Below are 72,089 nucleotides of genomic sequence, written 5' to 3'. Positions count from 1 at the left end.
TGAGTATGATAGCCTACAATATGATAATATATAGTTTTAGCCTAGGAGAGTTTGCTTTCTTGTATCAAAAACAGGCAAGACACAACAATACAACAGAGTTTAACATTATAAAAATATATTTTACATATGCAAATTAAATCAAATATATATAGTTATTACTATCTGAAGTCTTTACAAATTGTTTCACCTAACGGATCATCAGAAGGTCTTATTCTATTTGAATAAGACCTTCTGATGATCCGTTAGGTGAAACAATTTGTAAAGGCTTCAGATAAAAATAACTATATTTGATTTAATTCGCTCTGCTTTGCCTTTTTGCTTGGCATTGAGCACTTTTTGTAGTATTAATAGTTTTCATTGTTTTGTTATATGCAAATTATATATAGTTTTAACAGTCGAACGTTTTCGGCTTAACTTGAGCCCTCATCAAAAACCTGAAAATATTTATGAAAAATATAATAAATTTCAACTTCTTAAAGTGGTAACTAGCATAACTGACTAAGCACTAAGATAAGAAGATTAAAAGCAATAGAGTGGAAAGCAGACAGATGGAAAGCAAATTATATTAGGAAAAGGCAACTACGTAACTACAAAAGAATTTGCAAGTAAAAATTTATTACATTTTTTATAAATACCAGCATTTTCAGATTCCTGATGAGGGCTTATGTTAAGCCGAAAAAATACCTTTGGAAACGTGTATAATGTATCAGTAGGTTAAAAATGCAGGTGTCCTAAATTTCACATGCCTATCCTCAGTTCACAACAAAAGTTGCTACAAGTCCTGCAAGTAGCCGGCCAGATATTTTTCTTTTTGTGCAATAGGTATGCTAGCTGACACAGCTTTTTATGCACAGTACAATAATGTTCCAGCTTGATCGATTTTGTGCGTCTTGTCGAAGTTTAATAGGGTGTTCAATATATGGATGTAAATTGTGTAGAAATGTGAACTATTGGCCGTTTTCTGGGTACGGTATTTTCAATCTATGAGATCACCCTTATTTATGATGTGGCCCAAGAACTTTGTTTGCCGAATATTCATAGATCTCACGATCTGCCGTTCCTGACCCTTCTGTTTTATTAATCCAAATTTGTTAGCCTGCTACAGTACATAGAACTTCTATCATACCCAATTAGAAGAGACCAAAAAGTTAAACACAAAACCATTTAGCATTGTAGCTACTAGCTAAAGCTAAGAGTGAGAGCCCTAGAATTTCAGGCTTTCAGCGGCATGGAAGTGTTGCCAGATTCTGCTTAATAAATTTAACAATCAGTATTTGCAAATTCTCCTATCGCAACTTCATTTCACCAACATTTTGGGTTTGAAAAGTTTTTCTGCCCAATGTAAATTGATTTTAAACAATAGTCTTCACTAGTTCATTTGTTTTTGAGGCTGTCTTTCCACTATAAGAATCTCTCGTTTTGAAGCGCTTGCGCTGATCTTGTCTATTCAAGGTTTTTTAATTTTTGGTGCTCTGTTGAGATGTTTGGGTGGCAGCTGACTTTGGTGACCTTTTGGTCTTTCGCTGCCATTTTCGCGCAAACAAAAGCTTTGCACACTAGGTAGGCCAACTTGAATTGACCTAACGTTGTCCATAAACGTCTTTATAGGATTGAAATATCAGAAATATTTTAAAGTTAGCCTATAAATCGCAGTGTTGTGCGAATTATTTATGTTGTTTTTGTATATTTTTGTTTATTCGCCAGCAGAGCTGTTGTAGTATTTGCAATAATATGCTGGAAGCACTGCTTGTTGCAATCAGCGCGAGGAATGTCCGATTCTCCAGAAGCTACATTCTTGCGCTGACTGCAACGTGTTTATGTTAAGTTTAATCAGTTCGACTTATGCACTGGTAGAGAGCACACGTGTAGTCTTTTCCCTCAGTTTTCACAAATAAAAGATATCAAACAATATCAAACATGGCGCTGCGAACAGGATAATGATCCTTTAAAAAATAAAGTGAATTGGCTTACACGTTTAGAAAAAGCGACGTCCCTAGGCTAGACCTGGAAGTTGACAGAGGCGCTTCTTTCAACGCTTGGGAAGAAGAATGGAACGCTTATGTAGCAGTGTCTGGGTTAGCCGCCAAAGATAATCTTACAGTTTACAATGTACTAAGACTTTCGTTCTCAAGAGAAACCGCCAACGTCGTTAGCAACTTGGGGTTGAGAGAAGACGAAGAGAAAAACTCTAGACGTATCATAGAAGCATTGAAAGCCTATGTGAAGGGGTCTATAAACGAAACTGTGGAGCGCAGAAATTTAAAAAAACGTCTGCAGGGACCGCAAGAGTTTTTCGATGACTATTTAGTATCGTTACGTGACTTAGTGAAAACCTGTAATTACTGCAATGAAGAATGCGCAAACAAACCCTTGAGGGATCAAATCGTGAAAGGAACTCACGCTGAAGAGACCGTCGAAGAGTTATTGCGAGAGAAGCCTTTAACATTGGACAGATGCGTAGTAATTTGTCGAGCTCGCGAATCTGCCCGTCGGCAAAGAGCAGACCTTACATTAGATCGAGTAAACCACGCTTCGGCCTACAAGCGGAACAAAAGAAATTTTACTCAGACGGCTAAAGGGACAACGGCGAGTAAAGAAAGCTTAACTTGTAGCATGTGTGGCCGCCCGTGGCATAAAACTTTAAAAGACTGTCCAGCTCGCAATAAAACCTGCTTTAAGTGCGGCAAACTTAACCATTTCTCGGCTCAATGTAAGAACCACATGGCAAGATCTGGTAATAAATTGCAGTTACTAAGCACTAATAAGGCAGATAAAGCTCTAAAATTGATGACGTTTCAAGAAACGACGCGTTCACTACGTGGAATCGGTAGCGCACCACGAGTAAATTTGGAAGTTAGGTCACCTAATGGATCGGCGAAAATCACCGTGCTGCCGGACTCAGGAGCGGATATCTCGGCCGCCGACGAAACGACCTTACGTTTGCTCGGAGAAGACGCACGGAACATGGGCCGTACCACGGCACCAAGAACTATATACACAGTCGATGGATCACCACTGAAGGAGATTGGCCAGCTCAAAGTACAGCTGACGCTGGGTGAGATAACTACTGAAGACATTTTACACATTTTTCCTTCTATTCCAGGCGGCATGTTAATCTCGTGGAGAACAGCTAAAACTTTACGAATTCTCCCATCGTTTTATCTTAAGCAGATTAATAGTGTATCACGGAAAGCAACGACGAGCACTACACTGGAAGACTTGGTCGAAGAATTTCCAACCGTCTTCGATGGAAAGATCCGGGTAATGAAAGGGGAAGAACTTCGCATCAACATAATGGATCAAGCGCAACCATTTTGTGTGAGTACCCCTAGGGTGGTGCCTTATGCTTATAGAGATAAATTAAAAGAAGAGTTAGAGCTTTTGGAATCTCAAGGCATTATAACGGCCGTGACGGAACCTACAGAATGGTGTGCACCTATCGTGGTCGCACCAAAAAAGAATTCGGATAATATTAGATTGTGCGTTGATTTCTCCAAGTTAAATAAATTTGTGCGACGTGAACGTTATACATCTTCCTCGCCGGCTGAAGCTGTAGCCGACATTGATGCAGAACAAGCACGTTTTTTCACAACATTTGATGCTTTAAAGGGTTACTACCAGTGTCCTTTAGAAAACAATAACCAACTGCTAACGACCTTCATCACTCCATTTGGCCGGTACAAACTTCTACGTGCCCCATTTGGTATTTGCTCAATCTCTGAACATTACAATCGAAGAATGGATGAAGCTTTCTCTGGATTAGACAACTGTCGAAAGGTAGTAGATGACGTTATTATATTTGACTCTAACGTAACCGATCACATCACTAGAGTAAGAAAATTTCTTCAAAGATGTGCAGAACGAGGGATCTCTCTTCATAAGGATAAGTTCAAATTTTGTCAACAACGCATTAAGTTTGCTGGATTCAAACTATCCCAGGAAGGCTATAAAATTGATAGCTCCTTGTGTAATGCACTTAGTGATTTCCCAATACCTGCTAACGTCACTGACTTACGTTCGTTTTTTGGTCTCGCTAACCAGTTGTCTAGCAACAGCAAAACTGTAAGCAAGTACTTATTGCCTTTAAGACCTCTGCTTAGCAGTAAAAACGAATTTATCTGGACTCCGAAATTTACTGAAAGTTTTAAACAAGCGAGAAAAGCGTTGTCTGAAATCCCACTTCTTGCTTTTTACGACGTTAACAAACCAACGCGATTACAGACTGACAGCTCGAACAGTGGTTTAGGCTTTTTACTTCAACAATGCAGTGACAGCACCTGGCGTACGGTTCAAGCCGGATCGCGCTTTCTGACGGATACAGAAACTAGGTATGCCACAGTCGAAAAAGAAATGCTGGGTGTCACCTGGGCGATAAAAAAATGCCACAAATTTCTTGCAGGCCTACCTCATTTTGACGTCATAACTGATCATAACCCTTTAATTTCGATTTTAAACCACAAGCGTTTAGATGAAATTGAGAATCCACGGTTACAGCGCATGAGGATGAAGGTCATGGAATACAACTTCACTGCTCACTGGCAAAAAGGTGCATCGAATCAAGCCGCTGACGCCCTGTCTCGAAGCCCCGTGTCGGACCCTACACCAGATGATGAAATAGCAAAAAACGGTATCCAATCTATGCACAGGTTTGCAGAACCCAACGCTTGCGTAGATTTAAATTTAAGGCTTGTCAATCTCAAGGAAGTCGCATCAAACGACCAATGTTATCGCCAACTAAAGCAGATCATCGTCGATGGGTTCCCCAATTATAAATCTCAATTGTCTAATACGTTAAAACCCTTTTGGAAGATACGACATGAATTATCAGTTGACAATGACTTTATTGTGTATGGTGGTCGATTATTCATTCCGAAAAAACTTAGAAGTGAGATACTTGCTAATTTACACGAATCTCACCAAGGCGTTACCCGTACCAGGGAACGCGCTCGTTTGGCCGTTTATTGGCCCGGCATAGACCATGACATTGAAACCGTAATTTTATCGTGTCAAAAATGTCAAGATGACCTCCCCTCGTTGTGCAAAGAGCCAATGGTGTTGAGAAATCAACCCATTCGCCCTTTTCAGGAACTAGCGATTGACTTAGCTGAATTTAATGGACAACACTATCTAATTATGGTAGATTGTTTTACAGACTGGCCGTCAATTTATTTCATGAGGCATAACACTACGTCTATTGTGATCATCAAAGCTTTACGTGACTATTTTACTCGCACTGCAATACCAGATGTTATTTGGTCTGACAACGGACCCCAATTCAAGTCTGAGAAATTCTCCAAATTTCTTCATGAATGGGGAGTGCGGCATCGTACTTCTACTCCAACCTATCCGCAATCTAATGGGAAAGTTGAAGCAACCGTAAAGAGCATGAAAAAGTTAATTCGTCGTTCATGGACGCATCGCTACCTCGACGAAGATCAACTAGCAAAAGCTTTGATGCAGTATCGAAATACGCCATGCAGGAAGGACGGATTGTCACCTGCTCAGAAACTGTACGGACGACCGACTCAAGACACCCTTCCAGTACACCATCGGGCCTTCTCTCATAAATGGAAGAGCGAGATGCAACAAGCTGAAACGCGAAAAGAGATGTCCGTTGAAGACACCAAAGCCTACTACGACAATCGTGCTCATCGTCTTCCTGAATTCCCGATTGGAACTCACGTCGCAGTACAAAATTCGAACACCGGACTGTGGGACATTTATGGGAAAATAGTCGTTGTGGACGACTACCGGAAATACACTGTTAAAACTGCTAGCGGCCGATTGTTAATTAGAAACCGCAAATTCATTCGACGGAGAGTATCTGCGTCTATCCCTTGGCCCATCGAGCCGCCGGACAATGTCAGACCTTCCGCTAGTGTCAACGTGGACTTGCCTGCTCGACCGCGCAGACAGGTTAAGAGACCGAATCGACTTATTGAAGATCCGAGTTGGCCTTAACCTGCCTGGTGGAATGTATTAATTTTGGTGTTGTATTTTGTAGTGTCATTGAACTTAAGGGGGAGGTGTTGTAGTATTTGCAATAATATGCTGGAAGCACTGCTTGTTGCAATCAGCGCGAGAAATGTCCGATTCTCCAGAAGCTACATTCTTGCGCTGACTGCAACGTGTTTATGTTAAGTTTAATCAGTTCGACTTATGCACTGGTAGAGAGCACACGTGTAGTCTTTTCCCTCAGTTTTCACAAATAAAAGATATCAAACAAGAGCAAAATAAACTGAACTAAACTGCCGCTGTCGGGCTTTCTGTGCAGGTCTTGATTCCGTCTGTAGGCTTCTTCTTCTTCAATTGCCTTGTCTGAACCAGGCATCGACGGCCTCAGATGAATAATTATACCAAATATTCCGATTATATGTTGCATGGATGATTGTCTCTGTCCTGTCGTTAAATTGTTTCAGATGTGTTTGTCTCTGTCTGCCAGGTGCCCGCTTTCCAAAAAAATTAACCAGTTAAAGAGAGATGCTCCAGTTTTTGTTTTCTTATTACATGGCCGAGAAATTTATATTGTCTGGTTTTCATACTTTTTAACAGAGTTCTGGTTTGGTTCACTTGGTGTAAAACTTCTTTATTTGTTTTCTTTGCCAGCCATGAAATGCGTTGCATTCTACGGAAACACCACATTTCAAAAGCATTAACTTTTTCAGCCATTTTTGTTGAGATATTCCAGGTTTCAGAGTTGTAAAGAAAAACAGGATAAATGTAGCATTTTAAAACTCTAGACCTTGTCTTAAAGGTGATATTTCTGTTGCAAAGAATTGGTTTCATTTGTTGGAAGCTTGCTTTTGCTTGGGCTGTTCTTCAGTGGCGTACCGTGACCACTTTGACAGGGTGTTAAGTGACGGCAAAGCAACAGCGGGGGGTCTGGGGGGGCTCCCCCAGAAAATTTTTAAAACTAACATTGAATTTGGTGCGTTCTGAGAGCATTTTCAGCACAAATTCTGAACATGAACAGAACTTACAAAAATAATGTTGTCGGAATGGAGAAGAATACAAAATAGATATTTATTTGACAGCGCCTATTGAATGAAAGACTTAATAATATCAAACATTAAGTTGCATTTCTAAAGTCACATACTTCAGTTCAGTTTTTATTTCCGACCATCAAAACGAACAATATTACTTGCCATAACACAAACACAGCAGGAGTCTGAAAAAACGCGAAAGTTAAAGCGTGCTCGAGATGGAAATGATTTACTTCATGCAAGGATTAGGCAGTACAAGCGAATTAAAAACAAACAGGTGAAAGTTCAAACAAAAAACAATAGCAAAGCAACTCGATAATAAACAAGAAAAGAAAGTCGATTGCTATGTTGGTCGGCTGTACTTTTATCCGCCGTACTACTTAGTAAAAGCGAAAATGTTTAACACCTCGACAGCTCGACTACAGAAGGAAAATTCATCTATAGCATAATGCGATCCTTCTTGTTTGTGCAATGAATTTTTGAATTACATCGTCGTAGAAAGCTTGCTTTTGCTTCAGTTCTAGCAAAAGTTCCTTCTCTATTGAAAGCAAGCTGAGCGAGCTCAGTCAGCTTGCTTTCAGACAAGCTAGTCCTAATTTACTGGCACTTGGTGTATAAAAAACATTTTATCTTATCTTGTTTCCAACTCTGATCACCTCAAACTCTAATCCAACAAGCTCAAACTTGCTATTGCTTGGGATTCCCCCAATGACGAGGCAAGGTGTTCAGATCAGCGAGTGAACAGCCTGGCTGAACTAAAACCATTGCTGTTTTCGCTGCCTTGTGACGTCATTTTTTTAAATTGTTTATTTTAAATAGCACTCGCCAAGCTGTCAGTGCACACCCAGCTTAAAGGTAATGACCGAAAAAAAAATAAAGGCAATGACCTCAAACGTTGGAGTATTAAAATTAGAAGGGGACGAGTTTTGCAATTGAAAAGAAAGCAATCAGCATGCAGCAAGATGTTAGAATATCATGAAAGTAAAGAACATCGCCAACCGATGGAAATTTTCTTTTTTTCTGGATTTCTTGGGGTGTTCAGTGAACACCTTGAACACCCTGAATATACGCCACTGCTGTTCTTATGTTGAGCTCTGTTTCGTCTCTTGCATCCCAATTCACCATAGTAGGCTACCGAGGTAGCCTATTTGAATTTTTGGACCTGTTTAAGACTTGTTCCATTAATTGATAAATTACAAATAGGAGTTTCGGATGCTTTTTTCTTTGTTATGACCAGTGTTTCTGTTTTCTTTTTATTTAATTCCATGCCAAATATCTTGCTTTTCGTACACACAATATCTAAGATGTTCTGCAGTTTTACGTCCGAGTCGGCTATCAGAACGGTGTCGTCTGCATATCGTATGTGGTTAATGTTGTTTCCTCCAATACTAATACCTCTTTCATCTTCAATATGTCTTAAAATTATTTCGCTGTATAATGAGAAAAGGTCGGGTGATAGCACACAACCTTGTCTTACTCTTTTCTGAATGGGCGTGTAGTCACTGCAGTCATCATTAATCCTGATAGCAGCTGATTGTTCGTAATGTAAATTTTGAATGATTCTTAAATCTTTGTCATCAATTCCAATTCGGTCGAGCATGCATAACTTTTCATTGTGTTGAACTCTATCAAAAGCTTTTTTATAGTCGATGAAGCATAAGTACAGGTCTTTTTGCATTTCGGTTAATCTCTGAGCGAGGTTTTTCAGAATGAAGACCGCATTCCTTGTTCCTTTATCAGGCATAAACCCATATTGGCATTCGTCTATTTCTGGGTGTAGCCTAGGCCTAGGTGTTTGTTTCTAACTCTGTTCATGATGACTCTCAGCAGTAGTTTAATAATATGGGAGATTAGACTTGTAACGCTTCTGGTTGGTGTGTAACGCTGCTGGGTTGAGGTGACTTAAACGCAACACTAGATTTGAGAATTCATCTTTATTGCGACAATCGTTGCAGCGATCAGAGCGGATTCAGAAACGTCACTGACTTCCCGTGGCGAGAGCGTAGATCGAAAAGGGAAAGATTACCACACCAGTATGTTTTATAGGCGAAATCAGTCACCCTTGGCGAGTGCTGCCAGACACAATGCTAATTAATTAAAACTTGAAACAGTTGAGAGTACGGTAGGCTAAGCAATTGAATTAAGATAACTGCACTGCAGAATATAGGTTGATGACGAATGCGAGACAGCAGTCGGTACAGACTAATTGTACGATGTTCTTCGCATTCTCTTGTGCGTGGTTTCTTCGGAATTGTAATGAAAATAGATTTGTCATATCAGTTGGAATTTCACCGGTGTCATATATTTTGTTGAAGAGTGCATGGATCGATGCCAATGTCATCTAGTGCTTTTATCATGTCAGTGCTTATTTCATCTGGGCCTAATGCTTCTATAGTCTAATGTTAATGTCTAATGTAGTCTAATGCTAATGCGTCTGTAGGCTACCTTTCCATAATCTGAAAATTGCTTTACCCCAAAATTTCACTAAATTTATGCTGCGACAGTGCCGCCAAGGATTCAGAAAGGCCGCAAATCATTCAGCAAACCAGTAGTCCTTTCAGATCCTGAGAAATGTTTTACCAATCTAGAAAAAAGTGCTCCAGTTTGCAATTTTTAGAAAAAAAGTAGCCTACTTAAAACTATATGAATTTTACTGCAAAGCAAGACAAATAATATACATACTTTTCAATAAGTATCGGTAGTATAGTATCCCTATGTTATACCAAAAAATTCACAAAATGTCTTTGAGCAATGTTTAGTATTTTATGCAGCTGCAAATTATCCTTATGACACTGTAGCTCCTCCGAGCTCACTCTGACGTCACCCACTCTTGTTTCACTAGAATTCTGGAACCTTTGTAATCTGTGCACAGTGCAGTTGGTCACAGTGGTAAACCATAATCTCTTCGTGGGAAAATTGTAACATAAGATTCCCGGATCCGTTCGTCTGTATGCAATGACCGAAAGAAACACTCTTTTGAAAACGTCTATTCAAAAAGTGTATTTCTGTAAAAATAGCCACAGGCTGTCGAAATTGGAAGTTGGAGCGCAACACCGTACGCCACTAAACCTTGTCATTACAAAACAAATTACTTGGATAAAAGACGGAAATTTTGTCCAGCTGGCAAGCACTAAGCAAAACAGTTAAGTATACGACCAACCTTCAAGCAACCATTTTAAAAATGACGAGAATAGCTTGCAATATATCAAACGCACGTAGGCAGCTACTGTGACTAGGCCCAGATTAAGGTCAAATGGGGCCCCTGTGCTAATGAATTTTATGGGGGCCCTTACCAGCTTACGTGGAGCGTAATGGAAGTAAGCTAGTTTCGTTTGCAGAGGAAACCGAGCCTTGCTTAGGTAAGTTAGATAGCTTTGAAATAGCACGTGATCGATGATTAAATATAAGCATGTGCAAATTAAGTCAACAATGTTTACGTTATAATAGATGCAAAATCACACACATTAAATCAACGAAACCGTGCAAGGGATAACATTGTGGCAAGGGACCACTGTTAGTACTGCACACTACACTGCAAATCGCAATGAAAGGTTATTCTGAATTTCTATTCTAAACTGATGCTCTTTCATTCACTACTAACTACGTAAATAGGATTTAGAAAGCTAACATGAAATTCAGTCGAACGACTTTTTTCTGGCTTTTTTTCTGGCTATTGATAAATGTGTTACTTTTTTTAGACAGAGGGGCCCCACTTTTCTTTTCTTTTTTTTGGAAAAAATTGTTATTTTGTTTATTTAATTTTTAGGAAAAGTGGGGCCCTCTGTCTGCGGGGCCCCTGTGCTTTAGCACACCCTAGCACAATGGTTAATTCAGGCCTGACTGTGACGTAATAATGATAGGCAATGATAAGTTATTCAAGCACCTGTTCTAGCCTGGCCCACACCTGCTCAAGTCTGGCTCACACCTGCTCAAGTTTGGATTACACCTGTTCAAGTAATTGAAGATTTAACGATGATGTAATGTTATGCTGCAGCTGCAATGTTTTACAGGTCTTGCAAGCGATGATGCAATCTGCTCATTTTTTAGAAATATTCCATTTCGTAATACGCTAAGATTCAGTAGACCTGAACGGATTTATATGACGTATGATTTGGTGAACAATTCTCTGGAACAGCAGTGTGCAATACCGTAGGCGTAAAGCGCACTCTCGTGTCTCGCAATGAAATTCAAAGCACTGGATTTAAAAAGATGCTTAATCGCACCCTGGCAATTTCGTCATACATAAGTAGTTTTGCGGTCTCCTTACGTTGTGTGTTCGTGAATATAGAGCTTGCACTGCTCCCAGGCTACATTTCCAATCAAAACTGGGGTTCCTTTCAGGTGGCTGCAACAGTGGTAGCCTATTTGACTGACTAACAGACAAAACTAAAAAAGTGACCAGATTTCAGTAATGTGGTGCAGCATGGCGTTGTTATTAATAGTTTCTGGTTTCAGAGCTGTTAGTCTTTATTTTTGGTGTTTTCTATTCAATGTTCTGGTTTTTGGATTCCGTTTTGCTTGCTGTATTACACCTTTGTTTCCATACCTGGATTTTGAATAATGTAACACTGAAGACCATCGTGCTCAAAGGTGTTGTCGCCTAACGCAGGCTGTGTATGAGCGATTGAGCGGGTGTCTCGTCATGCAGTAGCCTACGTCACGTCCGCTACAACATAGGGCATAGGCCTTCACGTTGGTGGGTTTGAATCGTTATTCTTGGATTAAGAAAGTTTCTGAAAGGTTATTCTTGGTAGTTTCGCATACGTACTTGTAGACTGTAGAGGCTTCAAATCACTGACACAGGCCGGGTTTACGAAAAAGACGAGTGAAGTTTTCAAATGCCGAAGTGTTGTGGCACGTGAATTATTCCATCCACCAGGTGCCGCTAAATGGAAATCAGTCCTTTAAAACTGACTGCCTACTTCAACGCTTGTAGTCGTTAAATCAATGTGAAAAAGACTAAATTATTTTTTAAGCTATCTTGTGTTTTATTGTCGGCCAACTCGCAAAATTGTTGCGAGTTGGCCGACAATAAGTTGAGTTGAGCCGACAATAGTTGAGAAGTGAAAACACGTGGTTTGGCTGTTTTCTGCTTTAACCTGTTGAATAAAACAAGCTGCAACTTCTTTCCTAAAATTCAAACAAAACTTTATAAATGTGGTCGAAAAACTGTTATTTCTCCCACAATTTTAAAAATAACCTTTAACTAGCCCAGTGGTTCTCAATATTTTTTATTTCGTGGACTTTTTTGATTGCTGTTCAAAGCCAAAATCCAGGGCCGTTGACAGGATTTCTCGGGCCCGGTACCAATTTATTTTCGGGCCCCCTTCATCGACAATGTTATGAATATATAAAGGTTGTGTACAAACTTTTATTGATGTGCTGTTAAAATGAGGATGACACATGCCGTTCAAAGTAGAAAATTAAGAGGAATATCATTTATATATTCTCAAAAATTTTTTGTACCGTAGGCTATGCACGGATTTCCCCAACTGTGCAATTACGCATTAGGGATTTCTTCGTAAACTGCACAATCCTTGCTCTCAATCACGTTTTCGGCTAGAAATTAATTCTTTGTAAAGTAGAGTAGCTGTAGGAGAGTAAAACATTTTGGAGGGGGGGCGAACATAATTTGCCCAAATTTTGTCTTTGCGTATATATGTTTAAAAATACAAAATTACTCACAATCTCTGAGAGTCATCAACTTGGCCATGTACGAAACACAAGCAAAAAAAGACGTGCAACAGCAAAACAAGGCTGAACTTACTATAATTTACGTTCATAGACCTGTCTGTGTCCCAATTAAATAAACCATCAAATTAAAACATTCTTGTGTATCACAAAAATATATGATATACAGTATTTATATTAAGCCTAACTGGATTCAAAAAAATTCGAACTGAGACTTCACCAATAACTGGATAACAATAATTGCTGAATATTCATGTCACCAGATTATATGAAAATCTCCAGCCCAACTTCAATAAAAGGCCTGACCAAAAGTAGCTCAATCTTTTCAATTCAAAGGTAGTTCAAAGACTCAATATATTAGTAAATTTGGATTGAAAAAAACTAAAATGACAATCCGTTTACTTATCAAACCAGTAACATTACATACTTAATCCATGCTGCTTCAAATCCTACAGCAAGAAAAGAATTTGACAGTTTACCATGCTATGTGCATCAAACTTCCACCTTTGAACAAAACTACTTTTGATACCAAAAATATTGATATTATATTACAATGAAATCATAGTCAACGCTTTTTCAGAAGATCATTACAAAGATAATCTTACTTCACAATGAAGCAGCTAGGCCTACTCAAATCACAAGCACTGAAGAAAAATGACTCCCAGTCTCCCGGATAATAACTTCAAACTCAATCGTTGCCACAAAATAAAGACCACATTACCAAAACATGACACAAAAATCGCACTGTTTACATTGCCTGATATATTAACTGCATGAAATTGAATTGGATGACAAAACAACATAACATGTGTCTTTATATTTGATTGTTGTTGCTCTAATACTGTGTCATAGATAGTAAATAGCTGAGCATATCAACCTTGGGACTGGCAAAGACAAACAGCAGTTTATACTAAAACATTCAATACGTATAGAAAACAACATAGCTCACAAAAACATGAAATTAAATCCAGGAAAATTCACAAGTTGTTTTCATTTAATATACTTTTTCACTTTGTGCATACCTATAGTTAGTGGCCGGGATCAATGCTCACAAAAGTGGGGTACATGTGGCCTCACAACTGTTGATTATTAAAGTTTATAACAAATGTTTATTTTGTTTGACCATATCTAAAAGTGATAAGCTATCTTTGTATGTAGTATTTCAGTCAAGTTTTGCGAGCACAGCATAACTCATGGTAAAATTGACTTATCCAATAATTGGATATTTTTGCCCAAATATTTTTACAAACAACTACATTAGTGGAATATAGAGAAAAAACAAAAAACTTCATAAGCTCACCAGAACCCAGCAAGGTTTCAAAATTCTACCAATGAAGGAATGTAGGCTAGTGTGATATTCTAATGAACATCTGTAATAAGCTTATCTCAGCTTGTGGAAGCATTGTTTTCTGCAAATACTGAATCGAAACTTAACATTCTGCCCAAATTTTAATACCAAATATAAAAGTTTTCAAAATTGTCGATACTGTACTCTGTTATACATTCAAAGCAAAATGTTTTTTTTATACAAAATGCAACACTATAAAGTTATTAAACTGGTAGAATGTTGAAAACTTATGGTAAGAATTGATTTGTCCAAATTACTAGACATTTTTGCCCAAATGATTTTTATAATCAACTACATTAGTAGGATATTGAGAAAAAACAAAAAACCTCATAAAGTTACCAGTACCCAGTAGGCTTTTTAATTTTACCCATGAAGAAATGCAGCCTACATGTTAGTGAATATCAGTAATAAGCTTACCGCTGTTTCCCAACTGTGCTTTTTTACAGTTCTATTTTGCAGTTGTCGAATCGAAACTTATCATTCTGCCCAGATTGCAATACCACATGCAACAGTTTTCAAAATCGGTGATAATACATTTACATTCATTGAAAAATATTAATGTATCTCATAAACAATTATGTAGAGTTTCTAAACTGGTGAGGCGTCGAAACATTGTGGTAAGATTGATTTGCCCAAATAACTGGACATTTTTTGCCCAAATTTGCAACATTTTTTTTCAGCGGGGGAGCGACTGCCCCCCCCTCTCCTACGGCTATGTAATGTAGATGCAAGTAGCTACAAGTGATTACCACCAAAAAATATATATATTCAGAATTAAAAAGTGGGTGAAGATAAATATGTCGTGTTTTTGAAAAAAAAAATTATGGTTAGGGAAATCACTATACCCGGAAGGGGGCCCGGTACTTTACCATCTGACGGCTGAAGTGGCTGTTTTAAACTTTGATGGCAATTCCTTTGGATCTGATTATATTAAGATCTTGATAATGTTTGAAGTCGCGGGGAATCTTTTAAATCCGGGCCCCCTGAATCTTCCGGGCCCGGGTCCAAAAGTACCACCTAGACCCCCCTGTCAACGCCCCTGTGCAAAATCCCTTCCAAGAAATTTAGGTTGTGAAGAACACCCCAGACAGCAACTTTATCTTGTCCAGATCTGGTCAGATCCGAACCTAACCTGGTAAAGATCTGGACCGGATAAAATGGTTGTCTGGGACGTTTACGAAGGCACGCCAGGCCTGAAGCCGACACATGCATAAAAGTCGAGTTCCGAAAAGGTGGACAAAGTTTAGTACAGTGTTTGGAGTTTTCCAACTTTTTCCACTGAAAATGCTGACAAACCTAAATCACTTTAAAACGTTTTGGTGAGCTCAGGGTTGTTGATAGGATAATTTGGGCCCGGTACCAATAAGACCCCAGGCCTTCAAATGAAAGCAGTTCTCAATTAAAACAAAGCAAATTTTATAAAAAGAAAATCTTGGCAAAAAATTTTTATCGAATAAAGAGGTGGTTGTAGTGGTTCTCCTCGCAAAATTGAAATTGTCTTAGTTGGATTCAAATGCACTAGCCTAGTGCTACTCAACCTGTGGTACGCGTACCGATAAGCAATCACTTGACTTTCGGTAACCTACACAAGCACGCAACTGCCGGTACGCGATTAGTTTTAAAATAATTTATTGAGTAGCCTATTTTTTTGTGTTGAATAGCATGTGGGCTACCTTACCATCGTTGTCAGGGTTTTTTTTTGCAGCATAATTTTCGAACTTTCTTTTACCAAAGCGATATATAAATTAGGCTAATTTTTCAAATAGCAAAACGTGGTCACATTGACATGTAGGCTACAGAAATAAAAAATCACTTTAAACCCAATAGATTCCGATAAAAGTGATATTGGAAGTGCCAAAGCGTTTTCAGTAAAAAAATTCGTTCAAGATTGCTTCGACAATACGATGCATCTTATTTAAAACTTCGCTTTATTGCAACAGATGATGCTGGTGTGCCGAAACTGCAATATGTCGTTTGTGGAGTTGTGCTCAGCAATGACTCAATGAAAGTTCAGATCTAAACAAAGCAATTGCGGTATATTCAAAACATGAAATTAGAAATAGCACAAAATCCTTTTTTGAAGAGGAAACGAAACGAATTAAAAGCTGTTCTGGTCTTTCAATAGTTAAACATAACCATTTTCGTCTACAGCAGGGTACGAACGTCTGACTTGATTACTCGCATGCAGTTCCAATCAAATCAGCATTTTTTACTCTTCACCTCACTTACATTCTTTTCTCAGAGTATATTGTGTGGCGTTTAACATCGATCACTTTGGATGAGTGCAACATCACTACCGTAGGGCAATCGACTGCACTATTTCACTTCGACTTCTTTTGCCTGTCTTTGTGTTACGTTAAACACAAGTCTAGTAAAAATACAACAAATATTAGGCGAAAACAGATGTAGGCTACACTCTAGTACGACACTCTCATATAAATATTAAAACTTTACGTGCATCCTTTGAAGTAGCGCTAGGAATTGCGAAATCTTGAAAATCACACACCATTGATGAAATGTCAATGAAAGACTGCTTGAGAATTTGCACATTGTAGACAAGTAAAACCTAGATAGACTTGTTAATGCCAGTTTTTTTTTTCGTTCAAAATGTGTTACCGGTAGGCTACGCCGAATGACAGTAGGCTAAGACTTCTGTCAGTACACGGTATCATAAAGTATTGAGAAGCACTGCACGTATTTCTAAATACGTAATAGTTTCAAGTTGCTAGACTGTCGAAAATGTTTCGGGCCAATAAAATCATCACAGGCCCGAAATACTGTCAATGCCATGGGGTAAGCTTCACTATCAGTTTATTACAGAAAATAATCTCTAATGTCAAAGTATTAGACAAATCCACTAAAAGTGTACATGATCACAAAAACAATCACATAAAACATTTGGCATCAGTCAGAATTCCTATAGATGCAAACGCTTGAAAAGCAAGTAGGATAAACATGTGCTATGTGACAGTCGTTTCACAAACACAAAGGAACAATGCATTAAAATTGATTTTTATCAAGTGTTCTAAAAGAATTTTAAAAAACGTTAAAACATTAAAAAGGGCTATTTGCAAAATGGTTCCCCACTTAACGATAGGCTACTTACAGCCTTTTAGATATATTTCAGGCTGCAAGTGCTGGAAAAATCCCGGCCTTTTAATGGAATAAATAACAATAGAATATTGCAAGAGACTACACAGGTAGACTACGATTTACCGTTCAAAATGTATGTTTACAATAATTGAAATAAGCAACTGACCCCACGTATAAGCTATTTTTATAATCTACCCATGATGTACTCAGTATGCATGCAGTAGCCAGGGCCGGAGGATAATTTGAGCCCGGAGGCAATGAGATCCTTGGACTCACAAGACCCACAAGACACTTCTAAGAAAAACGCACTGTACCCATGAAGAATACGCGGTGGTTTCTTCAAGTTCTCGGGCCCCTGAAATCATCTCGGGCCCGGATATAAAAGTGACCCTTGGACCACCCTGTCAACGCTACTGGCAGTAGCATCAGAGAAAATAGACGTGGATACAATTGAAAATATTTTACAAGCACCGCAACAACCTGATTTAAATATGTGAAATTGATATCAAAATTAAGTTTCTGAAAGATTTGTGTTAATTTTTTTTTAATAAAAACAATTTCAATCTAAAGTAGCGTAGTTTATGAAAAACCTGGACGATGAAGATTCAGAAACTTATCTGGCAAACATATACCCCAATCTACAAAACACAAACAAGCAGATAGCACACGCGCAAACAAAAGCTTGGCACACTAGGTAGGCCAACTTGAATTGACCTAACGTTGTCCATAAACGTCTTTTTAGGATTGAAATATCAGAAATATTTTAAAGGTAGCCTATAAATCGCAGTGTTTTAGCAACTACCAATTTTATGTTACTTAAAGTCTACAACAAAATACGTGAAATCAATGTTTCAAATGTTGTCGGAAAAAAAAGACAGTGTAAAAGCAGGTATATAGACAAGTGGCCATACAAGCAGGTAATGCAAACAAATGTACGGCGTATGTTTAATTGTAACAGCACGGTGAAGACTACACCAATTGTTTAAACCATGAGACGGGATCCTGGGATGTATCGGGATTCGCTCCAGATGTTTGTTTCTCCACAGTTTGTTGTCTTTCGGTTACACTGGCCGCAGCGTCTGAAAAGAAGGGCAACACTGTCCAAAACAAGTTTGTATCTTTGTATTTCTTTGCCTGTAGGCTAACGGACGTTTTTTATCAATGACCAGAATTATGTTTGGAAGAATGGTCCTGAATCATAGCCCACGGTTGCCCAGCAACATGACGCAGTGGTCAAGCATATAACATGTTATCACGGTGGTAAAGGGTCAAGGCGTTTGTTCAAGTTCGGAAGGTTTTCGGTTCGACACTCGCCGTAAGCACGATACTGCGCCTTAGCAAGACATTTAATGACATACCAAAATGAAAAAAGCCAACTCGAAACCTGCATTAGGGATGATACGGTAGGCTATTGCTCCAATGTGATTTATTGCAATAGATTAAGTATTGCTTTTAGCAACATGATTGTTGTTTACTTCACAAACGTAGATACAAACAACCTGTTTTAGCCTGATGCTGAGGGGTTAAAATCGCTAGCCTACTACTACAGCGAGCACCAGGCTAAAAAAGGATCGTTTGTAAGTAAATTTGTGAAGTACCGTAATCTATTGGGATATCAACTACACTGCGTCTGCATGCCGTCACAACTGACGTAAACTAAATTGATTATTATCAGCGTGTAAGAACGATAGTTGAAACACTATCTTCTGCAATCTAATAATAAACACTTAATGTCCGGTAGAGGTAATACGTGATAGTGATGGCTTATTAATAATAAATACTAAACCAGTGATTCTCAAACTGTGTGCCTCGGCGCACAGGTGTGCCGCGAGAGATTCTCAGGTGTGCCTCGGAACTTTTTTGAATTTTAGAAATTAAGCTATTACAAATAGGCATGCAGGTCATTGGCTATATCCACGACTTTTGGCTATCTGCTTACAAATGCTATTTAATGATCGGTGCAAAAAGCATCAAAATAACCTTGCCATTTGCATCTTCATGGCTCTGTAATTACGGATTTTCTGCTCTGACAAAATTAAAAACAAAAAACAGAGAGATTTCTTGAAATTGACGACGAAATGCGGGTTGCTTGGCAACGACGGAGCCTCGTTTTAATTTTAATTGTTCCCAAAAACAAGCACACCCATCGCATTAAAATTTGCAGAATAAACTTTTTCAAAACAGCTTTGTTTTTATAGTAAATGTGCCGCAAATAGTTTTTTTTTATATTTTGTTGGTGCATCGCAAGGTGAAAAAGATTAAGAACCACTGTACTAAACACATTAACTTAAATAAGAGCGTAAGAGGAAAAACAGACCAACATTAATGCCAAAAAAGTAAAAACAATAGGAAAATTTCTTTACATTATCCTACAATTGTTCTTGACCAACAAAATAACCATTTGCAGCTTAAATTTCAACTCACTTATACTTTTCAGTTTGTTCCAATACCAACATTCCTGGTGTGCGCATGCGCAGTTTCTCTTCGTTCTCCCGAGCAACTTTGTTCCGATGATGTTCTTTCCAATTCTTCTCCAAGCCAAGTCGCATTTTTTGCGCTCTTTTGTAAGCTCCTACTCTGTCAGCTAATAACCTAACCAATAACCATAATATGGTAACAATTATTTATGGTGTCCATAATGACAAAGCAGGGTAATACGCTACATTGTGATTACACATACAACACAATAGACAGCTGGAATCAACGAAAGGCTATACAATCATTCAGTCAGCTTCCGATGTTTTGCCAATCTGCTTTCGAGTAGCATTGAACTTGCATATTTTTTTTAAATGCGTAAGGCAATCTTATCAGTCAGCCACACAGCGGAAAAGCACAATCAAGTTCAATTGACGTATTGTCAGAACCTTTATCCTAGGACTGAGGAACCTTAATCTTGGCAGTTTTGCATACTTGTAGAGACTTTGAATTACTTAGCAGAGCCGGTCACTGAGTTTGATAGAGTGAAGCTTCCGCTTATTGAAGTGTTGTCTGTGAATTACTCCATCTACTAGATGCCGCTGAATGGAGAGCAGTCTTTGATATGCGTTGCTCAAACGCACACCCCGAGAGTTAAACCAGCGCCGCTTCTTCTTGCCGTTTCTTTATTCACAAAGTCGAAAGATTAGCCTACTGAGTTAATTAAATCTAAGGTTAAGTTAATATGTTAAGTTAAATTTGATCTGGTTTTAATAGGGTTGATTTTGTAAACAAACTTATCAATCAATCATTCAATCATTTTATTTTTCGTCATTAACGCGTCCGAGACAAAAAGATACTAACTACAAAAACCACTATTGCGCGGAAAATAAGCTCAGTTATTCAAAAATATCAGAATCTATCAGAAAACAAAAATTTCAAAATTTATTTTATCAAACATTCAAACAAAATTGGATTGTCGTGGTCTGCTTTTATACCCTAGCTGGTGCATTAATACTTTAAAACCCTTAAATTTAAGCAGGCTGCCATATATTATCAAAAATAAGCTGCATATAGGCTACGTTCTGCTGAAAATCCGATAATGATTGAATAACTATGCTTGAAGGTGGACACGAAGATTGGCTTCCTTGCCTTCCCGTCCACTTAATCTAAATCTTCAACAACTGGGCATAAGCCTGGATACGACAAAAAAAAAATTGAATAACTTTTCAAATTACTTATTGATGAAGTATAGAAATAATAAAAATAAATTACTGTTCAGCAGTTGGATGATAAAATCAATTATTTTACTGTACAGTATGTAGCCAACATTGTACAAAGCATTTTTCAAAACGAATACTATTGTCTCACTCGTGTTTCGTTCTGTTAAGCATTTCACTTTCTTCCTTTTGTTTTGTGAGTTGATCCATGATTATCTTCTTCTTCTTCGTCGAGACCATTTCTATCTGATCCCTAGAAAGAAAATTGCTCCAACATTTGCAAAAATACAGTGCCATGGAAAGGGTTGTTCGATATTTGAATAACAGTTTTCTATTGGAAATAATACAAAAATACTGTTTTGTTGTCAATGAAATTTTGCCAACGTGACGTTTTCCCTTTTTTCGAATCGGTGGATGCAAAACCAGTTCAAACAGGTTTAAACCGTTATTTTTCCAGTTTAGGCTAACCAGAAGACACCACCACACGAAACAAAACAAAATCGCAGTTTCATACGAACACTACTGTAGGAGCGCAATAAACTTACTGCATCAATGCCCTTGACCTTTCCTTTTGATCCAAGATTTTCTCATTTGTGGCATCCTGTCGGCCAAAAATGGGCTGTTTCGAATCAGGTTCCGCTTTTGGCATGGGGAGGGGCTTACTTCGAATCTTAAAAAAACAGAATCATACAGTGTAATTAATGTCATTGCAAGATACCTTAAAGACAATATGGATTGGTTTGGTTTTGAATCTTTATCCTCAGACTGACAAAGCGTTGATAGGTTATTCCTGGTAGTTTCGCATACTTGTAGCCTAGAGGCTCGTGACGCAGGGCCAGGTTACCATGATTGACAGAGTGAAGTTTTCCGATTGTTGAAGTGTTATTGCCAGGGAATTATTCCATCCACTAGGTGCGGCTGAATGGAAAGCAGTCCTTAGAATGCGTTGCTCAAGCTCACACCCCGAGAGTCGAACCAGCGCTGCTTGATCTTGAAGCTTCTTCGTTCACAAAGTCACGCGCTAACCAACTGAGCTATCGGGGCAAACATAGAAACAAAAAGTATTCCAATTTTTTTAAATATTAAATTTTTTAAAAGTATTTCCTGAATATATCCTTTTACTTATGTTTTGAGGCTAATTAAGTTATAACTTAATTGTAACTTTCTGTACAAAACTTGATATTTAAAGTAGCCAACACTTGCATATCCAATGCACAGATCTTTTCTTCTTTTGCACAGGCTATTACTATCTAGCGAGATTAAAATCTCTGTGCAATCTACGCGCAATATTTCTCTCAGTGTAGCAATACAAATATGTCGTCACTGAACCTTTCAAAAAATCTTTTAGGCACCTACACGCCTCACAATAACCTTCGACATGGACAGATTTACATTTTGTTTAAGCATATATTAAATAGTGTAACTTATCCAGCAACCTTCTGTGGGTGTGAGATACCAATAGCGTTTGTACTCTCTCTGACTCCAAACGATTTTAAGTAGTAAGGTTTGGGTGCTGCAAGATGGAGTAAGAGGTCTTCTTCTTGTTTGTCTAGATGGCGTTTCAATCTAATCTGTTAGTTCGATACAGAAATACAATTGGAAATTGAGTTTCATCATAGAATACTTGCACTTAGCAAACCTCAACATTCCTTTCTGTAATTTAGGCCAGGCAATCTATGGTATTCTAACCTAGTGACACTGGCAAGGGAAATGTGCCTCGTTTTTGATCGCCTTTTTCGTCCAAATTCGTGTACCTAACAGTGGCCAGATAGCCTATTAATCAGGGCTGTGGAGTTGGAGTATTGGAGTCTGAGGGATTTTGACGTGTCCGGAGTCGGAGTTGGCCAGTTATAAACCGAAGAGGAATCGGAGTCGTATATTTTTTGCCCGATTTCACAGCCCAGCTCTTAATCCAAGTCGGTCCCCTGGGCCAATCCCTAATTACAGGACTGCTGCGACGATAAAAAAAACAAAGATTCAGATCTTGATCCAGAGATGAAGATATATTTTTAAAAATTGAAAACAGGTGCTTTTTAATATTCGTTACTTAGAGATGGAAGTTAACTGCTGCAAAGTAAACTTAAAACTAGAACCAATATAACACTTCACTTCTATATGTGACACTTGGCTTGCAAACACAGCTAGCGATAGATTTCCAAATTAATTTTGTGACAGTTTTGCCCATACAGACAAGACTTTTAGCAAAACGTTTTATGTTATGTTTTTTTAATTTTTGTTTGTCGTATCCAGATGATTGCAGAATTGGATTAATTGGACGGGAAGGCAAGGAAGCCAATCTTTGTGTCCACTTTTAGGCATGCCTGTGTCTTGCCAAAGACATGGCCGCATGCTTTTGAGCAATGTCGAAACAGTGCCCTTTCGAGTACCATACCAGGGCTTTCACCACTCGGCCAACAAGCAGATTTCTTAAGATGGTTGTGGGTTGCTATAGAAAGACATTTTTCGTTATGCTGGTTGTTGTGTAATTATGTAACCTTGCCTCGAACTCTGATGCTCTTCAAGAAGATTTTTTGACACGTCACGTGATTAAATGACGTCCCAAGTATATGCAAATATTTCTCTTTCTCGCAAGTCTGTTGGTATTTCTCTTGCTAATGACTAGGCCGACATGAAAAAACTCCTTTTTGCTCTACGTACGTACATTTTGGACACACAATAAGGCAAAACGCGTTACAAAGATCATGAACAGAAGGGAAAATAAATCGTAAAAGAAACAAAGGCAGACCAAGAATGATTTGGACAACAAACATCACTAAATGGACAAAATTAAATTATAAAACTGTAGTACGAACAACTCATGAACGAGAACAATGGCACATTGTATCCAACCCCCAATTCGAGGAATGAACATAATGAGGATGATGACATTAAAACACAACGATTTGTTTCGAGCGTTGAATATTTTGTAATGTGTGTAAATGACAGTAGAAAACAACATTATCAAAAGTTTAGGTGATAGCATCACATCATGCAATCTTTCACAAAAAGTGCAATATGAAACGTTGAGATGAAGACTTTAAACAAAGAAACAAAATGACCTTTAATTTGTCGCTTCATTTGAAAAGTATGTATCTCTCGTTTTGTTTGATCTGTCTGTTTGTTTTGCGTTTAGCACCACCCCAATATGCCGAAGTAAAATGGTAAATGTAGCCTACAGTCAACGAACTGCTTCACACATATGATATGGCATATAACAAAAGTATAAACAAACCTGGGCTGACAAAGCCTTTTGATATTGAGAAATTTGATCAGCTTTGACGCGAAGAAAATGTTCCCTTTGGGCAGCCAAACTGAAATAAAATACAATTCTCTTTAATTGTATCAAAAGTAAAACGTATTGGCTTCGAAGCTTTGTGAAAAAAGTGCCGCCTCTGAGTTAATAAACGTGAGTTCGATACCGTGTAGGATCATAATAAATGATGGATTAAAGGTAATCATGCACTCAGCTGCGCTTCTAAACAGTTGCGGAAAAACTTGCAAAGTAACACTCAGAGAGCAATAGATACGCCATAAAAAACACACATCAATATTATTAATAAATGGAAAAACGCTAGTTTTTTTTTCACGCGAAGAGTGAACATAGAAAAATTTTGAATCAAGCTTTGGTTAAGTTGTACCCTACATTATATTTAGTTATCATGTGATCAGCGTGGTGATTAGTGTAGCTATCCTATCATGCCTATGCGACTAGTAAAATAGTTTCTTTTCAGTTTGAATTGTATAATTTTGTTGGCTGGATAATAATAAAGTGGTCAGTATTTAAACAAATAATCAGTTTTTATTGATGTCTCTCTGATTCTCCGTTTGACAAAAACAAACGCTGAAGACAAAACAAATAGCCTTTAATTTATGATTTGTTGACCGGCAAATACTTTGTATGTTTGTTTAGTCATAACAGTACCGGCGTCAGCCTCGGTGCGTGGTATACACATAACCCTGACAGGAAAGTCCATCATTTTTACATTGATTCAACGTCTGCAGGCGTTGAATCAATGTAAAAATGATGGATTTTGTTGTCTGAGAAACGACCAACAACTAACCGCGAAAACGTCACATTTTTCGTGTATTTCTCTTACCAGCATGGTAAGTGCACAACGTGGTACAATGCGAATGTACTATTGAAAGGAAATGACTTCTTCAATTTCAGCAAGTGTATCATTACAACAGAACTATTAATTCGTTTTTATTATAGCTTCTGGGACTTGGCTATTAGCTTCTATCAGGGCTGTGTAAAGGATAATTTAGGCTAGGTACCAATGAGGTCCCTGGGCCTCAAAATATGACAACTTTGTTGAATAATAATAATAATAATGCTTGTTTTTATATAGAGCTTTGCTCCTCAGCGCTTTACAAAGCAGACAGTAGTCAATGAAGCGGTATAGAGACGCAACTGAGTACATTGTTACCCTAATCCATTCCATTGCTGAGTGCCAAGCGTGAATTAGATTCAGTACCATTTTAAAATGGTCTTTGGTATGATGCGACAGGGTATCAAACCCATGCCTACCGATTCAGAGGCGGTCACACTAACCACTAAGCCAATGAGCCGGATAAAAAAATATGTCAGGTGACGGGCCCCTAAAATCATTCCGGGCTAGATCCAAAAGTGCACCCAGAAGCCTTGTCAAAGCTACTGCCTTCAGCCACCCAAGGTTGTCGATGTTTGTCCGTATCGATACTACTCTTAGTATACTGGAAAGCCAATATTAGGTCTCAGAAGTTCAAGACACAAAGACTTTTTGCTCTATTGGCTGGATTACTGGATGAGCAAAGGATTAAACACTCTATTAAATAACTATTAAATGTTATTAGTTCGCTACTTACTCTTCAGCAAGTTGCACCTGCTCCAAGCGTTCTTGAAACTCCCGGTCATTTTTCGCTCGACTTTCTCGAGACATACGCAACTTGACCTAAACCACAATGTAGGAGAGATCAAGTCAGCAACAGGTTGTCTTGTCATGGTGTCAAAAAGCGGTTGCTCAGACGTATGGTATGCAGCAATTATTCTGCTTTTGCAAAATCCCACAATCACCATCTGGATAAAAATTTCTGCCAAGCATATACAGTATCTTCAATAAAGTGTTTTGTTTTTCTCTATTTATACCGCACGTATAGTTTCATACACATGTAGACGCTTCTACTCTCGTTACAGTGCCGAAGACTTAATGAGATCAGAACTTTATCTTCTCATTCTCATTCCCTAAAGCTCATTAACTGAGTATGGGACCACCGCCGTTTAGAGGTTTCCAGAAAATTGTGTAAGAAACAACTTTCATTAGATGAGATTCTATTGGATGTGGAGGGTGACGATAACTGCATACTAGTTGGCTATTGGACAGTAAAGGATAGATATCTACAACAGTTCAGGTGGATATACCCTTTTGAAAGTAAGCAGCAAATAGGCTACCTTTATATATATCTGCAGGTTTTATGCCTTAAAAACGGTAAATACATGCTTTTAAAAGTGTGAAAGCAAATAGATTGTAAAAAGAATAGGTCTGGTGAACTAAAACGTTTTGGTGTTTAAGTGCTGGTACGCAGATAAGGTAAGTTACCTGGCTTTCAAGTGCTTTGTTGTATTCTTCTTGCTTGTAAAATCTCAAAGGTGTTAGCGGCCGATTTTGAAAGACGTAAGATTTCTGTAGATGAAAGCAATTTCAATAAACCGTCCCTGGTAATTCTAATGACCAACACCTAATTCTACAATGAAAAAAAAATGGGAGGATTAGGAAAACACAGTTCACCTCTCGGTGTATATGCTAGAAGAGTTGAACTATCTTTGTCTGATCCTCTCATTACTTTTTATTGTAGAATTAAGTGTTTGTCAATAGAATTGTCATTGTACTTGTAGTGCATTTCTCTACGAGCTTACACACCGAGAGAAATACTCTACATATCCTTACAATGAAACAGCTTCATTCTATGGCACTTAGTGAGTGGGGATGGAGTAGTCTACTGGAAACAAACCATTTACAATCAACGGAAATTTTAAAATGCCAAACTCGGTGACCGACCCAGTGTCAGTGGTTTAAAGTCTCTACAAGTAGGCCTATGCAAAACTGTTAGAATTTAATCTTGAGGAAAGGGTTTCTAAGTTCAAAATAAAATACTTTATAGCAAGTCAATCAATACACATAAAAACTTCAAAGGAATAACAGCAAATTTGACAAGTTCAATGTACAAAGAGCTGTAACCTACTACAAATTCTGTCGATTTCGTGTTCTTTGTGTCTCGAATACATTCAGCTACTCCAAGATTAAAAGCTGCAACTTTCTGGTTAGTGTGACGATTTGAGTTTTGATTCGCCTGAACGTAAAAACAATATTGTTATCACGATTAGGCATAAATTTAACTCTGACTTCGGGATATTTTTTGCACAATTTCATTTTTGATACCTTTACTCGAAAAAAACAAACTTTCAGCGATATAACCATCCGATAATGTTGACAGTGCAGGTAAAAATACTACTTCATTGACATTTCTCGTTGAGGATGTATGTTATCATGGTGTGCAGAACGTTAGTAAAACATTAAATTAGTTGTAATTTTCTCCTTGCGCTTTTTGTGTCATCGGATGGATTTTGCTAGAAAACACAAATAGCTGAATCATGATAAACAACGCAAAAAAAATTTCAATACAAAGATCTCCGCTATTAACCTTGTACACTGCACAACAAAGTATTCCTATGATTTCCCACAGATACCATCTAATTCTATAAGTTGGTTGAGGATTAGGTTACCTTATCAACCATAATAGCTTCCTGGTCTTTCATTTGTTGGTATTGTTGAAGAAGAGCGTTTTGTTCCAGTTCCTTGAGCTTTCTTTCTCTCTCGAACGATACAGGAACGTTCCTCATGGCTCTCTGCATGCAGAGGTAGCACAAATCCTGGCCGGACTTGTGATGATGCTTCGGAGATTGACAATTTGAAATGTCAGGTTTTGCAAAGCGAGTCTCCTTGGTAGCCTCCTTATTCGACTTCACTGGAGGTTCCGGACTCTGAAGAGGAGCGGATGCTGGCCGACTACGTTCTGCTGATGAAGAAATTGCAGAATGAAAACTTTTGAAATTTTTTGCGACTGACAAGATTCGAGTCATAACAACTGATAGAAAACATACTTAAAAGTTTGTCACAAATACAATTGTTAAAGCTTTGGCCAAAATGGCAGAAAGGCTTGGAAGATCAGAATGATCAATGTTTGCAGCAGAACAGAGACATAAGCATCATCTCTAAAGCCAGAAGTTCAAATATTTAATCGTCATATAAAACCATATAAATCGTTTGCAGGGGTACTGAGTAAAGTGAGGAGGTTTAGAACCAACTGAATTTGATGAAAGTGAAAAGAAACGCTACAAAAAAACAAATTTTCCAACTATTTTTACCATTAATGGGACCATCAGGTATTCCTGGAGTCTCAATAAAATAAGAAGTTGTGGAAATTTTTCTTGGGGAAGGTTTCGGGGGAGTTTGACTTTTGGCAGGTGGCTTTGGTGACAGATTGGACGGGGCGGTTGTGATTCTGTGCGATAAAAATGTCTACTTATCACGCAATACATGTATTGTATAGGCCTATACTTGTAATAATGTAAAACGCTAACACAAGGTACAATTAAGCGAGGGCTAAGTAAAGTATATTCAATGTGGCATTTTGTGTAACTTAGTAGTCTTGAAAAACGAAGTAGTTGGAAATGAGATAGTTAATCGACAAAACCAGAAATAATTTCATAAACGTGTGACAAATCACATCATTTGTTAAGTGCATATGAAAAATTAATTATTAATAGAAAAGTTTGATTGTTAAATTATTTCGAAAATACAAAACTGGCATCGCAATCGGCTGACATGCCAACTGGGAGGCTGGTGGCTTGTCAAAGCCATGTGTGCTTTTGAAATAAAAGTCATCAAAATGTGAGTCATCAAATGCAAATTATTGAATTAACACAGGTGGTGTACTGGTGTTACTTCACAGTAGCCTATGCGGGTACCGCGAGAGGCAGCTAAATTCAAACGATCTCAAAACACCAAAGTAAGCAAAGAAAAAATGTAACCGAGTTGCGCAAACTAAATCGCGAGTTATCAAGTAACAAGTGTTTTCCAAGCAAAAGATCTCCCACTATAATAGCGCCAGCAAAAGATTGTTTTTTCAATGAACCTGTTTGAAAACTGCTGATGTCCGTTGTACATATTACCACATTTGAAGTAGGCTACGATAAAGACGTCGGTGGGCCAATATCTGATTTGGACTGAAAGTTCAAGTTTTTCATTTTTGTAATTTGAAACTAAAACAATTACATGGTTTTTAAGGCATGCAAATAGTTCCCTTGCGTTTCTGTTGAGCTACAAAAGCTAATTGTAATTGTCTATGACCAACAAATCATATAATCGACATTCGACACACTGATAGTCAGTTGTTGAGTTATATTGCGGACCATAAACCAGCGAAAAAAGTTTCTGTTTCTACATTCGTCTTAACATCTTGCGACATTCAAGAGATCCACAAATGGCAATTTTTCGTCTAAAGTAGTAAGGCAGACATGCATACTGCACAGTGAACCAATGCAATTGATCAACGCAGTTTTTTGGTCGAAATGAAACATCATCTCGTTTAAAAACAATGTTCTTTTGAACACTTGTAATTGATGACAATTGTTGATCTTTAATCAGCATGACGCAAGGTGAATTTAAACCTCACGACGTCCTTTATTTTTAGGAACTTTTGTGCGTTTCGATTTCGTTTCGAGTTAACAAGAAAACGAAAATGCTTTTCCTTCGAAAAGAAACCATAAGAAATTTTGTGTCCAAAAGAAACAAATCATTTTTGCTTGAACAGCTTTAAACCGCATACTGTGATCACAAAATCTATAGCTCAGCATAACCTCAACTAAGAAATTCTAAGGTTGAAAGAGTATTCTCTTTTTCACAACCAAAGGAACACATATTTACGAGACTAAGCCCACCAGCTTATTAAGCCCAAAACCGTCCGGTCCAGAAGTGGGCTTAATAAGCTGATACTGCTGTTTTAGTTTCTAAAATGAAAGAATTTATGTAAAAAGTTTTGACTGCAAGTAGTTGTCCAGCGAAGTACGGTAACAAATTAAATAGCAAGACCGACTTGAAATGCGTTATTAACACGCTTGGTCATTTCGCGTTGATTATTGCAGTAAGCTATAGTCTTATCTAAACACCCGTAAACTAGTTTTATTGGATGAACATTGAACAGTGCAGAGAACCACAAAGGTTCACCTTAAAATTTAGTGACCCTGATCTACATGTGCAGTTCAAATCAAATTATATAGGCTACAAATTTTGTATAACGCCTTAGGTAAGTTTATGTAACGCCTTTTCAACACTTGATGTGTTCACACCTTTTTAAATCACTTAACGTAGGATAAAGGGCGTAAGGAGCCCTCGGTATCGGCATCCAGTTTGTTGCGCTTTCATGTTGGCCATATCTTGGGTTGTTATGATAACCAGCAGACCTTGTTTTGCGATCCCAGCAATACACTGCCATGCTACAGGTTTGTATTAAAATCAAATGCTTATCTTCTCATAAAAATTATAGCCTACACGAAATTTTAAAATCAATTAAATGACAAACTAAGCTACAGCGTTATGTGGCACTCCCCTTTAAGTTTAAAGGTTACAAACTCTTACTGCAGGCCCACTCGTGAGCTAACAACTGAAATTGTCTAATTTCTGACATAAATTCTTTTGATCAGATATAGGTTACCTTACGTTTTATGTCCTGCTTAATTGAATATCGCATTCTGTTTGTCAAATCACAACTTAAAATTTCCATCAACCGAAGATTAATAGTAGGCTATAAGAAACACTTTTCTTCCCTTGTGACTTTTAAAATAAAACTTATACTTTTCATCAGTATAGTGTGTGTTTTACCAAGTACCAGTAGAGATTTCTAAACTTCAAAAACCATCCTTCTACTTGTTCTACATTTTACAGTTTTGCAGCCTCAGTGGACAGTCTTCTTACAATGTTATCCACACATAGCAACATTATTTTTTCGTAGGATTCAAGGTAACTAGGCGAAAGGACAATAAAATTTAATGAGATTTCGAGAGAAAGGCCTTAATAGCTACTTTGGATAGCATATATTCTTTGTCAGAAAGAAGTGCACAGAAAAAAGGTGATAAGATAAGAGTGCCAATTACATATTTGCTGAATGTCATCTTCAAATATTATCTAAACTCAATGTAAATGCTGGCAATTAGATCACAATGTGAGCTAATGTTTGTTTTTAGCTATCAATACAAACTCGCTGACATTTAATGTGTGTGGTCACTTGTTGGATATGGTAATAAAACAATAACCCAAATCGAAGAACACCGCACAAATTAAAAATGATCTGAGTGCTTTTTCCCCTTTTATAAAAATAAATATTGGATTGTTTCAAAAAGCGTGGGATGTAGGAGTCTGGACATAACAATTTGACCTTGACACAACGTTCATTGCAGTTGTATTGACATTTTGGAACCAATGTTTTGTACAGGTGAATGTTTTTGAGAAGTGAGGCCATTTATACACAGACTGGTTGAACTTGACAACAAAATTCAAAATATACTACACGGGGACTCTCTAAGTCCCGATACTACATTGTGAATACATCAATCGCAGAAACGCAGTAAATTTAATGAGCTTGAAAAAAAACTCTTTCAAATGTACATAGGTAGTGAATGCAGGGAGGTCAAAAAAGCGGAAGAAAAGCAAAAAAAACTTTTATCATCCAACAATTGAACAGAGTAGATTTGCATGGAAAGAAATGAAAAGAATGAAAAAAGTTTCAATTTAGGCGGTTTCGTTTGTTATCATAACAAAACGTCTGCAGAAAGCCGTAATAGATAACAAAATCAGTAAATATATATAACCTTTATCTCAACTATTTCAAGCCATATTTACAGAGTGGTGCTGAAAAGTATAGTCTTACTCTCAGCGATGTCTTTAAACTTTATCTAAATTAATTTCCAACTTCATATCTCTAGTCAAGTCAAGTCAAGTCAATTTATTTTGTTTTAACCAGCCATCATCATAATCCATCGTCGGTTTGTTCCCCACTAGTGGGGGTGGCCGATTGTTTCCGCGCAGCAATTGTTTTAATCCCTTTTCTCCATTTCACCCTGTCCCTTGCATCTTCCTCCTTCAGTCCGACTTTTTTAAATTCATCCTTCACTTGTTGTTTCCACGTTCTTCTTGGACGACCGCGTTTCCTCTTCCCATCCACCTTTAGATCTAGTGCCTTTCTAAGAAAACTTCCTTCCTCCCTCCTTATCACATGTCCATACCATCTTACTCCATTTGCCCTTGCCAGTTGGTCTATGGTCTCTCTCATCTCTAGCATATCCAACAATTCTTCAGTCCTTTTTTCCCTTCTCGTTTTCACCCCACACATTGCTCTCACCATTGACCTTTCCGTTCTTCTCAGGATTGCCAGTTCACTCTCTCTCAATATCCATGTCTCGCTACCATATAGCATTGCAGGCCGCACACAGCTCCGATATACTTTCCCTTTCATCCTTAGTGAGAATTTTCTGCCATACAACATTTCCCCACATTCCCTGAACTTTGCCCAGCCCAATCTTGCCCTTGTTGTCACCGCTGCTTCACATCCACCACTTCCATTTATCCGATCACCCAGATAACAGAAGTCTGTCACTGTTTCGATGCCATGGCAGAACTCATCATCATGGCCTTCCACTTCATTCCTTCCTTTACTGCATTTCCCACAAACAAAACACTTCGCCAATCTTGTTGCGGCTCTCTTGACATTAGCACATCTTGCATGTACCCACTTTCCACATTCCTTGCATTGCATTGAATTTCTCATCACTCTCTTGCCACATATTCCACAGGGATCTACTTTGCTCTCAACAACTGTTCCTTCTGCTCCACTCACCATCACTTTTGTTTTTTCAAGATTCACCTTCATACCCTTGGTTTCAAATGCTTCTTTCCATTTCTCAAACTTTCTCTCCAGTCCCTCCATACTATTACTTGTCAAGACCAGGTCGTCTGCATACAAAATTTCACTCAATAAGCCCTCCCTCACTCCTTCAGTTACAACGTCAACCACAATAGCAAATATCAGAGGTGACAAAACTGATCCTTGGTGTACACCAACCTTCACAAAGCCATATATTAACAAATAATCAGAGTAAAATGTAATTGTCAAAACAATGCATTGTACAACTGTTGGTTAGATTATGGCGCAATCAGGATGGTAGCGAAAGACCATAAGCAGTCATCTAGTCAGCCACCACCCCATCACAGTAAATCTAACTACACATTCATACACACTAGTGTGCAGAGGCAGGCACACTACTTCATTGAATAAAAAGGGTTCGCCACTGAGATTGAAAAACAACTACTGTTGGTTTGAATCTGCATTCTCAGACTGAGTAAGCCTTCTATGTTGCAATTATAATGAAAAACCTACCAGAAAAAATAAGTAAAAGAATACTTGTGGGATTCAAAGATCTGTCACACCTATTCTTATCTATCTACATTTAAAACTAAAGATACGCCCAGTAGTTTTAAGAGTGTAGGCCTAATCTTTTCACAAAACGCATGACTCCAGTCGAAAATGAATATAAAGTCGTCTCTCAATGTTGAAATGTAGCGTTGAAAAGAACCGTAGATCTACTCACAAAAGTTCTCAAGTTCTCAGTCAAGGTTATGAGTTAAGAAAAGAATCCTGCCTAATATCTTCACAAAACAAGAAATAAAGTTTATTATCAGAAAATGAAACATGAAAAGCTCAGCAACCTTTGAAAAGGAAGGAAATGTTCAAGCTAAGGGTGAGATTAGCAAATTGCTATCCTATCCATGCTCTTGAAAAAAAGAAACATTCTTTTGAAAGGTTGAAAATGAGAATGATGGCGGAATTTCTTTAGGTAGTTGTCACCCAATCTGATGTTGCCAGTACAATGGTTTGAATGTTCATGACAAATTTATACTTTTAGGTTTCATCATAATTACCAAACAAATGAAGTTATTGTAAATGGCATTAGTGCAATGAACACTGCGACACTTAACACAATACTGCAAATTCTTTTCCAATGGAAACAGGCAGATAGGCTAGTCAAAATTGCATGCAAAAAGTATGAAGAATATACATCAAATCCCCAACCACACCGTTGTGTCAAGAAGGCCAACCAATTCACAGGAGGACAGGAAAATTTAAGCATGAATTCAAAACACGCTATTTAGTATCAAACAGGGAAGACAAAAAACATGAAAGGGCTGTAATCTCTCGACACCGGACTGGCTGGGGCTTCAATATATTTTTAATATGACAAATGTTTGCATGCTGCATTTAAATGCAATAACAGTGCAACAAACGCCAAATCAACAAGAAAGCAAATTTTTCGAATGGTGAAAATATCCATTTGCCTTTTACTGATAGTAGTGCGTGAGCCCATGCCTTGGGACAGGGCAACTTTTCTTACCAACTTCTTCAACCACTCCTTTGGTTCAGCATATTCGAAACCCTACTTTGTACGTGAATCACAACAAGGAAACTACAACAAGATACGTTTCTGGCTGTAAGACTTTGTTATTGCATATTACCATACTACTATTTTGTCCAAATTGTCAGCAAGAGAAAATTGTCCTTGTTTACAAATTATGGTCGTTTATGGTTATTTATTCGTGTTTAACAAAATAAAAAAGTTCCGCTGTAAATAAAGTTCATTTAAATTAGAAGAGTCGCCTAAGTGTTATTCTCTCTTAACTAAAGTAACAATACTAAGTTAATTAATTATTATAAGTCCCATCACAGGTCAACAACAAAAGCTCAGTGGTTCAAAAAATATATATATTTCGTTTCTAGCCAAACCTAACGAAGAGGTGGAGTTCTGATAAAACGATAAAAATGTTAACAATTGTCTTACTTTCTTCCCGGTGACTCCCAAGAACTTTCTTTCACAGGGATTGTCTCACGCAGTTCTTCGGCACTAAGACTCACACCGACCACTTGATGAGGATGCATAAGCTCTCGGTTAGAGCTGCGACTCGGGGGAAGAGGATTTTTTTCTGAATATTTAATGACAATGATTTCTATTTTTGCAGAACACAGAAGGTATATTTCTATCTACAGAATATGCCAGGGTAAGCCAAACTACGGCATTCGACCGGCGAATCTTCAATATGGCTCTTTAAACTTATAAAAACTATGCAATTTTGTTCACTGCAAATAAATCTTTCACTGCGCGCTCTTCTAGCTTACAAAATACAATTTGAATTCTTTCTTTGTAGTAAATGTATCGGCAAAAAAACAGCTTTGTCAACTGCGTCATTTGTGATATTTTAAACAAAGTAGCAGCATTGCAGAGTTTTGGTGTTTGAACGTTTTGCCTAGAAAAGTATTTTTAAATAGAGAAGTTGAAAATAGAACTTTTAAAGAAAAAAGGGAAGAAGAGTTTACATTCACTGTGAAGATAAAGTTATGTATCTGATTTATTGCTTATGTGCCAGCTCTTTAAAACTACATTATACGATATGATGCCCGAGCATGAAGCAGGCCTGGTCTCCCCAGATAGGCTATATGCCATAGCATAGCGTACTGCAAAGACGAGAAAAAGTATTTGGTTTCAAACTGTCAGACTCTATGACAGAACTGGCATCCATGATTCCAATTAAGTCTTCAAGGTCTAGGTTATTTCTTAAGTTTAATATAGATTGCAGTACTTGACATGCAGTTCAGTATTTTGCAAAACGTTTGATATACATCAATACCTTTTGCTGTGAAAGCAAACAGTAGAAACGAAACAAAACTGCTCAATTTGTTTTTTGTCTAAGCATTACACAAAAAACTTGATAATACTAATTTTTGAACTGATTCTGACTGGTTGAGCTGGTTGAGTTGTTTCAGTAACAGTATTTTTTTTTATCAGTAAACCGTTACCTCCATCGTATTCATCCGTAACGTGCTCTGTGATTGGAGGAAGTAAATCACGTGATCCATTCAACCTACAACGTAAGCAAAGTGTTTTTAAAATCCAAAATAAAAATAGCTACGTCATAAACATGTCATAAAACATTCTCATAACCTCTAGGTTTTGTGAAGTCTTGATAACTCTAAAAGTGTTCGGCTACGATTGATGATTAGACGAAGGATACAGTTCACGCATACAAGACAGCATATTTTTCTACCTTACAGAACTGATCAACTGACTACTATTTGACAGTAAAAGTAGATGCAAAAATTTTAAACATATCAAAGTGCAAGTCAGCTAGTTTAATTGATATTGTTTCTTAAATCTTAAATTATAACCATGGTCACAATAGCTTAAAAATGGAAGTAAACATATTAGGTATAAGGCGCTGGGGTGCAGCCTAACTGATGGGGAAAACCGACATTTCTGGTTGCCTAAACCTTGGCCCTTCTCTTTGGTTAGCCTGTATATTTTTGGGTACAAAATTTGGCAAGAGTGCACATTTTAGCTTGTTTACTTTTTAATACAAATTTAGCTATGCCACCATTTAAAACCTTTTACTAAATATAAGACAAAAATACATGTTGTTCATATTATACTTCTGTTCATATTGTGACACAATGAAGATGCTATAACTCGTATAGGCTGATCTCTTTTTAAACCATTAGGCATACGAAGCCGAGTAACGTATTCAGATTTAACATATTCATTTTCATTTCAATATTTAGAGAAAACAAAAACTACATTGAGACAAATTACACATCGAACGTTTTCGACACCGCATGATGTCCTCTTCAGGAATAACATACAACAATTTTATCTACATCTGAACAAAATACAATGGTTAAATATTAAACTTATCAACAGGAAAAAACAAAAACTGCACAGTGCTTCTGACTAACTCAACACTCAACAACATACACGAATAGATGACAACAAAATTCCTGCTCTAGTGTTTGCTACATACTTAGAAAATTTCATGAGCATGAAGTTTTGCCGAAAAAATGACCTGCTTTTTTGGTTATAGCACGTAGGCCTATAGTCAGAGGAAATTTGGGAGAGTTTTTCGAAAATAAGGAAATGGGTGGAGAAAATTACTGGTGATAAGAAAATATAAAATAAAATTGTGAAAACCCTTGTCATTAGTCCTAGTTCGACATACTTCGGTAAAGTAAGCGTATTGGTCCCTGGCCGTCTTTGTGCACTTAAGGTGGTTTGCGCCGACATGACTGAATCTGCAGTTCCAGGTCTCTAAAAACCAAATAAAAAAGCAGAATTGAAAACAACTTTAACTGAAAATAAACTTTAAATATTTACTTAGAGTCAAAAGCTGTAAATACTTGCATAAAAAAAATTCGTTGAAACTTAGATACTTTCTATATAATGAAAATATTTAACATCCAAACAAATATCATCTTTACAGAGGAATTCTAATATTGCTTAACGGCTGTCAGATTTTTCAGGTGTGTAAAAGTGAAACATTGGTTAGAATCTGAACTGACTTAACTTAAATTTAAACTCTAAAAATATTTCTTTTAATCTTGCGTCAATATGTCAGTAGTAGGCTATTATGTAAAGTGTGATTTGCAGAAGAGGTTTTGTTTTACATCAAAGGAGCAATCTCAGCAGCTGCACTAGGCTATACCAGTATACTACTTGTTTGTAAGCTCGGCTAGTTTGTCTTATTCTGAAGGCTGTTCAAATATCCTATGATGGCTTTGAGATTGTCAGAATCACCATATTGCATTAGATAGTTTTAGGTAGGCCAGAAAAGTCATGGCTAGCATTGTGGGAAAAGGGTTTACATTACAACCACAAAAAGTCATGTTCATCAAAACATCACATGTTACTTGAACAGATCCCAATAAATTCACTAAATTGAAATTAACATTGTAAACAAAAGTCTATTCTGTATGCATCTGGCAATGAATCGCCAATCAGCTTTCTTTCAAACCTTTAATCCTGTTTCTGAAGTATTGCTACCTGTATCCTCTTCAACTACAGAACTACTGGAGAAAAGTTCCTGTCAAAAAGTTTAACAACTTAAAGACAATGTTGTTGATTAGTTGTCATAGGCCTACAGTACATTTTCATAAACTATGCTGAAATGGTTACGTATGTTTTATAGACAACAACAAAAATGAAAAAAATATTTAAACACAGGTTTTTTGTTAAAAGCAATCCGGTAACAAAACATAAATAAAATTGTCGAATTGAGAATGGCCTTTTCTAGTGCTGTTAAAAAAGTATAGGTTCACGTCACGTCAAGTAATGTCCATACAGTAGTTTTCATAAAAACAAAGACTAAATATTTTCAATCACCATTTCATTGGCCTTAACTTACAATTTAATTTTGGATGGTAGGCTGGTAGCCAACCAAGTCTATAGTGGCCTTACAATTACATACCTTTCACATACTTGCAGCATTAGCCATTTCGATAGCAGGTAGCCTAACATGTATTTAGCAAGCTATCGGTGAAAAGCTTGAAACAACAATATTATAAGGCATGGACAGTAGGTTTTACTGCACATACATTTTCCATGACTTTGATTAGATTGCCAGAGCCATCCATGGAGTTCAAAAAATCTTTGAAAAATTTCATCTTCACTTTACAGTCTTTGATAGTAAGCACACCAATTCCTCTGAACAAGAATTCTGCACTTTGCTGATTGGATACCGCGCGGGACAACGACTGAAAAAAACGCAGCAAGCAATTTTGTGATAGAAGCAGAATTCAGATGCAGGCTTTATCTGTAAACAACATGGGTTGGCAAACTCTTTATTGTAGAAAACAGCCAACTACGTTAATCACAAAAACAATAAAACAACTTAAATTCAATCCTCTGACCCAACAGCTTAATTTTGCTTCACACGGAGTAACTTTTTCTCTTCTGCTCGAGCAAAGCAAAGCTTTAAAACAGTTTATTTGGCTACCATGTTTTAACAATTTACAATTGCTTTCAAAAACTGTGCCTATCTATCTGCGTCATCAATACGCAACGAACTGATTTACCAAGATGTACATATCATTGCATATTAAATGTAGAACTTCGTTGAAGTTTGAAATTGTTGTTGAAACTTGTCTAATCTCATTAACAAATAGGTTTGAATTTAAGCTTTGTATTAAATTTCTTCAAAGAAGTTTTTTTCGTTGTTGATGATAACTATGTAGCCTATGTAGGTAAATAGGTAGTTATATTAGAACATTTGAACAAAAACTATGTAATGGAACTGAATACTGCAAGCAGCATATCAAATCATTAATAACACTTAAAAAGTTGTCTTACTTGTAGTACTTCTCGCACACATATTTCAACCGTGTCCCGATCGAACATGCTTTCAACAGCTATCGCAGTAAAATTAAGTTGGACAATTGGAACTTCTCCTAAAATACCAGTTGACATAAATGTATTTTAGAGTTATTCATAGAAATAAAAAACAGCAAACAATATTTGTATTAATAAAAATTATTTATCTGATTGATGGATGTTGCCATATCTGGATTATTAGATTTTCTGCTAAAGTGAAAACGTTTATTTTGTTGGTATTCAATTTCAAAAAAAAAAATCCTGAATGATACAAAAGTAGTTCTATGTGATTTGTTGAAGTACACTTTTTTATTGAAAAAACGTTAACCACTAAGCTTGTTAAATAAATAAATAAATGAACAATTTCTTACTCAAATTAACAATAAAATATGCAAGTCACTCAATTTTATATGTTGAACTGTCTACCATCCTCCACCATTCTTATAATAACCTGTTTAATTATTTGAGTGGTATAGCTGCTAAAGTTTATGGTTGATGTAGTTTTTATATGACTTTGTCAACTAACCTGTTGTGTGATATTTAGTATATTGCAGTGCATGAGTTTGTGAAAACTTTTCCATTAGAACAAACACAGGTCTTTGAACTAAAATAAATTTATTATTTCCAACTTCCATCTTCTTTAAAGTGAATGTAAAGGTTCCAAGATTGGGAATGCATACACCTCTCTGTGAGCGCATTTGGAGTTCGATGTATTCCGATACGACATCCCAGACTCTAATAATATCTATAAAAATAAATTCAAATAAATAAATTATTAGTTTTGTCAAATTCACATTTTTTATTTGACAATGAGTGCAAGTTGTGTGATAGGTTATTCAGTCATAGTATTGTGAAAAATTAAAACAAAATTAGTGTTTTATTATATATAAATAAGTAGATTAGCTAACGTTATCATGGTCATGTAATTTTTCTAACTTGATTTGTATTTATATGTATGCATTTATAATGGTCAGTTGTTATTTTTAGTGCTACCGTACTGTCTATTGGCCATCAATTTTGCTTAAAAAGAATTGAAACACATTTTTCAGTTGTTACGGTACACATCAAGAGAAGAGAGTTGTTTGTCTGCATTTTTAAGTCAGTTTGTGAAACTTCAAGGTCTCAAAGTGAAAAAAAAATTAGTATCAACTATGGACAAAATTAGCTTTGGAAACTAAACATCAGACATTGCAGACTATTCATATTTTTTCGTTTAAACTTTAGTTCACAAAAGATCTTTCCTAGAAGTAAGCTATTGTGTTCATGATTCATAACATAAATTTTTGTTATTAACATTTTTAATAATTAACAATAAAAAGATAGTATGAGCTATGAAAAGCAGTATGCAAGCATATTAATAAACAGGAGAAGGTGGCAAAACCTTAAACACTTCAAGACATGCATTAATAGGTGGTCATGTGGTCAAAGTGGTTTGTCGGCTGCATAGCCAAGTGGTGAGAGTCATAGAACGGCAATCAAAATAACGCCGGTTCGACACAGCTCAAGAGCATGTGCTGTGTCTTTGGCAGGACACTTGAGACATGCCTGAAGGTGGACATGATGATTGGCTTCCTTGCCTTCCTATATACTTAATCTAAATCTTCAACCACCGGGTGTAAGCCTGGATACAACAAACAAAAAAAAAGTGGTAAAGATACCTTTTTTGTGGCTAGCACGGACACAAAACCCAATAAACATACAAGAAAAAATAAAATTCATCTTAGCTCAAAAACAGTTTCAGATGAAGGTGTTTGCACGTATATGTGATTGACTTTGTTATGTTAGCTTATGAAAGTGCAGTAGCGTAGCCAGGAATTTTGAAAGGAGAGTTTTTGATGACCGGCGAGCGAAGCCCAACAGCGTGTTTGACAAGAGCGACACCCAGCGGCGGGGGTCTGGGGGTCTCCCCCAGAAAATTTAAAAAATGTTTTTTGAATGTGGTGCATTTTAAGAGCATTTTCAAGAAAAATGTGGGAATAAATATTCCTGTAAAATGAGGTGGTTCGGTGGCATAGCAAAAGGATAAGGTCATGTTGTCTTGGGCATTTTTTTGGTAATAGAGCTAAGTCTTTATGTTTTCTTGTTGCTAATTCCTGGCTGAGATATTTGAATGTTTGGTATTGGCAAAACTCACTCTTTAGGCAAACTTTGTTTTAGAGACATAAAGATTGAAAGCATCATTCTCAATATCGTGATGTCACACTCGTGCGGGGGGGGGGGGGGTTGTAACTCCCAAAACCCCTTCCCTTGGCTACGACACTGTGAAAGTGAATCTTCCATATCTTGGTACACCAAATTAATAGCTGTGCTTTGGAACAACTTGGATTTGTCGTAATGAAGTGGAACAAAATTTCAAAAAGAATGTTACCATTTTTAGAGTAGGCTATGATTGGAAAATATGAAATTTGTTTTATGAGTAAGATCATTTGTACTTGACGGCTAACAGACAGTAAGCTTTGTCAAAATAGTTTGTTATGAGTTGGATTTCTTTATTATCTTTGTCACAAGGGTAGCAGAGTCGGAGCTCAAAGTCTTTAATTGCAGTTGCTGTAGAAGCTGGAGCCATAAACATGTGACAGCTCTGACTCCAGTTTTGACTAAGAAACTCGTGATACATGTGGTTGGCACATTGGTGTGTCGAAAACATTCTAGTTATTTCTGAATTCATTTTTTGTATGTACTGGTATTGTGGTATAATAGATTTGCTAAAGATGGTTCCATTGCTTGATGCCATAGAGTTTTTATGTTTGGAAGCCCACAAGATAAAACTTATGACAAAGAATGCTTTTTAATGCAATAAAATAATTGTCTCAGATCCAACAATTTTGATGCCAGAACCACTGCCATAAAGCTTGACAGCTTTGAAACTGGAGCCAGAGCCACTGGTGTAAAACCTAACAGTGTCAAAGCCAGATCTCTTCCATAGTGGCACCGCAGCCCAGCTAGCCACAACTTTTTAATATCGCAGTAATACGTAAATTTAACCAGGTAATAGTAAATATATCTTTCAAAGAGTATCATGGTAAAAAAGTGTGTTTTTATCAAACCAAAGACTAAACCACTCAAGTTTTGTTATTATTTTGGAGGAGAAATAAAGTGATTTCTACTGCTTATACTCAAAACTTTGAAAAATTACTTTTGAATCACAAAGGCATAAAGGCTGACAGCTGGTTGAGGTCATGCTCTGCAAAGCAGGCACACCTCCAATTTTGTTGATATGTCATTTATATAAACAATTAGACTAGCAATATTTATTTTTCATTAAAACACCAAAAATAGGGGAAGGCGGGGCAAGTTGAGCAGGTTTTGTTTAAATCTAATTTTTTTTTATTTCACCAACTTTTTCAAAGACTCAAGTATTGCATTTCAAAAACATGCTAATAAGCCACGTTTTTAGACAAAAACTGGTTGATTTTATTTATTATTTTGCACTGTATTCAAGTTTAAGTAACGATTGCACAACTTTCCCCGGATTATTATTCCGGGGCAAGTTGTGCAGCACCATGGGGCAAGCTGTGTAGGACCATGGGGTAAGTTGAACAACAACAATCGTTCGTTTTGACTAGGGGCAAGTTGAGCAACATATTACGGCCAGCAAAAGTACAGACAATTTAACAAATCAGCTACTTTTACATTCATTCACTAATCATTTTTTACATTCATTCACGTGGAAGACTTTGAAACTATGTAAAAATGGCTGAAAGGCTAGAACATTTGTAAATTAAAAAAGGCGGTTTATAGGAACAGTTGCACAACTTGCCCCGTCATCAATTGCACAACTTGCCCCATTCACACTTTTTTTTAAAGAACAAAATATTTCAAGAAAACTAACAAATGTACGAAAAATTTTTACCTGCGAAAATACAACTATATCATACATATGTCTGCTGACCCCTACTGCTAAAGTTTGACTAGTTCTACTGTGCATCCAAAAAATCAAAATTTTGTTTGCATCCGAATTTAGATCCTAAGACCTAAACACCTTATATCGTTGATCAAGCCTAGCCTGCCCAAAAAACTGATAACTGCGATTCACGTGCTTCAAAGGCATTATAGGTAAAATATAATAATGGCGTTAAAGATTCATTACGCTATTTATTTCCTTTCAAACGGGGACTTGCTCAACTTGCCCCGCCTTCCCCAACAATAACCACATTGGCCTACATTTACTCAACTGCACAAAAACAATCTACGTAGCCTACTATTAAAATTCTCAAGCCACTCATTTTGAAAATTGCGTTTTCCTAAACACTTACACCATTAATGTTAAAATGCATATAAAATTAATTGCCATTGAAAAATAATGCAATTACCTTCTTCAGAAAGTTCTGGAATAGATGAAAAACGATTCTTCTTTGCATTGGACACTAAATTGTGCATAACCTCTGGCATTTTTTATTCAATGATCAAAGTTACGTATATAATGCTTAACTTTGGTATATATTAGTGGTAAAGCTTACACGGTTCAATTCTGTATACAGGACGCTACCGTACGTGCCAAGCAGCGAAGTTGCGCGAAACCTTGTACCAAGCGGTGGTGTTGCTATGTGTAACTAAGGAGCTTTCGTGTTGAGATTTAAATCGTTCCGGTTCGTTAAGTTTACTTGATGTCCCTTGCAACTTATATTTAAAAAAATATTCTTAAAGTCATGATTTTGATTTTGTAATATTTATCAGATAATAGTTAATTTCATATACTTATAACAATAACTTTTTCAGTTTGAAAAAACAATGAATCACAATCAGAAAGAAAGTTATAATTAATTTACCGGTATTAGTTTATCTATTATTTACACAAAGATAAAAAGCACACAGTTGTACACAACAACAGGGCCGCAAAAGTATCCAGAAAACATTTCAGTTTAATCACTTTAAGTAGTACAACACATTGCACATTTTCAAACAGCTTCAACAGCCAGTGGGAAAACATCATAGCAATTGACAACTCAATTCGTTTTTTGTCGGAAAACAACAGCAATGATAAAGTTACAAATACTAAACGGGAACAAAACCAACAACACAATGAAGCTACAACATTGAAAAATCAACTTATTATGATTTTGCGTCATCCACCCAGGTTTATGCCTGTTGAATATTGTAACGAAAGTTTTAGATCTTCTGACTTTGAAATTGAAAGGCTAGAATATGAAATTTAGTGGGCAGTGTTAAGGTGTTGGCACCGTGCCATAGCCTATTATAAACTGATTGTCCTGTTTCGGTATCATGCACGTTATAACATCCGCGTTTTGTCGCTTCTACTTTTTCTAAACCTCTGCTATGATTGCCATATATTGTTTTTCGTTGCGATGGTCAAAAATAAAAACAAACTGAACTGAATCTGAACTGATCTTGCACTCGTTGGTGAAGAATTTGTGGCTTGTTTCTCAACAGCGCCATCTGTCAAGAATCGTCATTTTTGCAGTCCTATTTTGTGTGCAATGAAGGGACAGAAGCTCAAGCGTTAGTGAATGCTGAGTCCGAGTAGGCCTATCCGACAATCCTTATTGCTTACTGGTTTGTTTAGTTGTTTTGTTGGTCCACTGACCACCAAAAACGATGAATGGCTTAACAATAAGCTGAAAATTTGTATTTAATGTAGACCTATTCGCATTTGGTACCGTACTCAAGTTTGAATGTCTACATAAGTGTCTATTGTTGCTCACTAGGATTTAGAGTGGATTAGTCAGGACCATTTCAACCTAGACCTTGGTCAACTTGATATGATTGCAGTACAGCAGCTTTTTTCAAATGGGCAGTGATTTCAGTTGCCAAAAAAAAGTAATCATGGATTGAAACGTAAACTTATACTAGTACAATAGTACAAGGCTAACATAAGTAGGCTACATAGCCTATTGCAGTTTGGAACTGTTGTGGAAACTTTACCATTTTGTCTGATACAATGGCAACTATTTATTTGTGTGGCTTGTGTTATATTACAACAGTACCGTACCATATAAAATACAACAAATACCGGTAACGGAGCTGGTAAACAAGTCCCCCCCCCCCCTAGTAACTCATGACAAACAAAGAGGAATTGACCAAAACGGGTGCAACCTAGTTTGTACCTGGAACCATTTGTACAGTCAAAAAAAAAATACGAACTGACTGTCCGAACTGTTCATGGTACCAACTAGGTTGCATCCGAACAAAACATGTGGATTGAAGTGTGTGAACAGTAAAGCAAAAGTAAAGTAGTTTCACTCTATATGTTTGGTCGAGTCCTGTCTTTGTCATGAGTTACCAAGGAGGGGAGGGACTTATATACCAGCTCCACTGGGAGTTCGTGTGCAAGTCTCCGCCCTGGTGATAAATGCTAGGTATGATGTGAATAATTATAGGCTACGGTACCTCATAGTCTGGAATCGACCAAGAAAGATCTAGGATGAAGTGTGAACACCATTTAACCAAGTGAAAACTGTTTTTGCCTGTACTACTTTCCTTTTACCTCACTGTATTCTAACCTTATCCTTCAGGGTTAAGTGAGGGTGTCCATTGGGGTTGGAAAATAATAAAGCAAAGGTAAAGTAGTCAAGAGACAAAACAGCTATATACTTCACACTTTATGTTTGCTCGATTTCAATCTATGACGTCATGGTATTTTTGACCAGGGTGGAGACTAGGGGCCACACTAAAAGACGGAAATGTGGAACGCGGAAATAAGCCGGGCGTGAAATGGCGTATTGTCCGCAGAAGTAGCGATTTAATGCCGATGTAGAAAACGTGGAATTACGATCTTGGCGTCCATATTGTTCAACATAGCGACAACTTCATCATGAAAGAATGAAATGCTGCAACATGGAAAAAGGCGGAAATGCGATTTTTAACAACAACTCACCACCGAACTTACTTTTATGTTAAAATATCATTGAAAGATATTGTTTAAAAGCAATTGTGAGGTCATTAAATACTTTGAATGTTTTAATTCCACAGTTATTGGAGTAAATTTCAAAAATTGAAAGGAATTTATTTAAACAGGAAAAAGGCGGAAATGCGATTTTTAACAACAACTCACCACCGAACCTACTTTTATGTTGAAATATCATTGAAAGATATTGTTTAGAAGCAATTGTGAGGTCATTAAATACTTTGACTGTTTTAATTCCACAGTTATTGGAGTAAATTTCGAAATTTAATGGAATTTATTGAAATAAGAAAAAGACGGAAATGCGATTTTTAGCACAACTCAATACCGAACATTTTCTTATGTTGAAATATCATTGAAAGATATTATTTAGAAGCAATTGTGAGATCATTAAATATATATTATACTATGTCTGTTTTAATTCTAAAGTTATTTCTGCTTATTTCCCTGTTTCCACATTTCCGCCTTTTAGTGCTGCCCGGAAACTAGGACACCAGCTTTAACTGTCAGATCAAGAACAATCAATAAATTTGTTTTTTTTCCTAACAGCTCAATTTTGATCTGAAGTGTAGTATTTACTGATCAACTTGTGTTTGTAATAAGCTGGGATATATCGTATCTTTTTAAAATGGCACAAATCCCTGGTGCTGCTGCTTGCCTTTCCAAAGTAGAGCTTACAATTTCATGTTCTAATCTTGCTGACAAAGACGTTACATCAAAATCAGATCCTTTGTGTGTTCTATTGGTACAAGACCCCAAAACTCTTCGTTGGAATGAAGTATGTAAGCTAGTTGTAAAAAATGTTGCAAGAGCTGTTATCATTTGATTTATTAAATTGATTTGATTAGCACTGACAAGAATTGTCAACACTTAATCACATGAATGAACAAATCAATAAAACTAAACCTGCATTGATTATAGCTTATTGCTAATAGTTTTGCATGCATGTTTTTGGAGGCCTTGAACCATTGACATAAAATTGGTCATAGTGGTCATAGGCGCCGAGTTTTCAAAATAGCTGGGCGGGCGAACACATAGGCTACTGTCACGTCATAAAGGTTATTTTGTGCGTTTTTCAAACGGGTGATTTTGCTGGGTTGTTGGGCTAGCCTAGTTTTACATTTAAGTCTATGTCTCCTCTAACACGATTTGGAAACAAGTAATAAATATAATTGCTACGCAACAACGTCTGGTCGTGGTAATTCAGTTCCGCATATTTTTTGTGATTGGCATGTGCGGTTTGCGGGACGAAAACTGCAATAGGCTACTGTACTATGTAGTTCCATAATTACATTACTATTGTTGATACAACACGATAACACGCACAAAATACATCGGTGGGTTCATACGATAAGTCGCTCCTAGGGAACGTTCAAATATTACGTAACGCTTTTTTTCCAAATTTTTGACCCCCCCTCCCCCATGTAACGCCAACGTAACGCTTTTTTCAATCCCCCCCTCCCCCATGTAACGCTTTTTCACTACAAATTCAGCACAAAAAACTACCATTCCGTACTCGAAAGCGTTACGTAACGTTTTGCTTGAACCCCCTCCCCCCCCGGTGTGACGCTAACGTAACGCTTTGCATAAACCCCCCCCTCCCCCTCGAAGGCGTTACGTAATATTTGAACGTTCCCCTAGCGGGCCCACAGATAAGATACAAGATGCTGTAATGCAACGCAGAAGCGATTTTATGGCAATTCAGCTCACGAGAAGCCATCTAGCGATAAACTGCGCTATTGAACCGAGCTGACATTGAATCCACAATTAGAACAGTTATATAACGAAGGAGCCGAATTCGGCTAATTGCAATTAATGACAACCAACGGTTTCATTCGGCCAAACCAACAGGTGTGCACAGTTTAATATCAGTGACGTAACAGACACAACTGTGATGGTTGAGACGACAAAATAGAGCATTTTGGCAGCAGAGTTAATTGATAACGTCGTTTGAGAGAAAATTAATCCTATGAAGAACAATGCTACAGTTTTTACACCGATTTAACATTTGGCGATGTTAAAACGATGTAAAAGCAGTGGAAATTGCGGTCAGACTTTTGCCACGAATGAAGTTCCTCGCAGGTTTGCGCAATTTACTTGATTTATTGCACTGGGCTGCGAGTGGCAGAGTGGAAACAAACGGCGCGGCTGGACACTTTTGCTCGTTTAACGGCGAATCAACGTTGTTTAACGTTGCATGAATGTAACAATGGCAATAATTGACGAAAACTAATCGCTTAATTAGTAGGTCTAGTAGGGTCTATCACATGGCGACAAAACCCTGCGAAAAGGTAAGTAGGCTAGTATCAGAATGTGGCAGATGGTTACAGAAATTTTGGGACATAAAATTGCATTAATTTTTTTTAATTCCTGAAATGTCCGGCGGGCGCGGCCCGCCCGCCCGGGACTCGGCGCCGGTGATAGTGGTTGAGGTTGACAATGTGTGACCTCTGTTATATTAAGGTGTTGCTGTCAGTCTATTATTTCATCCACTAGAAACTATTTCATCTGCTTAATGGAGAGTTGTACTTGAGGTGCATTGCTCAAATTCACACCAAAAGAATTTAATTACAGTTTCTTGATCTTCATATTACAGTACCCTATTTTGTTTACGATGTTTATATACTGAGTCATGGTATGTGGTGATTAAAGCACTACCTTCCAATCATGTGATTGTAGTTCAACTTCCATCTTAACCATGTTGTTCAAAAATAGAGCTCACCCAGACTGTAGTAATTGGTTAATGGTTAGGCATACCTGAAAGACCAAGAAAAAGGAACTGACCAGTGACCACGCTACTGTACTGTCATTAGTACCAAAGATTTAACATAGTGAGAACGTTATATATCATCTTATCTCCGACGCTTTGAATTACTATGGGACTCCATTTAACTTTCCATTGCTGTGTTTCAATTGAAATGTATTATATCAATCAATTCAATTTTTTTTTCCTAAAATTAAATATTATGAAGGTCATTGTGGTTAATTTCTATTGATTGATGTTAAAAATAATTTAATTTTCTTGGTTGAAGGTTGCTCGAACTGAAAGAATTACAAACAGTTTGAATCCAAGTTTTAGCAAAAAGCTGCAGCTTGATTATTACTTTGAGGAAGTGCAAAATCTGAAGTTTGGAATTTATGACATTGACAACAAAACAGTGAATCTTACTGATGATGATTTTCTTGGAGAGGCAGAATGCACGTTAGGACAGGTATATATATGTTTATGTATTTATTGCTACTGTATATATAATAAGTTTGTTGCCATTTGATGTAGCTTTACACTTTGATTATATACTAATATATAGCCTAATTAAGAACTACTGGTAACTAATCAGTATAAGTGATCACATTTATGATCATGATGAGTATTTACATTTTAACCTCTTTATTTTTGATTGGAATATCCCAGATGCATTGTCAAATACGATGATGCTCAATGCATTGTAATAATGTAATCAATGCATTGTAATAATCCTGCAAACCCAGTAGCCTATGTTTGATATCTGTCATATGTAGTTTTTTGCTATCTTATTCTTTTTACCGAGTCTGCAATTGTAACTAAATAACAGAAACTAGTGTTTGCCTTCTTTTTAAAGTTTAAACAGTCTTTGGAAGCAGCTGACTGCATGACCAAATTATTTGTGAATTGTATGTTATTGTGATGTAAAAGCGTATTTTTACTATTGTGTACCACTTGTGTCATTGATTTGGAAAATAAAGCTAGTTCTCTTTCCTCTGAAATACTTACTTTTTTTACAGTTGGTTGCAAAAAAAAACTACAAAGCTGCACTATTTTATAAAAACAAAAAGCCAGCTGGAAAAGGTTTTGTTATGGTAAGTGAATTTGTAAGAGATGTTCCCTTACTTTTTTATGGTTCTACCAAAGCAGTTGAAGTTGTTATTGTTTGTAAACAGTCTCAGCTTCACAGCCGAGTGCTGAGGTGAAAGCTCTGGTATGGCACTCAAAGAGCGTCAGTTCTACACAGCTCAAGAGCATGTGACTGACTGACTGTGTCTTTGGCAGGACACTAAAATACATGTCTGAAAGTGGACACAAAGAATGGCTTTCTTGCCTTCTCATCCACTTAATCTAATCATTAACCACTAGGTTTAAGCCTGGATATGATAAAAAGATATCTTCTAACATGATTAATTAATATGCACTTAATTTAATACAAAATATAAATATTTTATTTTTATTTAAGTGCATTTAAACCACATGTCGCGATTCCAAGTAAACCACATGTTGTATTCTTTTTTGTCTGAAATATAGACTGTGTGACTATAGGTAACATTTTGTACAACAACTAGTCGATTGTTCTGCTCATTTAAGCTTTGCTTTGTCATTTCAGGTCACAACAGAAGAGATCACTGACAACCGGATTGTAACTTTGTCTTTGAAAGCCCACAAACTGGACAAAAAGGTTCAAGGACAGACTTTCATAATAAAATTATGTAAAGTCAAATGCGTTTTTTAAACAGTCATTTTTTCGATTTTACTAAATGCTGTATAGCCAAGTGGCAGGTGTCCTGATTTGATGCTAGAAAGGGTACTGGTTCAATACAGTTCAGTAACATGTGACCTTGTCTTTGACAACACATTGAATGTCATGCCTGAAGGACTGAAGGTGGATACGAAGATTCCTTGCTTTGCTATCCCCTTAATGTAAATCTGGATACGACAAAACATGCTGAAGCATTAATTTCTAATATCTTACAACTAACAATCATTTTCTGAAGAATGTTGTTTCACTTTTAGGATCTTTTGGGAAAGTCAGATCCATTTTTAGAATTCTGGCGATCCAACGGCCAAGATTCTTGGACAATTGCTCATAGGTAGGTTGCTTCTGTAACTTACAGAAGGTAAGTAAAATCATGACAGTAATTTAAGTGGCCCGTTTCGGCGAGTCCGATTTGGCAAGTTCCCCATTCGGAGAATATTTGAAATTTTTAAAGGAAATTATTGGGCGATTTTTGGAATTTTTAAAAGGTTATCATTGCCGTTTTTACATCGTTTTAACGTCGCTAAACGTTGAAATCGTGCAGATAAAAATAAAATGTTTGAACTATTAAATTAAAATTCGTCATGTTTATGTCATTCGTTTAAATGTCTATAAGTTAGTACTTTTGAATAGTTAAAATGATTACTTTGGATCAACAAATGTGTGGACAGCTTAGCTTGGATTGAAAGGAAACTATCGAGTACCGTAGCCTAGTTATCCCGACCAGCAAAAATTGTTCCAAGAACCCAGTTAGCCTAACAGTTTATTTTTCATTGTAGTAACACAATGAAAAGGCTAACCAAATGTGTGGCCTACAGTTTGGATTGAAAGGAAATTATCGGGTACCGTAGCCTAGTTATCCCGACCAGCAGAAATTGCCGTTTTCACGTCGTTTTAACGTCGCTAAACGTTGAAATCGTATAGAAAAGATAACTTTTGCTGACTAGGATACGTTGAAACTGAGAAACATTCACAGAAGCCCTTCGATTTGTTCCAAGAACCCAGTTAGCTTAACAGTTCATTTTTACATTGATTCAATGTCTGAATATCAATAATATTCAATCGTTGGATTTGCAGACAGATTTTCAAAAACTCGCCAAATAGAGCACTCGCCGAAAAAGGCTGTCGCCGAATAGGGAACTCGCCGAATTGGACTCGCCGAATAGTAGCAGACTCGGAGCCTGATATCACGTAGTTATTCACGGCCTGTAGCTGTAGATATGAATATTCTGTGATTAACTTCTGTAGTTTTTATCCAACTAAACCAGTCCACGAGCTTACCTGACTGGTCTGATTTTTGAGCCATATTTCAGACATGTGTCCATAGTGGAAAGAAATAAGAAAAATAAAAGTATTATTATTATTATGGACACATGTTATACATAACTGCTTTGAGAGTTTGTTGCATAGAATTGTGAGATCTATTATAAAAATCAGATTTACAAAACAAATTGGATTGATAGATCTTTTGTAAGAATTAGACATTGCTATACTAGCACTGTAAGTAAGACCTCTGAAGAACGCAACCTCAATATTAGTCACGTGGTATACCGTATCAAGAATTGTCATTTAGGTTGAAGCCACAACAGTCTCGCATTTGTCTGATTAAAGTCATTCGAACCGCAGCATAAAGTCTTGTTTCGGATAGTATGACAGTGTGGCTACCAGAGCTATTTGCCCTTTTTTTTTTTCATTTTCAGGACAGAAGTTATTAAAAACACTCTAAACCCAGTTTGGAAGCCATTTACAGTTTCTGTTCAAGCCTTATGCGGTGGAGATCTTGAAAAGAAAATTAAGGTTCCGCTTTTGTACAATATTCATGTGATTGCTTGAATACTCCCAATTGATGTGATTTAGGCATAATTTACCGCCCATTATTTTAAAGTTGAACAAGTATTTTGTAGATAAAATAATTGTTTCTCACTCACTGGTTAAAATAGCATTAAAACAGTATGTTTGCTTGAATAAGTTTTGTAATACGAACTTATTGAAGTAGAGAATTATCAACTTCATTGCAATAATTCCCAGTGAAGCTTATTCAAGTAATTTCTTATACTTACTCAAGCAGAAAATTTATCAGACATCCTATTGGTTCTACTTGAACGAGGTAAATAGATTTAACGCAGTGAGCGTGAAATAAACGTAAACGCAACAAGAAAAGCTTAAGAGTTTTGCTTTCTGTGGGAGCACATGAAGTCATTCCCAGATAGCAAAAGCTGTCATTTTTACATTGAATCAACGTTTTTGCTCTCTGGGTTACGACCTTCTCCCTGCTTAGTTTTTCATTTCAATTTCATTTGTTCAGGTGATTTGCAATGATTGGGACTCCGATGGTAGTCACGACTTGATTGGAGAATTTTATACAAATGTAATAGAATTACAAGATGCAAAGGGCAGTGTAAGTGCCACTACTTGTTGACACGGTGTATATTGTACACCTGTCATAATTTGTGTTTTTCTTAGGCTATTGAAGTTCCTTGAAGTTTAAAATTCCCTTTTTCAAACGTTCGTCGTTATATAGATGAAATAAACACAGATATTTTTTCTAATTTGTTTATTTTTTTCAAATTAATAATGTACCAGTTCTGCAAGGTCATGCTTTCTTAGCTTTCATATTCCTTTGAGCCTTCGAAATCTTTTGTAACATTTTTAATCGTTAGAATACGTTGTGTTTTTGTAGAAAGACTTTCTATGCATCAATCCCAAGAAGAAAGCAAAGAAGTCATCTTACAAAAACTCTGGAACTATTACACTTGTGAGCTGCAAGGTAAGTTGCTTTAACATGGATATGTGATTGTGATAAATGCACAAAGAGATTTTCGATGATGGCTATAGGCATGGCTTTGATGATTGGAATCTCCACGGTGGTGACCGCCATGGGAATGTTCGCATTCTTTCTTATTGATTCTGTGCCAAGCATGGCGGTCATAGTGACTGTTTAGCCAGAAAAAGTTGCATTTTTGTGGCTTTGTTGCAAAAAGAAAAATAAAAAACACCGAGTTTTTTTCTGGTTAGTTATAATTATCAACCAGACGTTGAAAAGGGTTAACAGATGATCTGTGGACAAAAAGTACATGGCATTTAGGCACGTGACAGGTGGTCACCCACATTGTGGCGCTGGGTGGTTTAGACGTCATTTCGAGTAAAGTGTGTTTTACTGGGTGCTTGGTAGTTACCGCAGCACATTTTAATAATGCATACGACACTGGACCTAATGTTTGGTTGGTTTCTATTTAATCGATTATTTCTCAAACTTATGATATAAATTTTCCATTTTGCTGCTTGGTAGGCTAGAGACTAGAGCAGAGGTGACGAACCTGCGGCCCGTCAAAGAATTTTGTGCGGCCCGCAAAACAATTTGACAATCGCTATGTATTAAAGACAAAAGACATCTCAAAGCTGTTTTATGCCTTCACCGGTAGGCCTACACCTTTCCTTTGCTATTTTCTTGCCTTAAACACAAACTTTCAGGGTTTAAAGTTAGAAAATAGGAAAGCTATAAGGTAAAGTTGTGAAAACACTATTTACCAACTTCACCTTGTATTTTTGGTTGATTCCAATCTATGACGTCAAAGAATTTTGACTAATTTTGAAAATTCAATGCTTCCATGTTATTTTTTAATATTTTATGCTTCAATGCTGCATTAGATAGCTTCAGCTATAGGCTATGATTCGCATGGGCTTTTGTTTGTTGTTTGAAAACGAAATTTCATTAACTGATTTGTTGTTTCGGAGCATAATGGTCGAAACATTTAGTCAACTTGAGCAAAAAGGATAGAGCCAAAAAAGAAGAAATCATACTCATATGAAAGCAAACGCTTCGAAAATTAAACTGTCTTCATTATCAGTGCAAGTACTGTTGCTCTATCCTTTTTGCTCAAGTTGATTTGTTTTTATTTTTTACTGATTGTATGTTTCGATTCTGCGTAAGATAATTTCAACTGTAGTGTGGGTTTTATTACTTTCATCTGCCGTTTGTTACTTTTGATGAATCATATCTTGAGTAGCTTCTAAAAGATTTCATAGTAGGTTACGATTAAAAAGTTGTGTGGCTCGATAACTCATGTGAACTTGACAAAGTGGCCCGCGACTGCAACAAGGTTCGTCACCCCTGGACTAGAGAGTGTCTTGTAGACGAAGGAAACATATCAGTGCCTGACTGTCCAACACAGCCACACCCCACCTAGCAAGCTCTTGCTTGAACAGACGTATAAAGATGAAAAGTTGATATTGAGCAATTAATAACATGCGGAGAGTGCATGTAAAAAGACGCAATTACAAATGTTGAAAACGATAGGTTGAGGCCCTATGCAAAATCTGTGACTTGGTCTTGTCAGAATTTCCCACATTGTTTGAGTGGAACCGCTACTTCCTGAATGAAGCGATTCACCAAACTTAGTAATCTTTTGTCTGTATCTCTGTACTTCCCATGTTATACAATAATAGCTACCAAGCACCCGATAAAATAACTTTGCTTGAAACAGCGTCTAAATCTCCCGGCGTTGCAGTGTCAGGACCTATACCAGACATCGGCATACATGTCTGACTGTCTGTGCCTACAAGTTGTTCGCCTTGTCCTAACATTCGCAAGTTTTGTCAGTTGTTACTTGATTTCGTTTGCTTATGGATCAACAAAGTATCCTCTCTACTAATTATACTGTTGGACTTAGAAACAGTATCTGAATACTTTACTCCACCAAACTATTAAGGCGCATTGCTATCGGTACCGAGTGTGTGTTTTTATGCATGTTATTAAGTACTTCAATAGAGTATAAAATATTAGAACTGTCTTTTGCAGTTTTTGTTCCTGCACATTGACCTTTTTTTACTGCTTCATTGTGTCGTTAATCATGTTTGTATCTTTTGATTAGGTGGAAGTCAACTACAGCTTTTTGGATTTCATTTTCGGAGGCTTGCAATTGAATTTTACTGTAAGAAGTTTGTTCGTGTTTTTCTCTTTTGTCACTTAGAAATGAACTTAATTAAGAGCCAACATTTTTGCGCACTTAATATCATCTCTGATGGTTTTTTTTTCAACAATTTTATCACAGAGTTTAGAGTACTGTCCATGATTTTTCTTATAAACGTTTTTGCTCATGATATTTGACGAATTGCAATGTCATGATTCGATTACCTCGGAATTAAATTGCTTCTCGTGCAGGTTGGCATTGACTTTACTGGATCAAACGGGGACCCTCGCTCCAGGGACTCTCTTCATTTCATGAACCCCAATAGCCCCAACGAGTACTTGCAAGCTCTTTTGGCCGTAGGCGCAGTAGTCCAAGACTATGACTCGTATGTATTGTCTGCGACAATGTTATTAGAAATATATAAAACTTCGCAATAAATCACTTTTTATGCGATATGTGATCAATTGTATTTTGACAAAGATACCAATCGTTGTAATTGGATTGCGCAATCTTAGCTAACCTTTCTGGTTATAAGCAATCTCCACCTTGGATAATTCCAACATATTAAAAGGTCTATTCGTTTTATCATTGTTAATTTGCCTGAATACGATATTTGATGCAGTTCAGCTTTATATTTTCAGAAATATTCAAAAGAATGTTGTTTACTTAAACAATTCAGAAAGGACCATCAATACTCACTATGCAATAGATTGAGTTTCGCTTTTAGCAGCATGATCGTTGCCTACTTCACAATGTAGATATTAACGATCTGTTTTAGCCCGATGCTGCGAGTTCGTTGTGGTAATAGATTGTCTTTAGGTAGGTGATTCTGGACTTGCAGCTTTTTAAATACCAGATTTGGGCACGGGTGTGGCCGAACTTTTCATTGACTCTCATCATTTTCATTGATCATCATTCCATCAACAACCGTGCTTCGCCGACTTTGAATTTACAATCATTGCCAGAGAAAACGACGCGTTAGAATTGCTCTCCAAAGAAGCCATTTTTATAAGCAGACAGAGTCCAAAGATCAAGAACCGTGGCGAAAGAGAAGAACTACGTCACCTAATCTATTAATCAACTAATTCAACAAAGTTGCACTGCAATAACGCCTAACAACACAGAAACTCAACAGACAGCAGCCTCAAGCCAAACAAAAGAGCCGCATAAAACAACGTCTCACTGACTTGAACCAATACCTTCTCGAGTAAGAAGGCCCTTTCATGAAAAAGGCAAAACTTGTGACGTCATCACGAGTAGTTCAGATTGTCAGCGAAGCGCGTATGGTGAATAGAGTTCTGCAATGGCTTTTAAGCTTGCTTCACTGTGTTTTATTGTAGTAAACCAGCAATCTGTGTCTTAATGTCACACGAATGTAAGAAATCATTGTGACCCCTGTGTCTGTAAGCAACTGTAGGTACCACAAATCAACACTTTTTTTTATTTTAAATATTCATGACCATAGTTCCACGCACGCAAACAAATACACTAGATCAAGTGATAGCATACACAATGCTATTGTATTGAAACATGAATCACAATTACAAATGAAAGTCAGATCTCATTTAAAATTTAATGATTAATCAACATGCTGTCAAAAATCATGCAACAATAAACAAATAATTGTTGTATTCAAACACAAAATGCCACAATACTGTAATAAAAATTGATACGCACAATTGATAAACATTACAATTTTCTTATAAACTATTATTTGAGAAAAGAGCATTATCACACATTAAATGTTGTACTTATATACAATTCTATCACAGTTGGCGATCAACATCATGCACATGATTAGTGCTATTGTAAGTGATTTTGAAATTCAAATAACAACATAAAATAATTAACCTATTCAAAGGCAGCATTGTAAACAGACCAGAGTAGGCCTACATAAATTGCACAATCACTAAATGCCATATAAATGACAGCAGATTACGAATTAACAGTTTGCAGTTCACGTTTCTTTGCCAGTCTTTGTTGAACAATTACATCATTTTCCTTGCGACAAAAATTATTGAGTAAAGAATTTGTGGATGCCCAGCAAGTCATGTTTGTTATTGTTGACACGCTGTGACCATTTTCACAAGTGTTTGTTGACAAGTAATCAACATCGCAATCCAAAATAGCACATAACGTTGTTTGTAAAACCACCTGCTGTTGGTTCTTTGAGAAAAGAAATTATTTAATTGCAGATAGTTGCTCCACAATAAGATAATTTATTTGAACAATCTTTATAATCTTATCATCAAGGTATAATAATCCTCCTCTAGTGATTGCACTAATACTTGTACCATTTACATTCGACATTGCACAAGTCATGCGTTCTTTGCATTCCTCATATTTCATTTTTTACATGCGGTATCACAACAATATCCAGCAAGGTAGGTAATAATGACAGGCAACACAGTTTCACATTTCACACAAATAATGACAAAATATTAAAAAGTCTGGTGGACAAACCGGTAGCTTTTGTGTCATTAAAATTAGCTGTTGACAATTAAACCAAATAGCATTTTCATAATATAAACAACCTTTAATAGACATTAAAATACTAATAACAAGCTTGCACTTTAATGCAAAATCACTTTTACTTGGTAAGGTACAATTTTCAGAAGACAATAACAACAATTGTAATACACTCTCCAATGTGGATATGGAATTTACATGCAATGATAAAACGTAATCACTAATGTTTAGGCAAATTTACTGAGCTTCTGTATACGGTCATGCTCAATTGTTCATCTAAAATCGCTGCACTGGTAACAACAGGCACAGCTATAACATGGCTCTTTATTTCACAAATCAATATTTTATCACGTTCGTCCACAATCTGCCATGAAGAATTGAATTTGAACTTTTTCCTCACAGATCTTTAATTGAAGTCAAACTGTCTTTTTCCAGAGCAATGGTAAACTCTTCTTTGCTGTTTGCAATTGCTTGAGAGAGCTGAACGTTATCTATTGTCTCAAGTTTGTCATCATGATTTGCTCTTTTGGATGTGGAAGGTTTGCTCAAATATGATGCGCGATTTGGTAATTGAGATGGTATGGCGCCAGGTACTAATGTCGAAACTTTCAAATCATAGGACAGCTGTTTTCCTGTTCTCTTACCAAATGCAGAAACAGCCTTTTTGATGTCATGTTTGTAAAAGAAGTTCACATACCTAAAAATTAAAAATATTTTTAAACAAAACCGAAATTGCATTCAGACTCATTAATTTGCGTTTACTTGCTTTTGTACATATTCCTTATTTTGCAGCTCAGCCATTTCCCAGACTGCAAATCAGACGTTTTTTCATTGATTCAACGTCCACAGACGTTAAATCGAAGTAAAGAAACGAGTGATTTGCTGTCTGGGTTGTGAAAGCTGTAATCCAGCTAACAGCTCAGCAGTCTGCTAAGAGTAAGCAGCTAGCAAGCATCTGACAATGTAAAAATGCTGTTAAAAGGAAACATTTGCTGGCTCAAAAAGGCATCACACTGTTTCGAACAATTAATCTATATCTAAACAAGCAGAACAACGCTATTCAAGCGTAAACTTAAAGTGGTTGTTTCTTTTGCCAAGTTACCCGCTTGAAAAGCTATTTCTGTGTTGGCCTACAGAGAACATTACAATACATCGAAAACACGTTAGAGTCTAGAGAGGATTACTAGAAAATTTTGTGAGAGCAGAGAAATCAGAGCAGAGAAAGCAATGCCATTATTTATGAATAGGATTTATTTGAAACAGTCAAACTAAACTAAATGGTTCAGCAGTCAGACATTACTTCCCAGACAGAAAATCGATCGTTTTTTCACATTGATTCACCGTCTGCAGACAATTCAAAAAAGGACTGATTTTCTGTTATGATTGAAACAATTAAGTTGACAAAATAAGTTGAGAGTACATACTCGACTTGACTTTGTTGGAACAAAATCCTTTTTGATAACATAGAGCCACTTCTTTTTTAATTCCTCATCTTTTGGAAAGCTGAAAACTTGCACTTTTAATCCACCATGATAATTTCCATTGCAGTTGGGAACACAGCACATATAAGGCATTGCAAACTTTTTGTTGTTTTCTCACCAGAGTTACAGAGTTTATTTAAAGATCCATTCTAGCAACTAAAACACACCAAAAAACCAGAGCAAAAACTAATTAACCAGCAAAATTTAGAAAATTTCTACAAATTTTAATTTTTCAACACAAAGATAGTTTGGTCATCCATCGCTGCCTTTCCTTTTAGTTTGCATTTATAACTAAGTTATCCAGCATTCACAATACCTTGCAATAAGGTAACAAAAAGAGCCTGAATAAATGTGTGAAATACTCTAATTATTTAGTTTTCAGAATTATTAACCTGCTAAGTAAATACTGCTATAATTTCAGATTTCTGTTAGATATTAACTTCTCAAATCTCATCCACTGATCAACAGTCAACACATTACACTGCATTGCGCCTTGCGGATCTTGCGAATTGCGATGCGGTTAGGAAAAGAAAGCTTACTTAGTGAGGCGTAACGATCTACCAGTGATGACGTCAATACGCAATGAAACGGCCTTCTACCTCTAGGTGGCGTTGCTTGAACACCATTCGTCATAGCACATGACTAGGGAAATATGTTTCGAAAGCTAATGCAATTCGCTATTACCACAGCGAACTCGCAACATCAGGCTAAAACAGGTCGTTAATATCTACATTTTGAAATACTCATTATTACAAACAAAATAATAAAAAAGTAATTTATAAACTTAGTAAAAGATCGATCCAGTTCGACATTCTTTCCGATACTATTCTACAGATTGCTGCGTCCTGTGCTGTATTGTGTGTAACAGACACCGCTTATTGTTTGCAGCGATAAAATGTACCCAGCTTTGGGATTCGGGGCAAAGATACCACCAGCCCATGAAGTTTCCCATGAGTTTGCGCTAAACTTTCAGCCTGATAATCCATATTGCGCAGGTAGGGTAGCACATGGTTTTGTCTTTCACGATTCGCGTAAGCTCCTAGGATTATAACAAAGTTTTGTTATTCTTAACTTTTTCTACTTTAGTCTAAGCATCTCTAGATTATAGTGAAATTACATATAAATTGCGGTTTCTATGATATGACGCTTGCTTAGCTAATAACTAGCTAGCAAAATCGGTTCGGTTGACATTGACTCAACGTCTGCAGATGTAATAAGAAAAGCGCCAAATTTTCTGGTTGGTTACTTCAGACTGACACTGACAGTAGCGACACTGTACCTTATAAGGGACATGCTTATGAATTATTCAATGACCTTTGTATACAAATCCCATGGGCTGAATGCTTTGTATATTCTTTTGTAGTAGCTATTATACTGCGTTAGGAAGTGAACGTAAGAACTGCAGACAACTCTTGTTTGTGGTTGATATTTTTATGACATCCGTTCTTCCGTTTTGTCATTTTCCTCCTTATAAAAGCCAATTCTTTCTGCCATACTTAAAGGCAGATGCTTCTGCGTCAAACCGCTTTTTCTTTCATCGACAGTTGCTAGCGATTTAATAGCTCCAATAAAGTCTTTGCTGAAATAGCTGACCTAGTCTTGAAATCACTCTACAGTGATTGTTGTTTAGGATTTTGCAGTAATTCCTATTTTGTCCCTTATGACGTGCTTCTGTATTACGTGCAGTTGCTGCCATTGTTCGTCTCGAACACGTTGGCATGACAAATGAAATGAAACGATGATTCATCTATCGCTCGGTTGGTGTTATCGTGAGCCTGATGTATTCGTTGCAGGTATACAGGGAATAGTGGAAGCCTATAAGCAAGCTATTCCTCGGATCCAGCTCTGGGGCCCAACCAACATATCACCGATCATCAACCACGTTGCGAGGTTCGCCTCTCAAGCGCAGGCCAACGAAACCGCACCTCAGGTAGAAATTAGCTAAACATTGACAAAAATGCTAAAGTGCTGGATTGTAAATAAGTTATGCTACCACATAATAATAATAATAATGGTGTTGCTGCAAGCCACAGTAGTGCTTTTTCGCTTTACATCATAAATGATTTATAACAAACTACAAATCCAATAGACTTGCAACCTTTTTTGTTTTAGTTTATTTTTGTGTAAATGACTTCTTTTAAGGTTGATCATTTTACATTTCTGCCTGCCCTCAACTCCGTATTAGACTTTTAGTTATAGCTATCATTTCAACATCTTGTGGTAGTCTAGTTTGCAGTCACCGGAAAAATGCAAGAAATTAATCTATAATTTATAAGGTGAATAATCCCATTCTGTATTTAGCTTCAGTATTGGTTGTTGCAATGTAAATCTTTCCATACTGAAATGAATGAAATACTTCATTGGATGAAGCATTCTTTTTCGAAACCGAAAATCGTGCATTGTGCTTTAAGCTGGTGATACTGAATTCAAAATTCGAAAGCTTCCTTTCAGAATTACTTCATCCTGCTCATCCTTACCGACGGCGTCATAACGGACATGGACGAGACTAGAACGGCCATCGTCAACGCGTCGCATCTTCCTATGTCGATCATCATCGTCGGCGTCGGGTCAGCAGACTTCAGGTACGTCACCAAGTGATGGAGCTTCTTCACCATGTTTCATAATCCTGCCTGCATCCTTCTGTGCTTCGTCCCTGTCGTTTTTTAATAATTTTTCTCACCAGTTCAATGGAGCGCTTATTAAGTGATGGCAACACTTGGTAACGACGAGCTTAACTTTTTGCTTTAGTGAGCAAACAAGGTTTTTGCCAATATGTTTTACCATTACGTTCACACTTTTATTTATTTTTTCTTTATAAGAAGCCTGGACTCCTGTCCGAAACATCAAGGTCGGCAACGACCCTGTTTTTCGCTGTCAATATTAAGTTCCTTTTTGTCAAAGATCATTCTTCGCGGTGTCTTCATAAGTTTTCTTGATCTTTTTCATTTTTTGCTGATATTATCTTATTGAGAACTGACTTTGTTAAATCCCCTAGCGCACAAAAAAGAAACCCACTTTTCAGAATTTTTTTTAAAGGGCTTGTACAACCAACACAGAATATTTAGCTGCATAAGTTAAAGGCTGTAAAGTGTAAAGGTTCAATTGAAAGTATTTTTTGTTTCATTTTCGTCGCAAATATTCATTCTATTTTTTTAAAGTCATATACTTCCCAACATTTTTGTTGCATGAATGCGACATAGGGCGCTACGGGGTTAAATTACTAATCTTACCCATCTTGCTAATTGTTGCATTACTTATTATTCTTTAACATTTTAACTTAATTTTTCTTACAAGTGCAATGGAGCTCTTGGACGGTGACGACGGTGTATTGCGGTCACCCAGTGGCAAACCAGTAGCCCGGGACATTGTTCAGTTCGTTCCCTTCAGACGCTTTAAGAAGGTTGGTGGAGGTATTCCTGAGGTTAGTTCGGTGCATGCCAATCATCTCATAGCTTGTTGGGGTCTAACAATGATTGGTGGTGTAACCACGATGGCTTCGGGTTATTTAACAAAATTATTTTCTATGCTACCGGCACTGTGATAAAATTAGCTTCTCTCGCCTATTTGTCAATGCATGTTAAGATACTAATTTACTAACAATTGATTTCAGTCGTGTTTGAATTATTCATTTTCCGTAACCTACTGAAACGAATCCAGACGTTTGATATCATCTTTAGGTGGTATTGTTACTGTGAAGCCAAACGACTGTAACTCACCAAATTTTATTTTTTCGTGTAAGGTTCAGCATAAATGTACAAATTTCATTTTCCCATTTCCGTTGGTGTTGGTGCTGATTGTTAATCGAAATGATTGCGCGACGTTGGTAACGTGACGTCATCCCTCATTAACCACAGACGACTCGTGCTACTAATTAGTCAAAGAAACAAATTTAATTAATAGCAACAACGATGAGTCGGATCAATGGCTCTCGATCGGGAAAGATTACCCCATTCAGCAAGTTAATCGTTTTTACAGTGATTCAACGTTTGCAGACGTTCAAATGTAAAAAAAACGATTGATTTGCTGTCTGGGACGTGCTCAAGTAGTAGTGGGTGGCTAGGTAGGATTTTGAGTGAAGCGAAAGCTTTAAAATTGACTTTATTCACAAAAGTATTAAAATCACCAAGACGAAGTTTCTCATTCATTGGCACTCCTATGCATCCAGTCCATGACGTTTCTCGTAGAATTGGTCTATCAATTTGGTTGCGAATATGCTCTTGCTTTAATATTTGATGATGAAATTGATTGAGTTTCGCTTTTAGCTTTCTGATCGTTAAAATCTACACTGTGAAGTAAGCATTTTATGATGAACTGTACATTATTCAACTTGGGTCATTTTCAGACGTTTCTTATGTAAATTTAAAACCTTAGTTATACGCAACAAGTAAGCTTTCAATTTTTATACCACATCAATCTTTGCCTACATTGAACCATGTAAAAACATCGCTTTTAGTTAGCTGGTCAAATTCAACTTACAATGCAACATGATTGCTTTCCAGTCAAGTTCCATCGCGCTGGCACGGGCTGTTCTGGCCGAAGTTCCATCTCAAGTTACCAATTACTACAAATCAAAACGCATGGCCCCGAGGAACGTGTCGAAAGCTCAAGACTGAGGTTTGTGTTCTGCACGAGTTGAACAACAAACCGTCAAAAATCTGGATTCCATTAGCTTGATTTTCACGTCGCTTTAATATCTTATGTAAAGTTCGCCATGCTTATATCCTTCAGTCAACATGTTTTCTAAACTCAATAATACCTTCTTTTTTTTTTATAAGTCACTTGAGAATGTTTTTGCAATTTCTACGTTGTTCCTGCTACCCCCAACCAGCAAAATTGCTCATTTTCACGATGATATTCGAACATTGCAGCTGTTGAATAAATGGAAAAATTATCAATTTTTCATAGTTTTGTGCCGCCCCGTTGGTGACAAGTGAAGTGATGTGATCATTTAAGATGTAATCGTTATCAGGAATCAGAGGTTGAAAATCGTGTTTTTTTTCAGTGTTTTCGAAATACTTCGTCGTTCAACTTTTCGTTTGCTTCTCTTATTACGATACCATGTTCAGCAAAACTCAGTGTTTCTTCCAGTTTGGAGTTTATAAAAATGTCGTTTCAAAACATAATGCAAGTGATTAGAAATTGACAGAAACGATGTAGCCTACTACTTTCTGCGTATTTTCAACGTCATCTATTTAAATTTATACTTTTACAAACTCGAAACCCAGCTATTCAGCTTTGATATTTTTTTTACATAAGTCACTTTGAGACGTTGAATTGATTTAGAAATGTGTGAGCAAGCTGTAGAGATAGTAGGATACTTGGAGGTGGCACCCGACTTGGTACCAGTTTACAGCAGCTTGCTACTGCCCATTACCTAGGCAGCACATCAACCATTTTTACATTAATTCAACGTCTGCACACGTTAGGTCAATGTAAAAAATGGTTGATTTGGAAAAACAAGTGCAAATTTTGTCATAGCACATGACTAAGGAATTGTGTTCCGAAAGCTAGTGCAATTCGCTATTACCACAGCGAACTCGCACCATGAGGCTGAAACAAGTCGTTAATATCTACATTATGAAGTGAGTAGAAATTGCTCACTGTCTTTTCTTCACCAAATGCCATTTGCTGATTGCGTATTGTTATCTTGTAAACAGAAAATATACATGGTTCATTCATTTAACTATCCGATGATGACAAAACACCATACGGCATCCAGTCATTACCGGATATTACAGAATGTTACCATGCATTACAACTGCTATAAAATTTAGGCTATTTGATTGCATGAAAAAGCTGTTATACAATAAAATAATAAGCTACTTGTAGTTGTATTTGTACTATGTGCCATATTTGTGCTACTTGTATTTGTAATTCATTTGCTTGCACTAAATTGGCGGACGTTGTTAGGTTGGACCGCCCGTTATGCCATATGATTGCCCTGCTTCCTTGTTGTGATCATGTATCATCTCGCAAAATCTCCGCCCTTTGACTAACTTTGTCTCCTTTCGTTACCTATTTCAAACTATCAATAAACTCTTGATTGTAATTGTGCTGGCGTGAAAAGTACCAAACGAACTGCAGTAGGCTGCTTAACACTGTTTAATTCGCCTGTTAAAAACTGGCGAATTAAACACTTCATTGTTTGTATCGCCTACTCAAATTTTCAAATGGAAAAGGAGGGTTTATGAAATATTAGTTATTTGTGTAATTGTACGTTCGTACTGATTGTTCCAGAATTGTTATTTCCTCGCCTGTTTGATGTAGTGTGTCCATTTTGACGTCACAATTATGTTTAGTTTCAATATCTTTGCGTATTGATCGATATTAGTGTTTCTACTTGATAAAATACACTAAGAACGAACTTAAAAGGGTTCGGATGGAACATTACTGTTTGTTAGAGGTATTTTTGTTTCCTTCGCACATGAACACTGTTGGCAGGGTACGGGATGGAATGGAAGACGTTTTTTCCATCTTCCATCCTGAGATTTTCTTCCATTCATCTTAGAAATCTTCTATTACATCTTAGAAATCTCTTCCATCTTCACATTTTGTGATCTCCGCGTTGAATATACCACAAATAAACCTTAAAACCATAGGCTAAATTTATGCTAAAAATTTAACAGCAGTATTTTCCTGAGGATTACGTACCGTTTGGTGTTAGAACTAGAAGCGTAGATTGATTCTATAAATACAGAAAGAAACAACACGTAGCAAAGATAAAGAAACTGTAGTAGTAGTCTACGTTGGAGAAGATAAAAAAGCAACGGAAATACTTGAGGGGCAACATTACTTTTCAGGTTGCAAATACTTTTAAACGTTTACTTTTGAGAGATTTTTGTTTGGTTTTCTTCTGTTTTCTATCAACTTTGCGATTGTAGTTTTTCGTTTCGAAATGTACAAAAATCTATTTCGTTTAACTGCCTTCTCGAAACAAAACCCACGAGAATCTCCAAACATAGAACACAAGTGTCGTATGATGGAATGCTCATTGCTGTCAAACGTCAAGAAGTTTCCTCCTCTTGGGAGAAGTGTGAATGGTTTGTTGCTGTTTGATTGGTCAATTCTGCCTGTCGACAGTAGGTTTGACAAATACGCGTCAGGCAACAGTCCCGTTGGTTAATTACGAACCGAAAATCGAATTATTTCAGCAAGCAACGTAATATTTTGCATGTCTTGATAAAGCGTTAGAAAGTTAATGATGGAATTGGGATGGAAGATTGTCTTCCATCCCATCATCAAGATCTTCCATTCCTTTCCATCCTTGACATTTTCCATCCCAAAATCTGTCTTCCATCCCATTCCCTGACTGTTGGAAGAGGTGAGCATTCCCTGACTGTTGGAAGAGGTGAGCATTCCCATTCCCTGACTGTTGGGGTGAGCATCGGCTACTTTAAAAGTAGCGCGTTGCCCGCTACTGATGCATAAAAGTAGCGTTTTACCCGCTACTTTTGTGTTCACTTAAAGTAACACAGGAAGCACTTTGTGACGTCAAAATAACTTCACAAACGAATGATATCATTCGTTTGCACTGCCATTTCAAAGTAGGCTAGTTATAGAAAACACGTTCCAGATGAAATTGTTTGTAACGCATCTTTCAAAATACTAGCATTTCAAAATGAGTTGAGTCCTGCCCGCTTTGGCTTCAGCACGTCTTTTCCTACGAAGAAAAATATCTTCATCACAGCAATGGAAGGAATGGGATGTTGTATTTAATGAAGAGACGTTATCAATCGGCACTGGGAAAGCTTAAGGACTTGTTTCTGGTCGAAAAAAAAAACTTCACAATTAACTTTTCTTTCTGTACCGACGCTTCATGCGATGGCACCAACACACTAAAAAATTCATCATCGAAGTTGTGACTGGTGTTAGTGTCACTCTTGTCAGTGTCAACGTGGCTTGATTCTTGTAATAGTCGAATGATTTCTGTTTTGATTCTTTCACGCTTTGTTTCAATAAAAAGCGAGTCATTTTTTCGCCTTAAATAGTAGCGGGAGTACGACTGACAGAAATGTAGTGCCTCTCCGCTGCCTGTACATTGAAAAAAGAAGTAGCGCGCGACTGCCCATCTCTGGCTGTTGGGACATCAACGTCATAGAATGGCCTGACACTTTACGGCATGCCTAACTTTCGGCATCCACTTTCAAGAAGAAAAAAATCGTAGGGTAGGCTAAATTAAGTTATGTGATGCCCTAAACAGACCGAACGACGTCATTTGTCACCAGATGCTTTCAATGAGTGTTGACTACAAGACATGTGGTATTGTTTTATATTCACACAAATAACAAACTTAAAAAAGCTTAAGCGTGTTTCAAGTTCACGGAAATAAATTGCAATTAAAAATTAACCTCAAACTTTTGAAAGAGAGTAGCCTAGTCTTCAGACTGCACTTTTAGTGCTGTCATAAATCTGTAAAACTAAGTAGCCTAACACAACCAGAGTTCATACTTTTGTTCAGACACATAAAAAGTAAGTGCTAATAAAAAACATAAATCTAGCCTTTTCGGCATAGCGCTGTGCCCTTGAGCGAAAAAAGTTATTCGACGACATTTGAAAAAAAAACTGACAGAAATTACGTTTCGCTTCACTGTTCGGCTCCCTATCGCAAGCAATGGTCTTCCTCTCAACTAAACAGGCACAAAAATAAAATCACAGTTGCAGTGGCCGACTTTAAAATCAACAGGTCATGTGACTGACAAGCACAGACTGCCAAAAAAAATAATGAGAAAATGCACTGCAGATAGGGTTTCTTTCATTTTCGTGCAGCAAATTTATTATCCAGTTAGAGTACAATCTAAAGATAACGTAAAATCATATTGCCTCAAATATGAAACTTGGCTTCTGGATGCCGCATTACGAGACGGTTTTGCTGATTGTTTTTCTTCAAAATCTTTTTCGATCCACTCTGCCACCGATTTAGTGACGTCAGATAGAGCAGCTGGGCTCAGTCGGCTGTGTCAGCCTTGACTGCAAAAATGTAAGTTAAACTACTTGATTGTTAATAGACTACCTCTTTTGATGAGCCTAATTGCAAAACTTTGGCTAGCTGTTCTGCACAACAGTTAATAAAAAAGTGGTCTAGATACTTTGCAATTTATTGCGCTAGATCAGGGGTTCCCAACCTGTGGTACGCGTACCACTAGTGGTACGCGAAGGTTTTTCAGGTGGTACGCGGTTAACTTCCGTTTTTTCACAAAAACCTGGATTTCAACTTTATATTTTGTTTATCTGGTTTTGTTTACAATTCCCCCCCCGAAGCATATTCTTATTGTAACGTAACTATTCCTGTTGTTTCGTAACATTACGATCTTCAAAATACAGGTCATGTCAATTGTCAACAAGGAGCACAGTTGCTTTGAAAAGTTGTACAACGCCGTGTGACAGTAGGCGTTAATTACTTCAAATGATTGCTCTTGATAGATATCATCTACTGTTTTATAACTTAAGCTACAAATAGCGTTGAATAATGCTAGTTGTAAGCTAAAACTAGATCGGAATAAAATGTTCAATAACAGTTACAAGGAATGTTAACCAATAAATTTCTGGCTCAGTATGGCCTCTCATATTCAACGCTAGCTTCCCATGCTGTTCCACAGCTACTGATTGTCCCTTCCACGTGGAAATGTGAGCAGGAATTTTCAGTCATGATGAACATCAAGTCAAAAAATGGTAACCGACTGGGTGCACCCGGAAATGGCTTTCGATGCGCTGTTAGCAAATTTACACCACGCATCGACCAATTGGTGGACAGTAAACAAAAATCTCATTAAATTTAGTTGTGGTGCTTTAGTTTTATTTTAGTACGCCAATATTATTTTTCTGAATAAAAATATGATTCGATCAAATTAGTTGTTCTGCAAGAAGTGGTAGGCTACGCTTGGCAATACAGAGCGTCCAAGTGGTACAAGATCGTAAAATGGTTGGGAACCCCTGCGCTAGATAAACCATCTCTACCTAGAGGTAGGCATCCGATACTTTGAAAGTAACGCGCTACTGCTACTTGGACACAAAGTAGCGCGCTACCGCTACTTTTACATCTGATATTAGGGACAGTGCCGGTCTTTGGGGTGTGCAAACCGTGCGATCGCACAGGGCCCGCAAATTAGGGGGCCCGCAATTTACTCAGAAAATTCAGTAATTTTGTCATTTCCAATGGAAAAATTCAACAAAGGAATTAGCAACAAGAAAACATAGAGACTCAATGGGTGCAACCTATTTCGTCCGCTGAACATTTCGTACTCTGAAAAGATCGAGAAGAAATAAACAACAGAGCCGAAGTCGCTGATCAGAGTTGCCGCAAACATTTCAAAATTTCTCTCGATCTTTTCAGGGGACGAAATAGGTCGAAATTTGATTTGGTCACTCCGATTTCAGGGTACGAAATCGGGGTACAAATTTTTCAGGGGACGAAATAGGTTGCATCCAGACTCAACATAGAGACATAGCTTTATTTCGAAAAATGCCAAAGAAAGCATGATCTTATCCTTTTGCTATGCCACCGGACAGCACCATTTTACAGTAATATTTATACCCAAATTTTTGTTGAACATGCTCTCAGAATGCTCTAAATTCAAAGTAATTTTTCAAAATTGTCTGGGGGAGATCCCCCAGATCCCCGTCTCTGGGTGTCGGCTTCGGCGATCACACCGTCAGGCTTCGCCCGCCGACCGTAAAACCACCACCCTCCCCTTTCAAAATACCTAGCTACGCTACTGAATTGGATCATTGTCATTGGGGCCCGCAAAGCATATTCTGCACAGGGCCCGAAATACCTTAGGACCGGCACTGTTAGGGAGCACTATATTCAACTACCTTGAGAAGTTAAAATGACTTTGAAAATGAATGATATTCATTTACCCTGCCGTGTCAACGTCGTCATGGAAAGCACGTTCTAGGTTAAATTTAGCCTATTACGCATATTTTAAAAATACAAGCATTTCAAAATCCTGCCCGTTTTGGTCACACATTCTTCCCACATCCTTCACACATTGGTCCAACACATTCTTCCCAACCAAGAAAAGTCTCTTCACCGCTGCACTGGCTTGGCTTCTGGATTATTCAAGTTTTAAACGAGTTTTAAAATTTCAAAATTTTAAACCTTTCAAGGCTTCGCCACCTTTTCCCGTTCACTAACGTGCTGGTAGGTCTATATCAATTTTTGTAATAGTTAGTATCTTTTTCGTCCCGGACGCGTTAATGACGTATTGTGATTTATTTACAAATGCTTCATCCATTCATCAGCATAACACAAGATATCAAACAAGCATCAACTATTTTATAAATAGATCAAAAACAGAACTTGGCAAAAAGTCCATGCAGGTATTGGGACCAATGGTCTGGTTAGTTTTACAAAGCTACAGTGCATCGTAAGTGATATGTTATGGAAACCAACTTGTCATTTGTGTTTAGGTCTACGTTATCTTAAATACGCTTTTTTTTGGTGCGTATGTTGAAGCGCGGGAACGTTTTAACGTTTTATTTATTTATTCTTTTGTAAGCTTATTATGGCAAAATCGTCATTTCTGTAGGGTAACAATTGACTAGTAGACCGTATGGTCGTCTCGTTGTCTCCCTGTCGGTATGGGAACTTGTGTAACTTTTGCATTGTGTATATTACTTGCATATTTCAAACATGTACCTATGTTCTTGTTACTGACAAATAAAACATTGATTGATGGAAACACAAAATGATTGATTGACTGGCAAGAATGAGGGTGTTGTATTGATTTAGGCTACTGACATTTTAACTCGGCATAGGGAAAACTCAAGGTCTTTGTTCTGTCCGAAAAAAGGCCTCCACAAGTGACTTTTTTTCCGTACTGACGTTGCATGAGATGGCACCAACACACAGAAAAATTTATCCTCTGAGTTATATGACTTGATGTTGGTGTCACTCTTGTCCGTATCAAAGTGGCTTGATAATTCCCGCAATAGTCGAATGATCAGCACTGTGTTGATTTTTTCACGCATTATTTCAATAAAAAGTCTCCAAAAACGAGTCATTTTTTTACTTTAAATTGAAAAGTAACTGGAGTGCAACTGAAAGAAATGTAGCGCCTCTCCGCTACCGCTACATTTAAAAAATGTAACGCCGCTACTGCAGCTGCTACTCCAAAAAAATGGAGCGTCGCTACTGCTACCAAAAAGTAGCGCGCTACTGTCCACCTATGTTTCTACCTGCAAACTAAAGTAATATAAATTACATATCTATTAAATTCAAAAGTGTCCGAAGACAAAGGCAATCGAGCTGGTTACAAGTCCTGACGTAACTATCGAAAGAATTTGCTGTTAAGCTAAATTAACAAACTTCTGATTGGGTGGACCATAAATGGAAATGAAGTCCAACTAGACTTCATTCGTTCATCTGCGACGCTGATGAAATGAAACTATTCTTTACATTGTATTTGCTTTATTAAAGCTTAAACTAACTTATAACGAAAGTCTAGAAAACAAAACATGAATTAAACCTCCATTTAACAAAGATGCATAAACTAACAAAACAGACAACCTGACGGTAGGTTGACTACAAAGCTACTGTGAAACACGTACAGTTTGTTGTAACAATGCAACAAACGGCTAGCAGCTGCAGGCAAGATCACGTTGCATGCCGTGCAATCACTTTAGGTATACTACATTCACCCCTCCTAAAAGAAAACACAAACACATATACAAACACATAGAAAACACAAACACATATAGCCTACCGAAGAGTAACAGGTAGTTTACAATTTTACGGATAAAGTGATCAATATTCCAAACAATAAGGTTCGATTAAAATACAGAAAATCGGCAAAATACAAGAACAATGTATTGACAATTATTTTTAAACATCTCC

General features: G+C 37.1%; 3 protein-coding genes across 8 annotated transcripts; 1 reads left to right on the top strand and 2 right to left on the bottom strand.

The window, feature by feature from the left end:
* Positions 1-16,043: 16,043 nt before the first annotated feature.
* LOC145776939 (coiled-coil domain-containing protein 81-like) lies at positions 16,044-43,538 on the bottom strand. Of its 5 annotated transcripts, none has more exons than XM_082588182.1 (19): positions 43,341-43,538; positions 39,554-39,772; positions 39,007-39,104; positions 38,253-38,411; positions 37,673-37,741; positions 36,881-36,969; positions 35,688-35,752; positions 34,675-34,816; positions 28,153-28,289; positions 27,511-27,803; positions 26,970-27,077; positions 26,327-26,410; positions 25,596-25,681; positions 23,983-24,061; positions 22,187-22,321; positions 21,296-21,420; positions 20,902-21,003; positions 19,540-19,707; positions 16,044-18,194 (listed from the first exon to the last, which is right to left on the bottom strand). In XM_082588182.1, the coding sequence occupies exons 1-19, from the start codon at positions 43,417-43,419 to the stop codon at positions 18,098-18,100; spliced, it is 2,334 nt and encodes a 777-aa protein (XP_082444308.1). In that variant the 5' UTR covers positions 43,420-43,538; the 3' UTR covers positions 16,044-18,097. The 5 variants fall into 5 exon arrangements, with proteins under 5 accessions (XP_082444308.1, XP_082444310.1, XP_082444312.1 ...); XM_082588184.1 differs by having other exon boundaries at positions 27,511-27,800; XM_082588186.1 differs by lacking the exon at positions 22,187-22,321.
* Positions 43,539-46,515: 2,977 nt separating this feature from the next.
* LOC145777461 (copine-3-like) lies at positions 46,516-65,639 on the top strand. 2 transcript variants are annotated; one of them, XM_082588837.1, is made up of 15 exons: positions 46,516-46,667; positions 48,922-49,101; positions 49,652-49,726; positions 50,245-50,316; positions 50,652-50,728; positions 52,095-52,191; positions 52,700-52,792; positions 53,075-53,161; positions 55,266-55,325; positions 55,556-55,689; positions 60,143-60,249; positions 61,048-61,184; positions 61,706-61,836; positions 62,549-62,654; positions 63,754-65,639. In XM_082588837.1, the coding sequence occupies exons 1-15, from the start codon at positions 46,518-46,520 to the stop codon at positions 63,865-63,867; spliced, it is 1,620 nt and encodes a 539-aa protein (XP_082444963.1). In that variant the 5' UTR covers positions 46,516-46,517; the 3' UTR covers positions 63,868-65,639. The 2 variants fall into 2 exon arrangements, with proteins under 2 accessions (XP_082444963.1, XP_082444962.1); XM_082588836.1 differs by having other exon boundaries at positions 62,549-62,675.
* LOC145777462 (uncharacterized) lies at positions 56,667-59,830 on the bottom strand. Its single transcript, XM_082588838.1, has 2 exons — positions 59,198-59,830; positions 56,667-58,470 (listed from the first exon to the last, which is right to left on the bottom strand). Exons 1-2 carry the CDS (start codon positions 59,236-59,238, stop codon positions 58,170-58,172), a joined length of 342 nt encoding a protein of 113 aa, XP_082444964.1. The 5' UTR covers positions 59,239-59,830; the 3' UTR covers positions 56,667-58,169.
* Positions 65,640-72,089: the final 6,450 nt, after the last annotated feature.

The sequence above is a fragment of the Aplidium turbinatum genome, chromosome 9 (assembly GCF_918807975.1).
Source record: "Aplidium turbinatum chromosome 9, kaAplTurb1.1, whole genome shotgun sequence".
NCBI lineage: Eukaryota > Metazoa > Chordata > Ascidiacea > Aplousobranchia > Polyclinidae > Aplidium > Aplidium turbinatum.
Note: the sequence above shows the minus strand (reverse complement) of the source record. Positions and strands in the feature narration are given on the sequence as shown.

Bases quoted from the DNA above. Each gene is read 5' to 3' on its own strand.
- LOC145776939 (XM_082588182.1), bottom strand. From the start codon at position 43,419: ATGCCAGAGGTTATGCACAATTTAGTGTCCAATGCAAAGAAGAATCGT. The intron at 24,062-25,595 runs GTAAGTAGCGAA...ATTTTATTTCAG, and splicing joins CAGGTGCAACTTGCTGAAGA to TTTGGCTGCCCAAAGGGAAC. The intron at 21,004-21,295 runs GTAAGTTTATTG...TTTTCTTTCTAG, and splicing joins AGGTCAAGGGCATTGATGCA to GGATCAGATAGAAATGGTCT.
- LOC145777461 (XM_082588836.1), top strand. From the start codon at position 46,518: ATGGCACAAATCCCTGGTGCTGCTGCTTGCCTTTCCAAAGTAGAGCTT. The intron at 50,729-52,094 runs GTAGGTTGCTTC...TTTCATTTTCAG, and splicing joins TCTTGGACAATTGCTCATAG to GACAGAAGTTATTAAAAACA. The intron at 61,185-61,705 runs GTAGAAATTAGC...GCTTCCTTTCAG, and splicing joins CCAACGAAACCGCACCTCAG to AATTACTTCATCCTGCTCAT.
- LOC145777462 (XM_082588838.1), bottom strand. From the start codon at position 59,238: ATGTTATCAAAAAGGATTTTGTTCCAACAAAGTCAAGTCGA. The intron at 58,471-59,197 runs GTATGTACTCTC...TTTAATTTTTAG, and splicing joins TTCCAACAAAGTCAAGTCGA to GTATGTGAACTTCTTTTACA.